Here is a 72,089-nt window from a genome sequence, read left to right on the forward strand (position 1 = left end):
AGCGTTCTAAAGTTATTACCATTTAAAGAGATACATGTCAAATAAAAAAAAAGAGCCTGTCATAGAGGTAAAAATGGGTCAGGCCTTAAGGGGTTAATTGAGTACTTGTAAAGTCTCTGATTTGTCGCCAGAACGGACTGAACTACAAGCAATGGGTATGTGTGAGGGGAACTACAGCGTTTCCCAACCAGGGTGCCTCCAGCTGTTGCAAAACTACAACTCCCAGCATGCCTATGAAGTCCTATGAAGAGTTCTGAGTGTCATTTCCATATATAGAGCGGAACGCAGAGTTTTAATGGAATATTTTACAATGACCCAAGTGGTACTAACATGAACCTCTGGGACATGGAGGCGCAAAAAGTCCAGAAAAATCCGCCACAGGTACAAGACTACGAAAAGTTCTGAGGTCAGTTCATCCTCTCTGCACAGTAACAAACCGCCAATTTTATTTATTTTTAAACTTATATGCTTTTTCATGAAAAAAGAAAAAAAATGGCCCATAAATCGTCATACTCGCCATACAAAAACGTTGTAGCCAGAAGTTGGCTTGGAGTCAATATGGTGATTTGCATTTTCCCGCCTGAATTTTTTATTTTCATTTTTTTGATGAATTGGCGCAGAATTTTTATATTTTGACACATTTTTCAAAGGTAACCAAGTATCTTTTGAATAGAGGAAGACCAATGGAAAACTGCATTGTGATCAGAATAGACGTTTGTCTGCGGAGCAGCCTAATCAGCAGCTGATTTTACGTCACCAATAGTGACGTTGATTTTCCTTACGTTATGATGTGACGCCACATCTGCACCGTATCAACACAACACAGCGCACGTCGTCATGCCGTAGGACAGGTAACAAGTGTATTACAGGTTCGTCATGTAAATATCAACGTTAAAATCCCGCCCCTTAAGTTTTCAGCCAATCAATGTCGTCTCTTGCCTCTGGTGTTAAACGGCTGACGAATGAGCGCCTCTCTCCCATTGGCTGGCTGGGCGTCACGTGGTCGGATTTGTTGGAGTTCTGCTGCGCAGTTGATATATTGGACTAGGGTACGGTTCGTTGTCGGGGTCGTGTAACTAATAGTGTTCTACAACCTATGGTTGGTGCACAACTACAACTCCCGTTATGGCACTGTGAGAGTTGTAGTTGTGCAACATCTGGAAAGCCACAGGTTGGAAAACTGGTCTTACTACATGCTGTATAGTAACATATATTGGCCTGACGTCGCCTCAGGTGTAACAGGATATGTTGTGCTGTTTATAACAGTGTTTCCAAACCAGGGAGCTTCCAGCTGGAGCAAAACTACAACTCCCAGCATGCCCGGACAGCCTTCGGCTGTCCGGGCATGCTGGGAGTTGTAGTCTTGCTACAGCTGGAGGCCCCCTGGTTTGGAAACCTGGTCTCTAACAATAGAGGTAGTGTATGCAGTTTGTCCCTCAGAGACTACTACTCCCACCATGTTACAGTAATTGGAGAGTGCCTAATATTTACCAATAACAAAAACAACCATGAATAACCAATCATTGTGTATGAGTAAAATGCTTCTGGGGCTAAGGTTTACATAAGCCTCTGAGCTCTGTTAGCAGAATCAGCCAAAATAGCAATACTTGAGTAAAGAAAAAAAAAATACTGCAAGCTGATTTTTTTTTATGTTTTATTTTTATATTCCGCTCAAATTCTGCAAAATAAAAAACAATCAAACACCAAAAAGAAACCCAACAGACCCCATTATAAGTCAATGGGATCCAATGGTTTCTGTTGTGCAACGGACTGTCTGGGTCGGTTCTTTGATTTTTTTAAGTGGACTCTGCTGCAAACCCCAGACGCAGATGTGAATTTAGTTTAGGGCTCAGTTCACGTCTGCATTCATAGAAGAAGAAAATGACTTCACTTTAATGTGTTTTTATTTTATTTTTAACATAGCCTTAGAGCAGTGTTTCCCAACCAGTGTACCTCCAGCTGTTGCAAAACGACAACTCCCAGCATACCGTACAGCCCTTTGGCTGGGAGTTGTAGTTTTGTATTAGCTTGAAGCAGTGTTTCCCAATCAGGGTGCCTCCAGGTGTTGCAAAACTACAACTCCCAGCATGCCTGGACAGCCAAAGGCTGTATGTGCATTAGGGAACTTCCGGTATAAGTTATCGGCTATTTATCCCCCACCCCCTGCGACACCGCTGCAGATAATTGATTTAAAGCGGGCGCTTTAAATCAATGAACTGCAGTGGCTTTTGCGGTGCCAGAGACCGCGCCGCCTGCCGCTTCTTTCCCCCTGCCTGTCTGGGGGTCCTCCTGAGTCCTATCACCGCCACTGCACCCCCCCAGCCCCATTGCCTCCCCCATCCCCGGTTTTATAACTACCTGTGCCCAGGGTCCGCGCTACATCTGGCTCCGGTGGCGTCCTGAGCTGTCACTGTCGCGTTGAGGACGTCACTCGTCATTGCACAGCGCACAGCGTAACACAGGACGCAGGAGGAGCCAGAATTAGTGCGGCCCCCGGGAACAGGTATTTATAAAACCGGGGATGGGGGGGGGGATGGTTGCGGTGCGGGGCATTATCGGATTATCAGCAATAATGCCCAAAATCGGGAATATTGGCCAATAATTTTGGCCAAACCAGTGATCAGTCGATCCCTAATGTGCATGCTGGGAGTTGTAGTTTTGCAACATCTGGAGGCTCCCTGGTTGGGAAAGACTGAGCTGGAGACACACTGGTTGTGAAACACTGCGTAAGGCCACGTTCACTTGGCAGAATTTTTGCGGAATGTCCACCCAGAAAATTTCCGGCAGACATTCTACAAACAGCACGAGCTGGCAGAACATGCTAACGCTAGGACCACTCAGATATGCGCCGTCTCTATAGATTCCGGATTCCACAGAACAAATTTGACATGTTGGGATTTTCGTGGCAGATGTCTCCGCCTCGTGAATGGTGTAGCAGAATTTCATTGAAAACAATAGGACTCTACTGCAACAGAATTTTTGCCATGTGAACATGGCCTTAGAGAGCCACCTAGTAGACTGTCATTTTTCTGAAAATACATCATAGTATTATTATTAACCCCTTAAGGACGCAGGACGTACTCAAACGGCCTTAAGGACTCAGGACGTTTGAGTACGTCCTGTCAAATCCCGGCCCCCCGCCGCTAGCTGGAGGGGAGCCGGTGCCCGATGCCTGCTGAAATCGTTCAGCAGGCATCGGGGCATATCGCCCAGGGGGGTCATTATGCCCCCCCATGTCGGCGATGGCCGCAGATCGCTGGACAATTCAGTTCAGCGATCTGCGGCAGATTCCGGGTCAATCGGGTCTCCAGTGACCCGGTGACCCGGAATTACAGGCTGTTCGGGGCCGTCGGAGACGGCCCCGAACAGCCAGAGCCTGCAGGGGTGAGGTGGCACTGGTGGTACTGGTGGATTATCGGCCGACCAATCAGGGCGCCTGCTGCGGGTGTCACTCCCGCAACCCGCTCCGCCCCTCTTCCGGAGGACGTGAGCGGGTGCGGGACGTGCACCCCAGATGCTGGGGACCCCGATCCCCGGCGTCAATGTTGGGATCGGGGCCCCAGGAGCGACGGCCGCGGCGGCGACGACGAGGGACTGACCTCATGCGGCTGGATCGTTGGAGGTGAGTGACAGCCTCCTGCTGTTGCTTAGCAACAGCTCCCAGCATGCAAAAAGGGAGCTGTAGTTATGCTGGGAGCTGTAGTTATGCAACAGCAGGAGGCAGACCACCACAACTCCCAGCATGCCCTTATGGGCATGCTGGGACTTGTAGTTTTGCAACAGCTGGAGGCACATTTTTTCTATGGAAAAGTGTACCTTCAGCTGTTGTGTAACTACAACTCCCAGCTTGCACCAACAGCTAAAGTGCATGCTGGGAGTTGTAGTAGTGCATCTGCTGGTTGCATAACTACAACTCCCAGCATGCCCGTTGGCTGTCGGTGACTGCTGGGAGTTGTAGTTTTGCAACAGCTGAAGGCACACTGAGTTATGTAGCAAACCAGTGTGTCTCCAGCTGTTGCATAACTACAGTCCCCAGCATCCCCAGCCAAAGTAGTATGCCTCCAGCTGTTGCATAACTACAAGACCCAGCATGCCCTTCCGCTGTCCGTACATGCTGGGGGTTGTAGCTTTTGCAACAGCTGAAGGCACACTGGTTGCAAAACACTGAGTTTGTTACCAAACTCTGTGTTTCACAACCAGTGTGCCTCCAGCTGTTGCAAAACTACAACTCCCATCATGCACTGATAGACCGTACATGCTGGGAGTTGTAGTTTTGCAACAGCTGGATGTCCCCCCAATGTGAACGTACAGGGTACACTCACATGGGCGGAGGATTACAGCAAGTATCCGGCTGCAAGTTTGAGCTGCGGCAAATTTTCTGCCGCAGCTCAAACTGCCAGTGAGAAACTACTGTGAACCCCCCGCCCGTGCGACTGTACCCTAAAAACACTACACAACACACAATAAAAAGTAAAAAACACTACGTATACACATACCCCTATACAACCCCCCTCCCCTCCCCAATAAAAATGAAAAACGTCTGGTACGCCACTGTTTCCAAAACGGAGCCTCCAGCTGTTGCAAAACAACTACTCCCAGTATTGCCAGAGAGCCACTGACTGTCCAGGCATGCTGGGAGTTTTACAACAGCTGGAGGCACCCTGTTTGGGAATCTCTGGCGTAGAATACCCCTATGTCCACCCCTATGCAATCCCTAATTTAGGCCTCAAATGCGCATGGTGCTATCACTTTGGAGCCCTGTCGTATTTCAAGGCAACAGTTTAGGGTCACATATGGGGTATCGCCGTACTCGGGATAAATTGTGTTACAAATTTTGGGGGGTATTTTCTGCTTTTACCCTTTTTAAAAATGTAAAATTTTTGGGAAAAGAGGCATTTTAGGTAAACAAAAAATTATTTTTTTTACATATGCAAAAGTCGTGAAACACCTGTGGGGTATTAAGGTTCACTTAACCCCTTGTTACGTTCCCCGAGGGGTCTAGTTTCGAAAATGGTATGCCATGTGTTTTTTTTTTGCTGTCCTGGCACCATAGGGGCTTCCTAAATGCGGCATGCCCCCAGAGCAAAATTTGCTTTCAAAAAGCCAAATGTGACTCCTTCTCTTCTGAGACCTGTAGTGCGCCAGCAGAGCACTTTTCACCCCCATATGGGGCGTTTTCTGAATCGGGAGAAATTGGGCTTCAAATTTTGGGGGGTATTTTCTGCTTTAACCCTTTGTAAAAATGAAAATTTTTGGGGAAACCAAGCATTTTAGGTAAATTTTTTTTTTTGTTTTTTTTTACATATGCAAAAGTTGTGAAACCCCTGTGGGGTATTAAGGTTCACTTTACCCCTTGTTACGTTCCCCAAGGGGTCTAGTTTCCAAAATGGTATGCCATGTGGGTTTTTTTTTTGCTGTCCTGGCACCATAGGGGCTTCCTAAATGCGGCATGCCCCCAGAGCAAAATTTCCTTCAAAAAAGCCAAATGTGACTCCTTCTCTCCTGAGACCTGTAGTGCGCCAGCAGAGCACTTTTCACCCCCATATGGGGTGTTTTCTGAATCGGGAGAAATTGGGCTTCAAATTTTGGTGGGTATTTTCTGCTTTAACCCTTTGTAAAAATGTAAATTTTTGGGAAACCAAGCATTTTAGGTAAATATTTTTTTTTTTTTTTTTTACATATGCAAAAGTTGTGAAACCCCTTTGGGGTATTAAGGTTCACTTTACCCCTTTTTACGTTCCCTAAGGGGTCTAGTTTCCAAAATGGTATGCCATGTGTTTTTTTTTGCTGTCCTGGCACCATAGGGGCTTCCTAAATGCGGCATGCCCCCAGAGCAAAATTTCCTTCAAAAAAGCCAAATGTGACTCCTTCTCTTCTGAGACTTGTAGTGCGCCAGCAGAGCACTTTTCACCACCATATGGGGTGTTTTCTGAATCAGGAGAAATTGGGCTGTTACGCCTAGCGCTCCGGGTCCCCGCTCCTCCCCGGAGCGCTCACGGCGTCTTTCTCCCTGCAGCTCTCCGGTCGGTCCCGCTGACCGGGAGCGCTGCACTGTCATGGCCGTTGGGGATGCGATTCGCACAGCGGGACGCGCCCGCTCGCGAATCGCATCCCAGGTCACTTACCCGTTCCCGTCCCCTGCTGTCATGTGCTGGCGCGCGCGGCTCCGCTCTCTAGGGCGCGCGCGCGCCAGCTCCCTGAGACTTAAAGGGCCAGTGCACCAATGATTGGTGCCTGGCCCAATTAGCTTAATTGGCTTCCACCTGCTCCCTGGCTATATCTGGTCTCCTCCCTTGCACTCCCTTGCCGGATCTTGTTGCCCTTGTGCCTAGTGAAAGCGTTTTGTGTGTCTAAAGCCTGTGTACCAGAACTTCTGCTATCCACCCTGACTACGAACCTTGCCGCCTGCCCCCGACCTTCTGCTACGTCCGACCTTGCTTCTGTCTACTCCCTTGTACCTCGCCTATCTTCAGCAGTCAGAGAGGTGAGCCGTTGCTAGTGGATACGACCTGGTCACTACCGCCGCAGCAAGACCATCCCGCCTTGCGGCGGGCTCTGGTGAAAACCAGTAGTGACTTAGAACCGGTCCACTAGCGCGGTCCTCGCCAATCCCTCTCTGGCACAGAGGATCCACTACCTGCCAGCCGGCATCGTGACAGTAGATCCGGCCATGGATCCCGCTGAGGTTCCCCTGCCAGTTGCCTCTGATATCACCACGGTGGTCGCCCAGCAAGCCCGACAGATCGCCCATCTAACCCACCAGATGTCGGAAGTGTCCACCATTGTGCACCAACTTCAGTCGCAACTTCATCAGCAATCATCTCCTCCGCCAGCTCCTGCACCTCCTCCGCAGCGAGTGGCCACTCCTAGCCTCCGCCTGTCCTTGCCGGACAAATTTAATGGGGACTCTAAGTTTTGCCGTGGCTTTCTTTCGCAATGTTCCCTGCACTTGGAGATGATGTCGGACCAGTTTCCTACTGAAAGGTCTAAGGTGGCTTTCGTAGTCAGCCTTCTGTCTGGAAAAGCCCTGTCATGGGCCACACCGCTCTGGGACCGCAATGACCCCGTCACTGCCTCTGTACACTCCTTCTTCTCGGAAATTCGAAGTGTCTTTGAGGAACCTGCCCGAGCCTCTTCTGCTGAGACTGCCCTGCTGAACCTGGTCCAGGGTAATTCTTCCGTTGGCGAGTACGCCATACAATTCCGTACTCTTGCTTCTGAACTTTCCTGGAATAATGAGGCCCTCTGCGCGACCTTTAAAAAAGGCCTATCCAGCAACATTAAAGATGTTCTGGCCGCACGAGAAACTCCTGCTAACCTGCATGAACTCATTCATCTAGCCACTCGCATTGACATGCGTTTTTCTGAGAGGCATCAAGAGCTCCGCCAGGAAAAAGACTTAGATCTCTGGACACCTCTCCCACAGTCTCCATTGCAATCTGCGCCTAGGCCTCCCGCCGAGGAGGCCATGCAAGTGGATCGGTCTCGCCTGACCCTGGAAGAGAGGAATCGCCGTAAGGAAGAGAATCTTTGTCTGTACTGTGCCAGTACCGAACATTTTTTGGTGGATTGCCCTATCCGTCCTCCACGTCTGGGAAACGCACGCTCGCACCCAGCTCTCGTGGGTGTGGCGTCTCTTGATGCTAAGTCGGCTTCTCCACGTCTCACGGTGCCTGTACGGATTTCTACTTCAGCCAGCTCTTCCCTCTCAGCCGTGGCCTGCCTGGACTCTGGTGCCTCTGGGAATTTTATTCGGGAGTCCTTGGTGAATAAAATCCGCATTCCGGTGACCCGTCTTGTCAAGCCACTCCACATTTCCGCGGTCAACGGAGCCAGGTTGGATTGCACCGTGCGTTACCGCACGGAGCCCCTCCTAATGTGCATCGGACCTCATCACGAGAAAATTGAATTTTTGGTCCTTCCCAATTGCACTTCCGAAATTCTCCTTGGACTACCCTGGCTTCAACACCATTCCCCAACCCTGGATTGGTCCACTGGGGAGATCAAGAGTTGGGGTCCCTCTTGTTCCAAGGACTGCCTTAAACCGGTTCCCTGTACTCCCTGCCGTGACCCTGTGGTTCCTCCTGTATCCGGTCCCCCTAAGGTCGTTAGGGACTCTGCCTGCCACAGGAAATGCCTCTCCCCCCCTCCCAGTCCCATCAGGCAAGCCTCTGTGTCCCCTCATGGCTCCCGTCCTTGTGTCTCCCTGCCCCGTGCCAAGCTTCACCCTCTGCCCTCCCTCCCCATCCCTACTCCTGCTGTACTGCCTGCCATTGAGGAAACCATCCATTCCTTCCCGGTGTCCTCATCCCAGGGGAGGCAGTCACCGGACAAAAAAAAGGGGAGACCTAAGGGGGGGGGTACTGTTACGCCTAGCGCTCCGGGTCCCCGCTCCTCCCCGGAGCGCTCACGGCGTCTTTCTCCCTGCAGCTCTCCGGTCGGTCCCGCTGACCGGGAGCGCTGCACTGTCATGGCCGTTGGGGATGCGATTCGCACAGCGGGACGCGCCCGCTCGCGAATCTCATCCCAGGTCACTTACCCGTTCCCGTCCCCTGCTGTCATGTGCTGGCGCGCGCGGCTCCGCTCTCTAGGGCGCGCGCGCGCCAGCTCCCTGAGACTTAAAGGGCCAGTGCACCAATGATTGGTGCCTGGCCCAATTAGCTTAATTGGCTTCCACCTGCTCCCTGGCTATATCTGGTCTCCTCCCTTGCACTCCCTTGCCGGATCTTGTTGCCCTTGTGCCTAGTGAAAGCGTTTTGTGTGTCTAAAGCCTGTGTACCAGAACTTCTGCTATCCACCCTGACTACGAACCTTGCCGCCTGCCCCCGACCTTCTGCTACGTCCGACCTTGCTTCTGTCTACTCCCTTGTACCTCGCCTATCTTCAGCAGTCAGAGAGGTGAGCCGTTGCTAGTGGATACGACCTGGTCACTACCGCCGCAGCAAGACCATCCCGCCTTGCGGCGGGCTCTGGTGAAAACCAGTAGTGACTTAGAACCGGTCCACTAGCGCGGTCCTCGCCAATCCCTCTCTGGCACAGAGGATCCACTACCTGCCAGCCGGCATCGTGACATGGGCTTCAAATTTTGGTGGGTATTTTCTGCTATTACCCTTTTTAAAAATGTAAAACTTTAGGGAAAGCAAGCATTTTAGGGATTTTTTTTTTTTTTTTTACGTATGCAAAAGTCGTGAATCACCTGTGGGATATTAAGGTTTACTTTACCCCTTGTTATGTTCCCCGAGGGATCTAGTTTCCAAAATGGTATGCCATGTGTTTTTTTTTTTGCTGTTCTGGCACCATAGGGGCTTCCTAAATGTGACATGCCCCCCAAAAACCATTTGTAGCTCCTTCCCTTCTGAGCCCTCTACTGTGCCTGCCGAACAATTAACATAGACATATGAGGTATGTGCTTACTCGAGAGAAATTGGGTTTCAAATACAAGTAAACATTTTCTCCTTTTTACCCCTTGCAAAAATTGGGTCTACAAAAACATGCGAGTGTAAAAAATGAAGATTGTGAATTTTCTCCTTCACTTTGCTGCTATTCCTGTGAAACACCTAAAGGGTTAAAACGCTGACTGAATGTCATTTTGAATACTTTGGGGGGTGCAGTTTTATAATGTGGTCATTTATGGGGTATTTCTAATATGAAGACCCTTCAAATCCACTTCAAACCTGAACTGGTCCCTGAAAAAAAGCGAGTTTCAAAATTTTGTGAAAAATTGGAAAATTGCTGCTGAACTTTGAAGCCCTCTGATGTCTTCCAAAAGTAAAAACACGTCAATTTTATGATGCAAACATAAAGTAGACATATTGTATATGTGAATAAAAAAAAAAATTATTTTGAATATCCATTTTCCTTACAAGCAGAGAGCTTCAAAGTTAGAAAAATGCAAAATTTTCAAATTTTTCATCAAATTTTGGGATTTTTCACCAAGAAAGGATGCAAGTTACCACAAAATTTTACCACTATGTTAAAGTAGAATATGTCACGAAAAAACAATCTCGGAATCAGATTGATAACTAAAAGCATTCCAGAGTTATTAATGTTTAAAGTGACAGTGGTCAGAATTGCAAAAAAGGTGAAAAAGGGCTCAGTCCTTAAGGGGTTAAACAAAAAAACCTTGTCTTGATGTTAGCTGGAGACCAACAGTGAAATGTTAGAACACCATACCTTCAATGCGTGTGGTGGGTTTATAGCATTTTTCTCTCTTCAGTGGCTTTTTTAATTTTTTTTTGTCAACGGCAGTTTTTCCAAATTGCACCAAGTTCTGGCTATGGTGGTTAATCACCTAGAAGGAGATTTATCAAGGGATTAATTTTTGCTCACAAAAGTAGCACAAAAAATCGCACGTGCACGTAAGCAACTTTTTGTGCAACTTTTGTGGGTAAGTAAGTAATACCAGTCAGCCCTACCTAAGCAATTTTCAGTTTTCACTTTGCAGTGGTCAGGAGTTTGTGCGAAAGTCGCACGTAAGAATAAAAAAAGTCGCAAACCCCCTTCAAAATGTCGCAAGTGTAAACCAGATTAAACCTGGCTTACAAACTTGCTTTTGACAGCATTTTCAAAAAGTCGCACAAAAAGTTGCAGATGCGACTCTTTGTGCAGCTCAGCTCTCCGACACCCGCTCACATCTACCACCCGCCCGCAACCTGTTGGGACTATAACTCCCAGCATGTCCTCACTGTAAGGGCATGCTGGGAGTTGTAGTCCTGCAGTAGCTAGCAGGTAGGTGGATGGTAGATGCGGGAGGCTGGCCATGAAGCGGAGCTTTAAAAACAGTGACTTCGTAAAGCTCAGCTCCCCGGCCACCCGCCCGCTAGCTACTGCAGGACTACAACTCCCAGCCCTTACAGTGAGGACATGCTGAGAGTTGTGACCTCCTTGCCAATCACAGCTGCCAGAGGGAAACATGAAGTTACAGTGCCGTAACTTCATTATCCCTGCTGGGAAGCCGGGGAGCGGAGTGCAAGCCGCCCACTTCCCTGGCTTCCTTGTCACCCTCCCGTGTCGCAGGACAACAAAGTAAGGGCATGCTGTGAGCTGTAGTCCTGCGGCGCGGGTGGGTGACAGGCTTGTCACCCGCCCGCACATCTTCAGCCCATCCGCACTGCACCACAACTCTAGGCATGTCCTTACTGTAATGGCATGCTGGAAGTTGTAGTAGTGCGGTGGGTGGGACGGAAGATGTATGGGCAGGTGACAAGCTTGTCACCTGCTTGTGCTGCAGGACTACAACTCCCAGCATGCTCTTACAATAAGGACATTCTGGCAGTTGTAGTGGTGCAGCGCGGACAGGGTGGAGATGTGCGGGTGGGTGACAAGCTGTTTACCTGCCCGCACATCTTCTGCCCGCCCACGCTGCACCACTAAAACTCCCATTTCCTTACTGTAAGGGCATGCTGGGAGTTGTAGTTATGCAGAGGGGCAGGTGACAAGCTTGTCACCCATCCGTACATCTCCCACATGACTAAAACTCCCAGCATGTCCTTATTGCAAAGGCATGCTGGGAGTTGTAGCGGGCAGCTGGAGATGTGCAAGCAGGTGACAAGCTTCCCTGACTTGCTTGTCACCCGCCTGCACATCTCCCTCCAGCCCGCTGTCGCATGACTACAACTCCCAGCTTGCCTTTACAGTGAGGACATGCTGGAAGTTGTAGTCGTGGGGCGCGGGTGGGTGACAATAAATGTACTAACCTATTTTCTGTGTTTTTTTCTTCTCATTTCAGATCCGTGTATCCTGTGGACTACTCTGATTCTGTGGACTACTACGGTGACAAGCGTTTTATTTTTTTATGTTAACGTTTGTGGGGGAGTGTTTTTTTTTAAAATAAATGTTGTTTTAAACGTGTTGTGTTTTTTTTTCTATTTACTTTACAGGCTTAGTAGTGGAAGCTGTCTTATAGACAGAATCCATTACTAAGCCGGGGCATAGCGTTAGCCCCAAAAACAGCTAGCGCTAACCCGCAAATATTACCCCGGTACCCACCACCACAGGGATGCCGGGAAGAGCCAGTACTAACAGGCCCGGAGCATCAAAAATGGCGCACTGGGCCTAGGCGGTAACAGGCTGGCATTATTTAGGCTGGGGAGGGCCAGAAACAATGGTCCTCGCCCACCCTGGTAACATCAGGCTGTTGCTGCTTGGTTGGTATCTGGCTAAGAATGAAAATAGGGGGAACCCTATGTGTTTATTTATTTTTTTAATTTTTAATTATTTATGAAAAAAAAAATACGCATAGGGTTCCCCATATTTTCATTCCCAGCCAGATGCCAACCAAGCAGCAACAGCCTGATGTTACCAGGGTGGGAGAGGATCATTGTTTCTGGCCCTCCCCAGCCTAAATAATTCCAGCCTATTACCACCGAGGCCCAGAAGCCCCATTATTTGACGCTCTGGGCCCGTTGGTGGGTACTGGGATAATAATTAGGGGTTAGCACTATTGTTTTTGGGGCTAACGCTATGCTCCGGCTTAGTGATGGATTCCGTCTATAAGAGAGCTTCCACTACTAAGCCTGTAAAGTAAACAAAAAACAACACGTTTAAGAAAAAATTATTTTAAAAAACACTCCCCCACAAGCCCTCAGTAAACATTTTATTAATATTAAACAAAAAAATAAAAAATAAACACTGGTCACCAAAGTCCACCGAATCTGAAGTAGTCCACAGGATACATGGATCTGAAATGAGAAGGAAAAAAAAATGGGTTAGTACATTTAGGGGGTTATAAAAAATGTAATAAACAAACACATACTATATATATATATATATATATGTATATATATATATATATATATATATATATATATACACCACATTTTTTTCACAGCTGTGACTTGAGGTGGTGTTATAAAGTGGTGTTCTGGAGTCATTTACTGGTTTTTGCTTATTTGTGTTAAAAAATGGTATTCAAAAGTAATTTATAGTTTTTTTGCTTACGTAAGCCAAATTTATCAACCCCCTGTAATAGAATGATAAATGTGTCACACATAAGCAAAACTAAAGCAAGAAAAAAATGACTACAGAACTCGCTTACCAAAGCAACTATGATAAATGTCCTTCCTAGTTACTCCCGTGGAAAACTTTGTTGTTTTTTTTTTAAATCAACTGGTGCCAGAAAGCTAAACAGATTTGTAAATCACTTCTATTAAAAAATATTAATCCTTCCAGTACTTTTTAGGGGCTGTATGCTAAAGAGAAATCAAAAAAGAAATGCATTTCCTCTGATGTCATGACGACAGTGCTCTCTGCTGACCTCTGCTGTCCATTTTAGGAACTGTCCAGAGAAGCATATGTTTACTATGGGGATTTTCTCCAGTTCCTAAAATGGACAGCAGAGGTCAGCAGAGAGCACTGTGGTCAGGACATCACAGGAAATGCATTTCTTTTTGGATTTCTCTTTAGTATACAGCCCCTAAAAAGTAGTTGGAAGGATTAAGATTTTTTTAATAGAAGTGATTTACAAATCTGTTTAACTTTCTGGCACCAGTTGATTTAAAAAAAAAAAAAGTTTTCCACGGGAGTACCCCTTTAAACCTCAATAGGTTAAAAAAAAAAAAAATACACAAAAACACATTTTTTTCAGGCATTTGTTCCTCACATTCAATAGAAATCCAAGCATCACATACTCAAAAAAAGCAGCAACAACCGTGACGTCCACAGTCAGCAAGAACAACCCCAACTTTAAGTTGCAGAAATTCATGCAGCAATCTCCTGCAAGCGAATATAACCCGACGGTATGTTCATATGGCATATTTTTTTTTTACTGAGGGAAAGAAAATAAGCCATGAATTATTCAATAATAATTTCAAGCCTAGCCTTGGATTTCTATCATGTATTTTAGTAGCTGTGATGGACACAGATCACAATACACTTAGGGGGACATTTATCAATGTTTGCTTATGTATTCCTTTTTTAGTTATTTTTTTCTTACAATTTTTTTGCTTACGTGCAAATTATTTATCAACTGCTTTCAGACTGTTGATAAACTTCTTTGGCGTAAGCAATTTTTTTTTGCTTGAGTAGTGGCTTTTTCATGCAATGCGACTTTTTTGCGACTTTTGCACTTTTGTAAATCTCTTACCACTACAAGTCAAAAATCACTTTTTGCTTTGGTAAGCAAGTTTCTTCTTTTTTTTTTTGCTTAGGGCAGTGCACAATCAAAAAGTTGCACAAAAAATTGAGTAGTTGCACATGCGACTTTTTTGCGACAACTTTATGCAAAAAAAATAACCTACTAAATGCTTGTGGAATAGCCCAATTCAGTGTGATTTTCACATCAAGAAGAGACAATACACTTAGAAAGAATTCACATAACAATTTATGCCTTAAAGGGGTACTCCGCCCCTAGACATCTTATCCCCTATCCAAAGGATAGGGGATAAGATGTTAGATCGCCGGGGTCCCGCTGCTGGGGACCCTGGGGATCACTGCTGCAGCACCCCGCTATCATTCCTGCGCAGAGCGAGATCGCTCTGCACGTAATTACGGGCAATACAGGGGCCGGAGCATCGTTACGTCACGGCTCTGCCCCTCGTGACGTCACGGCCCGCCCCGTCAATACAAGTCTATGGGAGGGGGTGTGGCGGTCGTCACGCCCCCTGCCATAGACTTGGATTAAGGGGACGGGCCGTGATGTCATGTGGGGCGGAGCCATGACGTCACGCTGCTCCGGCCCCTGTATCGCCCGTCATTACGCACAGAGCGAACTCGCTCTGTGCAGTAATGATGGCGGGGTGCCGCAGCGGCGATCCCCGGGGTCCCCAGCAGTGGGACCGCGGAGATCTAACATCTTATCCCCTATCCTTTGGATAGGGGATAAGATGTCTAGGGGCGGAGTACCCCTTTAAAGGTACAAATACATGGGCAGAAACTGTAAACCACTGCTGACGTGTCTGTTCTTGGATTGGCCCGGGCCAATCTAAGCACAGACATGTCAGAAGATTTGAAAAATACATAAAAACTTTATTTAACACAACACCTTCCCCCCCAAAAGCAACACTAGGCTATGTTCACATCTGCGTCAGAGGCTACGGACAGACTATAGCACAGCAGACACCATCGTATCCGGAGAGATCGGATTCATGTAATAGGATTTGACCGGACAGAAAAGTACGGCTTGCAACGTTTTCTATCCGGTCATGTCCGGTTTCAAATGGAGCCTCCAACACAGATGTAAACATGATTTGCCATAAAATGTTGATACAGATGTTTATTGTGTTGTCATACAATCTAAAGCACAGTATTCTTATATTGCAGGTGTTTCTGACTAGTAACCATGGCAGTATGTGATGATCTCTTACTGTGCAACTTTCCCAAATGCCGGGCAAAATTATCTAGTCGTGCTTGGATCACAGCTTGTTCGCACATTTTTTGTGACCAACATGGCAGTGGAGAATTTAGCCGATCCCCTACTGTTTGCCCGGCCTGTAACAGTACTCTTTCTAGCAAACTGGATATTGTGCGATCTGAGCTTTGCCCTTCAGAAGAACAAAAAGCCTTAATGCTGGCAGGATTACGTCCTGAGATTATTCTCGATATATGCTCCCGAGCACTGACATTTTGGACTTACCAGGTAAGAGAGAACAACTCACCATAAGAACTATAAGTTCTTATAAACCTAGCAGTGTGTAGAATACTATCAGTATTGTGAAGCCTTGGTTGTGCCCAAATCATTTGATTAGATATTAACTGAAAAATCAGAGCATCTGTGTGTCAATATATTTCCCAAAAGCAAAGCCTCTCTAAAAGATAATGCAAAATTCCTATAAATATGAAATGAGTATTGAAAACAGGGCCGGTTCTGCCTATAGACAAAATGGGCAGCCGCCTAGAATGCCCTCTTGATGGGGGCACTGCTTTGCCCACTGCAAGAAAGCTAGTAGCCAAAATTAGCTTTCGCCTAGGGTTGCAATAATCCTTGCACCAGCCCTGATTGAAAGTACACAGAGGTACAGTGCCTTACAAATTGAGGAACTTAGTCCTGTAAGTCCTAAAAAGGTATGTTTTCTGTCAAATTTCTATTCATTCAGACCAATATCTGTAGAATAAAGTGCAAAGTAGAGGCACATGTCCAGCTGAGGTGAAATATGCAGTTTACCACAAACTGACAGTTTTTAATGCACTTTTTTTTTTTTACAGATAGTTTTACCTGCAAAAATCACTGGGCCATTAACAATGTAATTAAAACCAACAGTCTTGAATGTGGCAGACAGGGGTTGTTACATGTGTCTCTACCTGGACTTGTTCCTTATAAGGGTACGTTCAAACTGAGGAATTGGAAAGGAATTCTCACGTAAACATTCTGCAGCAGAATTTCTGGGTTTTTTTTGCCTGAAATTTGCGTGAAATTGGCACGTAACATAGGAGGAAACAGTTTTTTTTTTATCTTGCTAGACTACAACCACCAATTAGAATTTCCTTTCTGCACGAATTCTGTCTGAAAACGTCAATGGACTTCTACTCGCGTATTCCGCAAGAAGAATTAACATTCTTTCTTTCTTCTAGCAGAACGGAATTCCGCGGCTGAATTCTGCGAGCGGAATGTACGCAGTGTGAACAGTGCAGAGTAAAATACATTGAAGTCAATGGCAAAAACAGATGTTAATTATTTCTCAGCAGAGAATTGAAGAAGAATTACTTGAGTAAATTCCTCTTGAATAACTCAGTGTGAATGCACTAGGCACAAGTCAGTTGCCATTTCTTTCCTGACAGGTTTCCACCCCGACCATTTAACATACCATAGTAATTAGTGACTGCAGCATCTATGTGGATGGGGGAATGGCCTTTATTACATGATTACAATCCCCACACTATCCCTGCTATGTTGATTTGGGTGCTGTTCTGTTTTCATGGCAGCTGGGGGCATAATGAAACACATTAGCATTGTGTAAGACTAAATATTTACAGTCGTAAATGTTGGTACCCCTGAAATTTTTCTAGAAGATGAAGTACAGTGACCCCCCGACCTACGATGGCCCCGACATATGATCAAATCGACATACGATGGCCTCTCAGAGGCCATCGCATGTCGATGTCAGCATCGACATACGATGCTTTTTTATGTCGGGGCCATCGCATTAAGTGCTATCCGGCAGCGCCAAATGCTTAAGCTGCTGCCGGATAGCAGCTTAATGTTCCCCGTGTGGTGCGGTAAGTATTACTTACCCCTCCACGATGCTCCGGGGTGCCCTCCGGGTCCAGCGCTGCTCTCCGATGATGTCAATACACTGCTGCGCACGTCATCCAATAGGAATGGCGTACGCAGCGGCGTAATGATGTAGAGGACCGGAGAAGACAGCGGAGGACCGGAGAAGACAGCGGAGAGCCCAGCAGAGGCCCGGGGACACCATCTCGAGCGGCGGGGACAGGTGAGTACAGCTTCCTATACTTTACATTGCACGAATCCCTCAACATACGATGGATTTGACAAACGATGGCTCGTTTGGAACAAATTACCATCGTATGTTGAGGGACCACTGTATTTCTCACAGAAAAGGATTGCAGTATCACGTATTTTGCTATACACATGTTTATTCCCTTTGTGTGTATTGGAACTAAACGAAAAAAGGGAGGAAGAAAAGCAAATTGGACACAATGTCACACCAAACTCCAAAAATGGGCTGGACAAAATAGTTGGCACCCTTAACTTAATATTTGGTTGCACACCCTGTGGAAAAAAATAACTGAAATCAGTGGCTTCCTATAACCATCAATAAGCTTCTTACACCTCTCAGCCGGAATGTTGGACCACTCTTCCTTTGTAAACGGCTCCAGGTCTCGCTTATTGGAAGGGCGCCTTTTCCCAACAGCAATTTTTTTAGATTTCTCCACAGGTGTTCAATGGGATTTAGATCTGGACTCCATGCTGGCCACTTCAGAACTCTCCAGCACTTTGTTACCATCAATTTCTGGTGCTTTATGACGTATGTTTGGGGTCATTGTCCTGCTGGAAGACCCAAGATCTCGGACGCAAACTCAGCTTTCTGATACTGGGCTGTACAGTGTGACCCAAAATCCATTGGTAATCCTCAGATTTCATGATGCCTTGAACACATTCAAGACACCCAGTGCCAGAGGCAGCAAAACAACCCCAGACATCATTGAACCTCCACCATATTTCACTGTAGGTACTGTATACTTTTCTTTATAGGCCACATTCCGTTTTTGGTAAACAGTAGAATGATGTGCTTTACCAAAAAGCTCTATCTTGGTCTCATCTGTCCACAAGATGTTTTCCCAGAAGGATTTTGGCTTACTCAAGTTCATTTTGACAAAATGTAGTCTTGCTTTTTTATGTCTCTGTGCCAGCAGTGGGGTCCTCTTGGGTCTCCTGCCATAACATTTCATTTCATTTAAATGTCGACGGATAGTTCGTGCTGACACTGATGCTGCCTGAGCCTGCAGGACAGCTTAAATACCTTTGGAACTTGTTTGGGGCTGCTTATCCACTATCCGGGAGATTAGCTACAGTGCCATGGGTTGCAAACTTCTTGATAATGTTGCGCACTGTGGACATAGGCAAATCTAGATATCTGGAGATGGACTTGTAACCGTGAGATTGTTGATATTTTTCCGCAATTTTGGTTCTGAAGTCCTCTTCTCCTCTTTCTGTTGTCCATGCTTAGTGTGGCACACACAGACTCAATGCAAAGACTAAGTGAACTTCTCTCCTTTTTATCTGCTTTCAGGTGTGATGTTTATATTGCCCACACCTGTTACTTGCTTCAGGTGAGTTTAAAGGAGCATCACATGCTTGAAACAATCTTATTTTTCCACAATTTTGAAGGAGTGCCAATAATTTTGTCCTGACCATTTTTCGAGTTTGGTGTGACATTATGTCCAATTTGCTTTTTTCCTCCTTTTTTTGGTTTAGTTTTATTACACATAAAAGGAATAAACATGTGTATAGCCAAAACATGTGTTACTGCTATTTTTTTCTGTGAGAAATATTTCGTTTTCTAGAAAAATTTCAGGGGTGCCAACATTTACGGCCATGACTGTAAATAAAAAACGGTTTTTAAAATAGAAAAACCTATGCAAAAGATAAACATAATTGGTATCACTGTGCGTGAAAATATGAAATGTATTAACCCCTTTAGGACCAAGCCCATTGTGACCTTAAAGGGGTACTCCGCCCCTAGACATCTTATCCCCTATCTGAAGGATAGGGGATGAGATGTCTGATCGCGGGGGTCCCGCCGCTGGGAACCCCCGCGATCTCTCCTGCAGCACCCGAGTCATCAGCTTTACGGAGCTAAGTTTGCTCCATGGCTGATGACACGCGATACAGGGGCCGGAGTATCGTGACGTCACGGCTCCTCCCCCTCTTGACGTCACGTTCCCTCCCATAGATTTGCATTGAGAGGGCAGGGCATGATATCATGAGGGGCGGAGCCGTGACATCACAATATTCTGTCCCCTGTATCGTGAGTCATCAGCCATAGGGACCCCCGCAATCAAACATCTTATCCCCTATGCTTTGAATAGGAGATAAGATGTCTAGGAGCAAATCTGACCACTGTCACTTTAAGCATCAATAACTCTGGGATGCTTTTATTTGTGAATTTGATTCTGAGATAGTTTTTTCGTGACATATTCTACTTTATGTTAGTGGTAAATTTATGTTAGTGTAAAAATTCAAAAATTTAAGAGTTAGAAAATGTTGCAATTTTCTAACTTTGAAGCTCTCTGCTTGTAAGTAAAATAGACATACAAAATAAATTATATATTGATTCACATATACAATATGTCTACTTTATGTTTGCATCATAAAGTTGATATGTTTTTACTTTTTGAAGACATCAGAGGGCTTCAAAGTTTAGCATCAATTTTCAAATTTTTCACGAAAATTTCTAAATCTGAATTTTTTTAGGGACCAGTTCAGTTTTTAAGTGAATTTGAGGGTCTCTATGTTAGAAACACCCCATAATGGACCCCATTTTGAAAACTGCACGTCTTCATTTTTTACACTAACATGTCCTTGTAGACCCATTTTTTTTCCTTTTCACAAGGGGTAATAGGAGAAAATGTCCCCTAAAATTAGTAACCCCATTTCTCTTGAGTAAGGAAATTCCCCATATGTGGATGTAAAGTGCTCTGTGGGTGCACTAGAGGGCTCAGAAGGGTAGGAGGGACATTGGAATTTTGGAGAGAGAATTTTGCTGAAATGGTTATTTGGGGGGGGGGGGGGGGGGGAATGTCGTATTTAGGAAGCCTCCATGGTGTCAAAACAGCAAAAAAAAAAAACTTTGGCAAACTAACTCCTCAAGGAACGTAACAAGGAGTACAGTGAGCCTTTACACCCCACAAGTGTTTGACGAATTTGACGTGAAAATGAAAAATTTGATTTTTTCACAAAAATGCTGGTGTTAGCCCAAATTTGTCATTTTCACAAAGGGGTAATAGGAGAAAAAGCCCCCAAAAATTGTAACCCCATTTCTTCTGAGTATGGAAATACCCCATATGTGGATGTTCAGTGCTCTGCGGACACACTACAGGGCTCAGAAGAGAAGGAGCGCCATTGGGCTTTTGGAGAGAGAATTTGGTTGGAATGAAAGTTGGAGGCCAGTTGCGTTTACAAAGCCCCATTTTGCCAGAACCCCATTTTGGAAACTACACAACTCCCGGAATGTAATAAGGGGTGCAGTGAGCATTTACACCCCACTGGCATTTGATAGATCTTTTTTTAACAGTGGGCTGTGCAAATGAAAAATTACATTTTTCATTTTCATGGACCACTGTTTTAAAAAATCTGTCAAACACCTGTGTGGTGTAAATGCTCACTGCACCCCTTATTACATTCTGTGAGGGGTGTAATTTCCAAAATGGGGTCACATGTGGGGGGGGGGGGGGGGGGGGGTCCACTGTTCTGGCACCATGGGGCTTTGTAAATGCACATGGCCTTCAATTCCAGCCAAATTCTCTCTTCAAAAGCCAAATGGCGCTCCACTTCTGAGCCCTGTAGTGCGCCTGCAGACTACCTTACATCCACATATGCGGTATTCCCATACTCAGAAGAAATGGTGTTTAAAAATTTGGGGGATTTTCTCCTATTACCCCTTGTGAAAATTAAAAATGTTGGGGTAACACCAGCATTTTAGTGAATAAAATCTAATTTTATATTTTCACGTACAACTTTTAACAAAAAATTGTCAAACACCTGTGGGGTGTTAAGGCTCACTATACCCCTATTTACATTCCATGGGGGTGTAGTTTCCAAAAAAGGGTCATATGTTGGTGTTGTTTTTCTTTTATTTTTTTTGAGTTTATGTCAGAACTGCTGTAACTATCAGCCAATCACCAATTTAGGCCTCAAATGTACATGGTGTGCTCTCACTCCTGAGCCTTGTTGTGCGCCCGCAGAGCACTTTATGTCCACATATGGGGTATTTCCATACTCAGGAGAAATTGTGTTACAAATTTTGGTGGTCTTTTTTTTCCCTTTTACCTCTTGTGAAAATGAAAAGTAGGGGGCAACACCAGCATGTTAGTGTAAAAAATTAAATTTTTTACACTAACATGCTGGTGTAGACCCCAACTTTACCTTTTCATAAGGGGTAAAAGGAGAAAAAGACCCCAAAAATTTGTAACTAGAGATCAGCGAATCGAAGCTGACAAAGTCGAATCAGTTCCGAACTTCATGAAAAGTTTTATACGGAACGACTCCGAATTTCATCGCGCTTCTTGGTAACGAATCGATTTATTTACTGCATTTTAAGCGGGCCGGGGGGCTAAAATGGCGGCTACACATGTGAGGACATGGGGCAAAGAACTCTGGGAAGGTGGGATCACCCTAAATCACATGGAGGCATGCAGCCTATCAGCAGCCAGCCAGCCCTGTGATGTCATAGCCCTTTATATACGGCAGCCATTGCAGAAGACGTGCATTTTTCTGAGAGAGCAGAGACTATTACTGACTGACAATAGAGATCTGTCTAGCGGAAAATCCATTCACCTCAAGCCTGCATTCATTCTGGCTAGAAAGAGGGCAGGCACTGTGTGGTCTCTAATCAACGTAACTGTTACAATATAGAGAGATCAGCACAGGGGAAATCCATTGACCTCAAGCCCGCATCACTGCAGGCAGGCAGGGGAAGTTCAGAAGTTGTTTCATAGTCTGCCAATTGAGATCATCAGTGATCACAGGAAGCACTGTGACTCCCCATTCAAAGACTGCAAGCAACTATAGTGCAGGCAGGCAGAGTTCAGAAAGAGAGTACGCTTATTTCTGTTGCAACCGTACTGGGGTGTATTACTGTAAAAAAGTGAAAAATATGCGCACTCCGCAGTTCTACGTTTTTTCTTGTTTAAATTAATAGGGGACAGTAAGTGTAAAAGCACTAGATCGTTACACTTATTTCTGTTGCAGCCGTATAGGAGCGATTTGCTCTATAAAAAGTAAAATATATACACACACCACTGTTCTACAAGTATGTAAGGTAGAGAAGTACCAGGCCATGCACAGAGGAGTGGCAGAGGCCTAAATTCATCAGGCGCAGGCCGAGGTCACAACAGAGTAGGGGTGCGTGGCTGCAGGAGTCGCAGTAAGAAGTCTGAGCTCCCGATGTCAGCTAGCGGTCATGTCTCGATCAGCAACCCAGCAGCCATGATTGATTGGTTCACTCGGTCATCCACTTCATCCCAAGTGACATCCGACACCCCCAGTCAACAGTCAGTGGGTTCCTCAGACTCAACCCTTAGTTGGCATGGCCCTCATGCTGCCATATGGTCTTCTCATGCTGATGCTGCCACCTCCAGGCATCCTTATTGCGCTGCCATATGGTTTCCTCATGCTGATGCTGCCATCTCCAGGCTCTCTCATTGTGCCACCATATGGTCTCCTCATGCTGATGCTGCCACCTCCGGGCTCTGTCATTATACCGCCATATGGTCTCCTCATGCTGATGCCACCTCCAGGCTCTGTCATTGTGCCGCTCTGCGGCCTACATAGGCTGCCGACGCCTCCAGGCTGTGTCATTCTGCCACCATACGATCTCCTCATGCTGATGCTGCCACTTCCAGGCTCTGTCATTGTACCGCCATATGGTCTCGTCATGCTGATGCCACCTCCAGCCTCTATCATTGTGCTGCCCTATGGTCTCGTCATGCTGATGCCACCTCCAGGCTCTGTCTTTGTGTTGCCCTGCGGCCTACATAGGCTGCCGCCACCTCCAGGCTGTGTCATTCTGCCACCATATGGTCTCCTCATGCTGCTGCCACATCCAGGCTCTGTAATTGTGCCGCCATGTGATCTCCTTGTTATATTGAATTTGTGGTAATACAGTATTTTTTCAAAGTAAACACTTTGGGCCCCCGGGACACTCAGTCATGAGCATCGGGGGAAGGGGGGGCAGGGGTGCTGAGAGGCCAGGGCTGGAACAGGTGGTAGCTCGCCTCACGGCAGACCGCCGGCTCAATTTTAAGATACAAGTACAGTGGTCCCTCAACATATGATATTAATTGGTTTCAGGAGAACCATCATATGTTGAAACCATCATATGTCGAGTACATATGTCTATGTAAAAATAGTAATTGGTTCTGGGGCCTCGGAACCATTGTATGTTGAATACATATCTCTATGGGAAACTGCTAATTGGTTCTGGGATGACCATTGTATGTGGAGTGTATGGGGAGTGTTTAACAAACCAGGGTGCCGCCAGCTGTTGCACAACTACAACTCCCAGCATGCATGTACAGCCATTGACTGTCTGGGCATGCTGGGAGTTATAGTTTTGCAACAGCTGGAGGCACACTGATAGGGAAACATTGATGTATGGGGTGTATAGTGTGTATATGTATTGTATGTGATGTGTGACATTGCATACAGTACTGTACAGTTCTTTAAATACCTTCAGGGGGGGACAGAATGTCCTCCATTACCATCCTGCCGACTACAGCTCTATAGGAAAGGAAGGGGAGCAGCTCATTGGATGCCTGCAGCAAGATGCTTCAGGCTATTGGCTATGGCTGCTCTGGGGGGGCGGGGCTTACACAGAGCTCACAGTGGAAGCCTCCGTGAGCTAGCAGGACAGCATGTGAGTAACAGGAGGCAGAACGGGGCACACGGGGCACATTATACAACTATCTGTCATTTGCTGAAGTTGTCAGATAGTTGTTTGTACGATGGCCCCGACACACAGCAGCATCATATGTCGAGGCTGCCTTCAACATACGATGGGCTCTGAGAGGCCATCATATGTTGAAATGATCATATGTCGGGGCCATCATAAGTCGAGGGATCACTGTATAGGCTTTTTCATAGTTTACACTTCAGCAATTATACACTGTTGGAGCTGGAATTATCACGGCTGCTGGCACCAGACTTGCCTGCCAATGGGTCCTCAAAAAAGGATTTAAAGTTTGCTCATTCCAATTACCATGCTCTGTCATTATGCCGCTCTGAGGCAGTGATTATAATAGCAACGCATGTGATCTGCATGTCATACTGAATAACAGTATTATATCACTAACACAGCACACTCCCTACGCGTGTTATGGCAAGGCAAAGTGTTCTACATCTCTATTGAGGCTCTGTGTAGCCCGGAAATAGACGTTTTTAATAGCGTTTTCGCCGAGAAATCGTCGAATCGGCCGAATCAAATTTTTCAAAAATTTGCTCATCTCTATTTGTATTGTAATTTCTCCCGAATACGGAAATACCCTTTATGTGGCCCTAAACTGTTGCCTTGAAATACGATAGAGATCTGAAGTCAGAGAGCGCCATACGCATTTGAGATGTAAATTAGGGATTTGTATAGGGACGGACCCAAATGCAAGCATAGTGTTTGCCTCTGCCACCAAAAACACTGTACAGAAGTGTTTTTCAAAAACAGGGTGCCTCCAGCTGTTGCAAAACTCCCAGCATGCCTGGACAGTCAATGGCTATCCAGCTATACTAAAAGTTGTTGTTTGGCAACAGCTGGAGGCTCCATTTTGGAAACAGTGCCATACCAGAAGTTTTTAATTTTTATTGGTGGGGGGCAGGGTAAGGGCGTGTGTATATGTAGTGTCTTACTTTTTATTTTGTGTAAGTGTAGTGTAGTGTACTGTTTTTAGGGTACATTCACATGGGCAGGTGTTCACAGCAAATTTTCCGCTGGGAGCTGCAGCTCAAACTTGAAGCGGAAAACTTGCTGTAAACCCTTGCCCGTGTGAATGAACCCTGTACATTCACATTGTGGGGGGGGCTCCAGCTGTTGCAAGACTCCAACTCCTGGCATGCCAGTGTTTTCAAACCAGTGCGCCTTCAGCTGTTGCAAAACTAAAACTCTCAGCATGAACTAACAGCTGAAGGATATGCTGGGAGTTGTAGTTATGCAACAGCTGGAGGCCCAACTACAACTCCCAGCATGACCTTTGTCTGTCTGTGCATGCTGGGAGTTGTAGTTATGCAACAGCTGGAGGCAGATTTTTTAATAGAAAAAATGTGCCTCCAGCTGTTGCATAACTACAACTCCCAGTATGCACGGTCTGTCAGTGCATGCTGGGAGTTGTAGTTTTGCAACAGCTGGAGGAACACTGGTTGCAAAACACTGAGTTAGGTACCAATCCCTAACCCAGTGTTTTGCAACCAGTGTGCCTTCAGCTGTTGCAAAACTTAAACTCTCAGCATGCACTGACAGCTGAAGGGCATGCTGGGAGTTGTACTTATGCAACAGCTGGAGGCACAACTACAACTCCCAGCATAACCTTTGTCTGTCTGTGCATGCTGGGAGTTGTAGTTATGCAACAGCTGGAGGCACGCTTTTTAATAGAAAAAAATGTGCCTCCAGCTGTTGCATAACTACAGCTCCCAGCATGCACAGACTGCCAAAGGACATGCTGGGAGTTGTAGTTGTGTCTCCAGCTGTTGCATACCTACAACTCCCAGCATGCCCATGCTGAAAGTTGTAATATACAACAGCTGGAGTTACACAGCACTCACCTCCTGCTGTTGTATAATACAACTCCAAGCATGTCACACCCCCTCACATAGGCTTGCATTCAGGGGCGGAGCATGTCGTCTCACGGGGGTTGGGCCTTGAGATCACAATGCTCCTGCCCCCGTGATCGCCAGTAATCAGACCCCGAGCGAACGCGCTCCGGGGACTGATTGTAACGGTGTGCTTTGTGCAAGATCACGGCGGGACCCCCGCAATCAGGCATCTTATCCCCTATCCTTTGTGCCAGAGTACCCCTTTAAGGGGTTAAAGGCTTTTATTTTTGGTAGTAAAACATTTGGGATTATTATAATCTTACTGATGTGCAGAACAATATATCCCCCCTAGTACTAAAGTATTACTGAATAATTAAAGGGCTAGCCTTCTCTGAGCAGTTCTCATTTGTTATAAAGAACTAGCTGAGTACCCGGCGTTGCCGATTTTTCCTTCCTCATCCTTGTTGGGGAGGAAAATAAACAAAGGAGGAAGCTTTTGACTTCATATCCCGTCCTCATATATTGTTGTCATATCTCAACCCCATATCCTGACCTCCTATCCCGACCTCCTATCCCGTCATCATATCCCGCCCTCATATCCCGACCTCCTGTCCCGTCCTCCTATCCCGTCCTCCTATCTCGTCCTCCTATCCCGACCTCCTATCTCTACCTCCTATCCCGACCTCCTATCTCGACCTCCTATCTCGATCTCCTATCTCGACCTCCTATCTCGAATGTTGTTTCTCGGAGTGTGAAAGTCCATTAGGTGCTCTGTTTGCAAACTCCACATAGGCTTTCGTGTGTGTTTTACTGAGGAAAGACTTCTAGCCAGTCTGCCAGATTGATGGAATGCTGCAGTGATGGTTCACAGGATCTTTGGGACTCAGCCACAGTGACCATTGGGTTCTTAATCATCTCTCTTACCAAGGCCCTTCTCCCCCGATGACTTAGTTTAGTGGGCCGGCCAGCTCTAGGAAGAGTCCTGGTTGTTTCAAACTTTTTCCATTTAGGATTTATGTAGGTCACTGTGCCTTTGTACTTTCAATGGAGCAGAGTTTTTTTGACCCTTCTCAAAATCTGTGTCGCAACCCAATCCTGTCTCTGAGCTCCTGTTCATGTGACTCCAATCAAGGTGTAGAAATATCTCAGAGATGATCAAGAGAAATGGGAGGAGCCAGAGCAAAATTTTAAGTGTCATAGCAAAGGGTCTGAGTTAAAAAAAAAAATGTTAAATCTTTTTTCACATTCTTATTATGGGGTCTTGCAGAATGATGGGGGTAAAAATAATTATTTTAGGACAAGGCCTCAGCATCTGTATGTGTTTCTAAAAGGTAGAAAAATGCTTCCGCCTTCTCTTGTGTAATTATGGCAGAATTTTGGCAGAATTTCTGTGTTCTCAGAACATAGAATTCCCCTGAAATTCAAGCCCCATTGATTTTAATGGGATTCCGCTGCAGAATTCTGCAAAATATAAGAATTATCTTATATTTTTTCGAAATGCAAAAAGCAGAACTTTCACTGCAGAATGCCTGCCCCAAAAGTCTGCTGTCTGAATGGTACTGTGGAATCACATTTAAATCAATAGGCAGTAAATTATGGCGGAATTTCTGGCAGAATTCTTCCACAGAATTCAGCACGAAATTTAGCTGTGTGAACATACCCTTAAAGGGGTAATCCGCCCCTAGACATCTTATCCCCTATCCAAAGGATAGGGGATAAGATGTCAGATCGCCGCGGTCCCGCTTCTGGGGATCCGCTTCTGGGGAGCGAGTTTGCTCTGCACGTAATGACGGGCAATACAGGGGCCGGAGCATCGTTACGCCACGGCTCGGCCCCTCGCAATATAAGTCTATGGGAGGGGGCGTGGCGGTCGTCAGGCCCCCTGCCATAGACTTGCATTAAGGGGACGGGCAGTGATGTCACGAGGGGCGGAGCCATGACGTCACGCTGCTCCGTCCCCTGTATCGCCCGTCATTATGCACAGAGCGAACTCGCTTTGTGCTGTAATGATAGCGCGGTGCCGCAGCGGGGATCCACGGGCTCCCCAGCAGCAGGACCGCGGCGATCTGACATCTTATCCCCTATCCTTTGGATAGGGGATAAGATGTCTAGGGGCAGAGTACCCCTTTAAGGGGTTGTCTGGTGAGCAGAAAAGGTCCTAGAGAGCAGAACACGTAGAACCTTTTCTGCTTCCTAGACAACCCCTTTAAAGGGGTACTCCGGTGGAAACAAATGTTTTCATATGAATGGGCTCCAAAAAGTTAAACAGATTTTTAAAGGGGTACTCCGGTGAAAACCTTTTTTCTTTTAAATCAACTGGTGCCAGAAAGTTAAACAGATTTCTAAATTACTTCTATTAAAAAATCTTAATCCTTCCTGTACTTATTAGCTGCTGAATACTACAGAGGAAATTCTTTTCTTTTTGGAATGCTCTCTAATGACATCACGAGCACAGTTCTCTCTGCTGACGTCATTATAATAATAACTCTTTATTTATTGTTGTCCTTAATGGGATTTGAACCCAAGGCCCCAGCACTGCAAGGAAGCAGTGCTAACCACTGAGCCACCATGCTGCCCTTAGCGTACATCTGCTATGCACGGTTGCTAAAATGGACAGAGATGTCAGCAGAGAGCACTGTGCACGTGATGTCATCAGTGTTCCAAAAAGAAAGGAATTTTCTCTGTAGCATTCAGCAGCTAATAAGTACTGGAAGGATTAAGATGTTTTAATAGAAGTAATTTACAAATATGTTTAACTTTCTGCCACCAGTTGATTTAAAAGAAAAAAGGTTTTCACTGGAGTACCCCTTTAACCCTTCCAGTACTTATCAGTTGCTGTATGCTCCAAAGGAAGTTCTTTTCTTTTTGAGTTTCTTTTCTGTCTGACCCCAGTGCTTTCTGCTGACACCGCTGTCCATGTCAGGAACTGTCCAAAGTAGAAGCAAATCCCCATAGCAAACCTCTCCTGTTTTGGACAGTTCCTGACATGGACAGAGGTGTCAGCAGAGAGCTATGTGGTCAAACTGGAAAGAACTTCCTCTGGAGCATACAGCAGCTGATAAGTACTGGAAGGGTTAAGATTTTTTAATAGAAGTAATTTACAAATCTGTTTAACTTTTTGGAACCAGTTGATATGAAAAAAAAAAAATGTTTTCCACCGGAGTACCCCTTTAAGGATTAAATAGAGCTTTCATAAGTACATCAAATTCTTTTCTCTTTGCATTGTATGTGTAGAAAGTCAAAAGAGTACAGTGACATTGACGATCATTAGTATTTGTACTTTTTGAACAGGTTTACCAGGAGCGATTGTACCAGGAGTATAACTACAGCCAGGCAGAAGGACATCTAAAGCAAGTGGAAAAACTTTATTCTCACCAAGTTCAAAGTAAGGAATCAGAGTTATTAGCCATGAAGGGGGAAGTGAATTCACTGAAGAAACTCCTGGAGGAATACAAGAGAAAATACAGCGAAATCTCAGAGAAACTGATGGAACGGAACCGCCAGTATACTAAGTTGCAGGGAACATATGATGCTCTACGACTCCGCAATATTGCTGTGGTTAACCGAGAGGCTTCTACAAGTAGAGAAAGATCTCAGCAGGACCATTATGGGCCTTTTGGATCTACTATGGGTAACCACATGGACAAGGATTAAATAAATAGTAAACATTTATACATCTTAATTTTGTATATATATTGCCACTTGAAAACATGAAAACTTTATAAATGTTGTGTAAAATCAGTGTTAGGCTACATTCACACTACGACTTGGGCATACGATCAAAAATGAACTGACTCCAGTCGGCTCATTCAAATGAATGGGATGTGGCGTGGGTCTGGCAGAGATATGGCAGCTGCTGTATTTAAATTTCCCTGTCGGACTTGACAGCCGAATGGTATAATCGTGGTGTGAATGCACCCTTATCTGCTTGAATTGTACAATACATGAAACAGCAGTGGTCTCCACCACTTATTACCGTGTAAGGCACATGGATTCAGAGTGGGGGACATATTTACTGGAATATATTTCACCTGTAACCCAGAGGGACTGCTTCATAAGAGCTGTACAATCAGTCTCAGACTGGAGTACCTAGGGCCCACCAGTGGAAACAATTCTTGGGGTGCTTTTTTTTACGCTTTTATGTATTAATATGGGGAAAAAGGGTGATTTAAAACTTTATTGGGGAGGGGATTTTTCACTTTTTGTTTTTTAAAACTTTTTTTTTACATTTATTTTACACTTTTTAGTCCCCATAGAGGACTATTTATAGCAATCATTAGATTGCTAATACTGTTAACAGCCGCGCCGTAAATGTACGTCACTGTGCGCTAAGAGGTGCTATGCAGTGCCATACATTTACGGTGCATGTCCTCAAGGGGATAAAAGAGTATTGTATTTTAGAAGGCGAGGAGGAAAAAACAAAAAACGCAAAAATTACTTTTTAAATCAACTGGTGCCAGAACGTTAAACAGATTTGTAAATTACTTCTAATTAAAAATCTTAATCCTTCCAGTACTTATCAGCTGCTGTATGCTCCACAGGAAGTTCTTTTCTTTTTAAATTTATTTTCTGTCTGACCACAGTGCTCTCTGCTGACACCTCTGTCTGTGTCAGGAACTGTCAAGAGCAGGAGAAAATCCCCATAGCAAACTTATCCTGCTCTGGACAGTTCCTGAGACAGACAGAGGTGTCAGCAGAGAGCACTGTGGTAAGACAGAAAAGAAATTTAAAAAGAAAATAACTTCCTGTGGAGCATACAGCAGCTGATAAGTACTGAAAGGATTAAGATTTTTAAATAGAAGTAATTTACAAATCTGTTTAACTTTCTGGCACCAGTTGATAAAAAAAAATTGGTTTTCACCGGAGTACCCCTAATGCCAAAATGGGCTTGGTCCTTAAAGCGTACCCGTGAGATCCAACAAATTTTTTTTTTTTAAATATATCACTTAGTACCTAATCCTGACCATTTACATCTCATTTTTTTATGTGTCTAGCACCTTTCTTTTTTTATTACACTTTTAATTTAGCTCACTAGGGAGGGGGCATGGCCCCACTGTGCAGGTCTCCGCCCCCTCCCTCAGTATGCTGTCTGCGCACATCTCCCCTAGCATTAGCAAAACTACAACTCCCAGCTTGTCCTCACTGACAGTAGCGGGACACAAGCTGACAGTGGGAGGATATTTCCTCTAGCTGTGAGCCCTGCGCTCACAGCTGTCAATCAAGGAAGTGTGTCCATGTTGTAGGTGATGACGCATGGACACAGCAGGACTACTATGTGTCCAAGCAGGCAGGGGGGGCAGTTGTTTGACTGGCTTTTTCAGTATGAAATACAGAAAATTTTCTAATGAAAGCAATTGCAAAATCTATTTGTTTTGCATGCTTTACAACATGTCAAAGGTTTTTGTATTTGACAGTGCCCATTTGAGGGGTTAAAAGAGTTGTCTGGTTATTAAAAACATATCTTCTATCCACATGATGGGGATCATGTGGGGTACAGTGTCTGATTGCAGGGGTAAGACCACTGGAAACTCTGTAATTTGGTCTTGGCAGTAACGGCCCGCTCAGCTAATCACCAGCTAAGGCGGAACATCGGTGTGGCCAGAGATTGGCTGAGCTGGCCGTCAATGCCAAAAATAGTTTGTCTAAGAAGGTGAGGGCCAGAGCGCTTACAGGTAAGAGATGGACACTGTTCTGGCACTTGGACTAGAGATGTAAAATTCCATACATTTTGAAGCTATGGGGAAAAAAATTTAAGGAAATTTTAGTTAAAAAAAAATGTAAAATAAAAAAGCAGAGTGGAGTAGTTTTATAAATTTAAAATCATTTCAATGCTGGATGTAGGTCTCACCATTTTACTTAGAAAAGGAAAATAAAACCAATGTAATAGTCAGCCAGGCAAAATAGGCAAACATTTTCTGTGATGGGGGAAAAAATTATATTAATAGGAATCTGTCTGATTCCTATTAATATCATTTTTCCCCATCACAGAAAATGTTTACCTATTTTGCCTGGCTGACTATTACATTGGTTTTATTTTCCTTTTCTTAGTAAAATTGTGAGACCATTATCTGTCTGATTCCTATTAATATAATTATGTGGGTAGGAGAAACATTTTTAATAACCAGACAACCCCTTTAACTCCTTAAGGACCAAGCCCATTTTGGCATTAAAGCGGTACTCTGGTGTCCATTAAAGGGGTACTCCGCCCCTAGACATCTTATCCCCCTATCCAAAGTACAGCCGTCACACCCCTTTCCATAGAAACGAATTGAGGGGAAGTGACGCGGGAAGAGTCTTGGGGGCTTCCGTGTTTGGCCCCAGAGATTGTGGGGGTCTCATCGGCTGCACCCCCCCCCCCCATCTTATAAGATGTCTAGGGGTGGTGTACCCCTTTAAGGCCAATCTGAGAAGATGGAAACAAAAAAATACAAGATGGAGCCGAGCCACAGCCAAACTAAACTGAAACTTTTACCCTGCAGCACCCCAAGAGACAGAAATGCATATTGCTCTCCTTAAAAATTGCCTTCTGAGTATATGAATTGTATTCCAGGATTTTTTTTTTAGGTGAGACCCGAGAAAGATTCTCCTATATCTTTCCTAAAGGTCTAAATGTTATATAGTTTGAATACCATGTTAAACACATATTATTTATCATTAAAAATGAACATATTGCTGACTTCTTTTGTCAGGCTTTCCCATCTCTAGCTCAAACTCCCTGCCGTCAGACACTTATCCCCTATCCTGTAGATATGGCTTATGTTTTTAATATTTTAGAAATCATAGTTACATAACTGTCCAGAAATGGGGCTCCAAAACACCAGGGCAGTCCCTTTCTCCCCACCTCATTGGTCTTGGATATATCTCTGCCTATACGTACATAGGGGGACATTTATGAAGGTATTCAGAGCCTTTTTTTTTATTTTTTATTTTTTTTGCTTACAAAAGTAGCCTAAGCACATTTTTGGGCGACTTTTTTGGGTAAGCAAAAAGTTACAAACAGCCTTACCTAAGCAAACTTCAGTTTTCACTTTGCAGTGGTCAGGTATTTATGATGTGCAAAAGTCGCACATAGGCAAAAAAAGGTTGCAAACCCCTTCAAAAAGTCGGAAGTCTGCTCCAGGTCTGACCTGGAGTACAAAACTTTCGTACGGGAGCAAATTAAAAAGTCGCCACCACCGCTCATCTCTCCTCCGCATGCTGGGAGTTGTAATCCTGTAACAGGTCAGGTAGCCGGCGGGTGGGAGATGTGGAAAGCGGAGGGGACATGAGCAGAGGAGGAGAGCGGCGGGGGACATGAGCGGAGGAGGAGGGGGGGAGAAAGTGGTAGGGGACATGAGCGGAGGGGGAGGGGGGGAGAGCTGCAGAGGACATGAGCGGAGGGGGGGGGCGGCGGGACATGAGCAGAGGGGGGGGGGGGGGGGTGTGGAGATGAGGGGCTGTGGCAGCAGAGCTGGCCGGCTCCCAGAAATACTAAACTACACTGTAATTTCATAATTCCCGGGCGGTGCCTTGATTGGCCGAGACCAACCGGGAAATATGAAATTACAGTGTAGTTTCGTATTCCTGGGAGCCGACCGCCTCCGCTGCCCCGGCCACCCGCCCGCTAGCCATTGAGACTACAATTCCCAGCATGTCCTCACTTTTAGGGCATGCTGGGAGTTGAAGTCTTGCAACAGCTAGCGGGCGGGTTGTAGGTGCGGGTGGGTGGCCGGTGAGTGGCTGGTGCCATGACGGGAGTTGTAGTTTAGGAACAGAGTGCCTCCAGCTGTTGCTAAACTACAACTCCCATGACGGGAGTTGTAGTTTAGGAACGGGGTGCCTCCAGCTGTTGCTAAACTACAACTCTCATGATGGGAGTTGTAGTTTTGAAATAGTGAGACTCCAGCTGTTGCTGAATTACAAGTTATATATTTTCCAGACAATAAAAGGCTGTCTGGAAATTATGGGATTTGTGGTTTAGCAACAGCTGGAGGCTCCCTTTTGGGAAATGCTGGTTTCTGGGTGTTTTCCCATAAAGGGAGGGCACTACAAATGTACTAACCAATTTTCCGTGTTTTTTTTCTTCTCATTTCAGATCCATGTATGCAGAGGACTTCTTCAGAATCAGTGGGCTACGTTGATGACCAGCGTTTTTTTGTTTGTTTAAAATCTATAAAATGGTTAACGAAGGCTTGTGGGGGATTGTTTTTTTGAATAAAAGTTTTTAAAAAGTGTTGTTTTTTTTTCTTATTTCCTTTAACTGGCTTAGTAGTGGACAAAAACAGCTAGCGCTAACGCCCAATCATTACCCGTTACCCACCACCACAGGGGTGCTGGGAAGAGCTGGTACCAATAGGCCGGGAGCATCAAAAATGGCGCTCCTGGGCCTAGGCGGTAACAGGCTGGTGGTCCTCGCCCACCCTGGTATTGTCAGGCTGCTGCTGCTTGGTTGGTATTTGGCTGAGAATAAAAATAGGGGGAACACTATGCATTTTTAATTTATTTTTATTTATCCAAAATATGAGTGGGGATACCAACCAAGAAGCAACAGCCTGACGTTACTAGAGTTGGCGAGGACCATTGTTGCTGGCCCTCCCCAGCCTAAATAATGCCAGCCTGTTACCGCCTAGGCCCAGTAGCGCCATTTATGATGCTCCCGGCCTGTTGGTACCGGCTCTTCGCGGCACCCCTGTGGCGGTGGGTCCCGGGGTAGTAATTGGGGGTTAGTTCTAGCTGTTTTTGGGGCTAACGCTAAGCCCAGGCTTAGTAATGGATTACGTCAGCTTCCACTATTAAGCCTGTAAAGTAAATTAAAAAAACAACACTTTTTAAACACTTTTATTCCAAAAAACACTCCCTCAAAAGCCCTCGTTAACCATTTTATTAATTTTTTTTTTTTTTAAACACTGTTCGGCGACGTAGTCTACCGAATCCGAAGAAGTCCTCTGAATACACGGATCTGAAATTATAAGGAAAAAAAACACAGAAAATTGGTTAGTACATTTATGGTGCCCTCCCTTAACCATAAACCAGCATTTCCAAACAGGGAGCCTCCAGCTATTGCTAAATTACAACCCCCACCATTTCCAGACAGCCTTTGGCTGTCTGGGAAAGATAGAAGTTATAATTTAGCGTACCCGTCAGATCCAACAAAAAAACATTTTTCAGTATCAGTACCAAATCCTGACCATGTACATCTAATTTTTATGTGTCTAGCACCTTTATTTATTTCTTTATTACACTTTTAATTTAGCTCACTTGTCTGAATTCCTCTCAAAGGGAGGGGGCGTGGCCTCACTGTGCAGGTCTCCGTCCCCTCCCTCAGTATGCTGTCTGCTCACATCTCCCCTAGCATTAGCAAAACAACAACTCCCTGCTTGTCCTCACTGACAGTAGCGGGACACAAGATGACAGTGGGAGGATTTTTCCTCCAGCTGTGAGCCCTGCACTCAATCAAGGAAGTGTGTCCATGACATAGGTGATGACGCATGGACACAGCAGGACTAGTATGTGTCCAAGCAGGCAGGGGGGGGGGCAGTTGTTTGATTGTCTTTTTCAGTATAAAATACAGAAAATTTTCTAATGAAAGCAATTGCAAAACCTAACATATCAAAAGTTTTTGTATCTGACAGTGCCCATTTAAGTAAAACAAAATCAAACCTATATAAGGCCCATTTCACACTGCTGCAAACGTCGATCAGCCTTAACAGACGTTATTTTTGACGGGAAACAATGGGTCCTGACAAACGCCATTCACTGTTATGGGGTCTGTAGGGTGCCATTGTTTTTTGACAGGAGTAACGGGAGGCAAAAACGTTGCATGATGTATTTTTCCTACTGCTATTCTTCCCGGGTTCCCGTGTCACAACCGCAGTGTGAAAGAAGCCTAAGTTTGTTATCATTTCAACTGTATGGACCTACAGAATACATAGAATGTGTAATTGTTCCCGAAAAGTACACTGGATAGAAATGGAAGGTCCTAAAATGTACAAAATGGCTTTTTTTTCACCATTTTTGTCCCACAAATAATTTTTTTTTTGTTCGCCATAGATCTTGTGGTGAAATTATTGATGTCATCACAAAGTAAAATTTGTTTGTGCAAGACACCGGTTCCGCTCACCACCTATTAGGAAACATGCATCAGCTGAGCACGGACCCGCCCTCGGCCAAACATGAAAATGTGAACAAAGAAGTCGTCCAGCTCCCAAGATGCAATTAAAAGTAGTATTCTTTATTGGTCCATCAGATAGGATTCACACACAGAGGTAGAAGTGTCTGACTGTCTACGATTAAGCACGTTCCGTGCAAAACGCATCAGACGCTTCTACCTCTGTGTGTGAATCCTATCTGATGGACCAATAAAGAATACTACTTTTAATTGCATCTTGGGAGCTGTACGACTTCTTTGTTAACAAAGTAAAATTGGTGGTGCAAAAAACAAGGCCTTATATGTAAGGTGGAAAATTTAAAGCGTTATGATTTTAAGAAGTACATATCACATAAAGAAGCACGCAAAGCAGAAAATAGATGGCACACCAAAAAAATATCAAGAAATTATACTTTATTGTACAAACTACCGCATACATTTAAAAACACTTAAAAGGGAGGTCCATACCACTGACCACCTTGAGCCATGGGGAGGGACCCCAGAACTAGTCCGGGACTCCCCCCCAGAACAGGGACACCCGTATAAATATAAAGTGCAATTTAATCACTAAGATAACCAGCCCCACACAAATAAAGTGCAATGTATAATGAGCAGAAAAGGCATCTCCTCTATGCTATCACAAGGTCATGTATAATAATGGAAGATCAATACAAAATTGTATTGTTGTGCATAAAAATAGATCCTGAATCACAAGCAATGTATACAGAGCTGCACAATTGTAACTAGACAAGTGTATCAAGGAACATTAGGTTGTCAAAGGAAAAAATGAATATACATCACAGAGTCATGGAAAGAGCGGGTGTCCCCCCAAAAAAAAACATGGTTCCCACGCGTTCCATCACTCTGGGTGACTTCCTCAGGGGCGCCCCTGAGGAAGTCACCCAGAGTGACGGAACGCGTGGGGACCAAGGTTTTTTTGGGTGGACAAAAAAAGTGTCCATACCTGTGTGTGATGGTTTTCTCACATTTCTTCTGTGATTTTCGCCCCACTAATTATTTTTATCAGCAAAATGACTGTTGTCTCAGATTTTTCCCAGTTTGCAATGCGGCCGAGACCTGACTCACTAGTCAGCTGATGACAGGGAGCCTGTCTACTTCAATGGGTGGAGGGATCGCTTGGTGGGAGAGAGATCAATCTGCAACTAATGCAACAGATGTAGGCACCCTGATTGAAAACCACAGGTCTTTTGTTTCAATGGGTGGGGTGGATGATGTGTGGGAGGGAGGAAAATGGAACTGTGGGATTTGTAGTCAAAAAAAGAAAAGCCAAACAGGAAATACAAGTTCACAAAAAGCTAGCAGCAGTGTTATGGTAATCTCACAACATAGCCATTTAGCCCCAAGATAAGCGCAGATCCTTCCTAAGCATGTCCATTACTGTCTGCCAGGTATGTACTAAAATCACCTTATGGTGGATAACGCCTTTAAAGAAAAAATTACAGGTCTGTGAGTGCCAGAAATCCTGCTTGTTTGTAGGTGACCAAATACTTATTTCCACCATAATTTGCAAATAAATTCTTTAAAAATCAGACAATGTGATTTTATGGATTTTTTTTTCTCATTATGTGTCTCATAGTTGGGGTATACCTATGATGAAAACTACAGGCCTCTCATCTTTTTAAGTGGGAGAACTTGCACAATTGCCAGCTGACTAAATACTTTTTACCCCCACTGTATATATATATATATATCACACAATTTTTTTTACAGAGGAGATGCGGTGGGGTTACAAAGTGGTGTTCTGGAGTCATTTATTGGTTTTTGCTTATGTGTGCTAAAAAAAAATTGTATTCAAAAGTGATTTATTGGTTTTTGCTTATGTAAGCCAAATGTATCAACCTCCTGTGATAGTATAATAAATATATTACACATAAGCAAAAGCAAGAAAAAAATGCCTACAGAACATTGCTTACCAAAGCAACAATGCGATAGAGAGCAGATCTATCAATTTAGAGGTGAGGTGGGGAGAAGCCGTCTAGGACTGCCCCAATCACTCAGAGAGACCCATTCCTGGATGGTTTTCAAACAGAAATTTATCTGAAATGCTGCAGTAATTAAAGGGGTACTCCATCGCTAAGAAATCTTATCCCCTATTCAAAGGATAGGGGATAAGATGCCTGATCGCAGGGGTGCCGCCGCTGGGGACCCCCGTGATCTTTCACGCGGCACCCTGTTACCATCAGCCCCCGTAGCATGTTCACTCCGAGTCTGATGACTGGTGACCACGGGGCCGGAGTATTGTTACGTCACGGCTCCGCCCCCGTGTGACGTCACACTCCACCCCCTCAATGCAAGTCTATGGGAGGGGGCGTGACAGCTCAAGTTTAACTGGTGCCAGAAAGTTAAACAGATTTGTAAATTACTTCCATTTAAAAATCTTTTATTCCTTCCAGTACTTATCAGCTGCTATATGCTCCACAGGGTGTTCTTTTCTTTTATAATTTCTTTTGAATCTGACCACAGTGCTCTGTCCATGTGAGGAACTGTCCAGAGCAGAATAGGTTTGCTATGGGGATTTGTTTCTACTCTGGACAGTTCCTAAAATGGACAGAGGTGTCAGCAGAGAGCACTGTTATCAGACAGAAAGGAAATTCCAAGAACTTCCTCTGTAGTATACAGCTGCTGATAAGTACTGGAAGGATGAAGATTTTTAAATAAAAGTAATTTACAAATCTGTTTAACTTTCTGGCACCAGTTGATAAAAAAATATGTTTTCCAGTGGAGTACCCCTTTAAATAGCATGATCTCACACAGGTTCGATAGATCACAACCATAGTAAGACAAAAGCGTACACATTCATCTCAAATAGAATTGTATTGGGTTATGTCTTCTGAAAGCCCTCTATCTGCTAGCGGCTTAAAAACTGGTGCAGTGTTTTTATTGAGTGTTTTATCATGACATGCTGGATACATGATTTGCTTATGCTAAAGAGAAGGGAGTTTAAAATAGAAAAGACATTTTTTTTTTTAAACTATACAAAATGCAACATATGGACAAATGTGTAGTACTAACTAAGCACTGTTATGTTGTTTTTTTTTAGGAAACACATCTCAAGATGCGAAAACACCACCTTTAAGATCATCTAATTTCCATAGTCAGTCATTCTTCTGTACATCTCCTTTTAATGACGCCAGAAACACTGCACAGGGCTCACCTGGAATGAACGCAGACCGGCTGGACTTGGCTTCATCCAGAGCTTTTAGAATAATGAGGATGTAAACTAATGTACCTTTTGGTAACGTGTCCACAGTTTTAGTGACATCTATAGGCAGAAATTATTTTTTGTAAGCTAGGCATAATGCTAGAGTTTAAGTTTTTTTTGTAAGCTAAGAAAAGGGCTTGAATATAAGTTTTTTGTAAGCTAAAAAGAAAGTTTTGTCTACTTAAAGCTCAACTGTCACAGATTTTTAACCCTCAGACCAATACAATGATAGCAAAGTTGATTGCAATTGCAACGCAGCCTTACCTTTAGCTGCTGTTTAGAAGTCTTTATGAGCCAAAAAAACGCTTTCTAGTGGTGTAAGTGACAGTTTGATATGTATAGTTTGGGGTTTGCAATGCCCCACGGCTGCCACGCTTACCCCCTGTACATCAACACTGGGACTGCGGTGTCATTGACACACAGGTCCTCAGCGTATTTGCCCCTTATCTTTATTCAAAGCACGAAGTGAATTCTCCCTCCCCTAGCGCTCGTCCACTATGCCTGCCACCTCTGTGCGCCTGTGCAGTTGGAAGCAGAGAGTGAGCGAGCTCTCTGCCTCTAGCATTACACAGGTGCGCGGAGGTGGCAGACATGGGGAGCGAGCGATCGTGGAGGGAGCTAGCGCTTGCTCAGAGAATTAATTGCACGCATACAATGAAAATAAGGGGGTCACTCAGCGGTCCCAGTGCTGATGTAGAGGGGATAGGCATGGTGGCTGAAAAAAGCATTTTTCTGGCTGCATGGAATTAGTCTCTGGGGTTAAAAATCCGTGACAGTTCCGCTTTAAGTGGAAGTTCAGTTTTTTGTAAGCTACAAAGAAAGTAAAGGGATTGCATTCCATATTGGTCTAGCAGCCTACACATATTGTATGTCACTAATAAAGAGCTGTGTTTACTGAATTTACTGATTTGCTCAACTTTGCAATGGAACCTTCGATGCTGAAAATCAGACCAGTATTATGTGTCATTTATTCATGTAAATCTCTGCTAATTCTGGGTGGTTTTTACCAGTGACTGACAGCCATCTGTGCATATAGAGAGTGCTGTTGATGTCTAGGACAGCCCATTTGACTAATTAGTCTGGAATGAGCAGAGGTTTACATTAATAAATGACAAGTTATTCTGAAACCCCATATTGATCTGCTTAGCTCTATGGCATGATGACTGCAGACTGAACTGCATTTTCTATGTGACAAGTTTTCAGTTAAATAATTACTATTTGTAGAGTTACAGTCCAATAATTCATCTGCAGTAAACTGCCTGTATATGTCAGCTTGCCAGCAATTCTTACTGTTGTGCCAGGTGATTAAGAAATGCAAGACAGACATTATGATGTGATATATATCTAAAAGGCTTGTCTAGTTTAGGAAACCCATTTTAACTGTTCAGGATTCTCATTTCCTGGCCAGAGTAGAGCGTTGCTGCAATGAGCACCTTATTCAAACTCTTACTCACTGTGGTCATGTGATTAGGAGGTATGGGGAACATGGGGGCCCATTTTTAGTAATGTCTTGAGGTCCACTGGTGTGGTCCTCAAAACATTCATCACACCTCCGTTGTATATGATATATATATATATATATGTATATATATGGGTATAAGCTTTACAAGAAGAAAGTGGGTGTTGAACAAAGTATATGTGATACACTGCAGAATTACAAGATTTTTTTTGTAGGGGAGGGGTCTTCATAAACCAGTTAAAGGGAACCTGTCACTAGTTTCATGTTGCTGAACCAAAGGCTCCCTTATCTCAACCATCTGTGATTCACTCTGTACGCTTGTACAATTTAAAGGGAACCAATCAGCATATTTTTAGCATATATAACACTTGGCAATGCGTTATATATGCTAAAATCGTTATCCTCACCATCCCCGGGGGATGTTAGTGGCCCCTGGGATGGTAAAGATATTAAGTTATAATGTCCCCCTCAGCCACTCAGCAAGTAGTCCCCTGGGCGGGGACTTACACTTACCAGCTCCGTTCAATGCAGCCCTGGCCCAGCCCCGATGGCTTGAATGACGGCTCGCGTCATCGCTCTGCTCCCTAAGCAAACGAAGCAGAGTGGTGACGTGAGCCGTCATGCAAGCCGTCGGGGCGGGGCCGCAGCAAACGGAGCTGGTAAGTGTAAGTTCCCGCCCAGGGGACTACTTGCCGGGCGGCTGGGGGGGACTTTATAACTTAATATCTTCACCATTCCTGAGGGGACAAACATCCCATGGGGATGGTGAGGATAACGATTTTTAGCATATATAACGCATTGCCAAGTGTTATATATGCTAAAATCTGCTGACTGGTTCCCTTTAAGATAATTTAGGATTTTCCTAGGGGAGTGACGGAAAATATAGATATTATAAAGACAGGAGGCGAGTATCAAGGTGCATATTCTTCCTTTTTAATGGTCAATAGCAGAAAGAAAAAATTAACATAACAGCATGTAAGAAAAAAGAATATGGTGTCCTAGCAACCATGTGCGACACCCCTAATGCATCAACCAATCATCTTTCAGCATAGGTAATATTAGTCCTCTCCGACTCCTCCTCTCCCTCTTTCTTTTGTGAACTGCAATAAAACTAGAACTGGATAAGCCATCAACGTCATAACCCTCTAAGTGACTCCATCAATAACTCGAACAGCAGACGACCCCAACCGCCAGACGTCCATCCAACGGTGAACAGATCGCAGAATCAACAACTTGAAAGAACTGGTCCAACACGGCCAACACCAGCCCACTATCCGACGGCCTGTCTTCATGGAAAAGTAACGAAAGCACCCTTTGTGCACAGTGCTCAATAACCTAGAAAACAAATAATAGAGATTACAGGGAGGGGCAGAATGGGAGGGATGATACTCGCCTCCTGTCTTTATAAAATCTATATTTTCCATCACTCCCCTAGGAAAATCCTAAATTTTATTGCAGACAGGAGGCTCGTATCAAAGTGCATGATAAAGTACAGAACACATAATAATGCAAGATATCATAACACAGACATAGAAACATGACTTTCTGGCCTAAAATAGAATGTCCTGAAAGTATTTTCAGATGACCAATCCGCAGCCTTCAATATATCAGAAATGGACCCTCCTGACTGCACTACCTTGGTAGACATGGCACCCCTAGTGGAATGCGGTTTGACTTGTGATAAATCAATACCTGCCAAGGACATAGTTTGCCTAACCCAGCGTGCTAACATTTGAGAGGACACTGGTAGGTAAGGGGAACAAAAAGAAATAAGCAATTGAGACAAACGTGGAGCCCTGAGCAGAGCTGTCCTAGTCTCATAAGTTTTCAAACAGAGAACCACGCAAAGCTTGACATGATCTGGAAAATTAGGGTAAAAAAATTACCGTAAATTAGTTTTAGTGCGACGACAGATGGAAAACTGAACACCATGCGGAGTGTATTAGCTGACATCAGAGATGTGCTTGATAGAAACTAGACATAACAACATAGTCAACTTAAAAGATAACAGGTGAAGGGACAGGGCCTCATTATCCTCCCATGAGGAGAACATATGTTGAACGACCGACACATCCCACTTAACTGTAACGGGGTTGCTGGATGCCTCCTGAAACGGATACCCTTCATAAGTGGGCACGCCATCCACAAAAGCATGGTGTGTAGAAATGGCTGACCTAAACACGTTCAAGGTCCTGTTAGCTTTCCCAGAATTGAAAGCTTCCGAGAGGTAGTTCAAGAAGAGTGAAACGGGCAAGTACAGGATCCATTTGTCATTGGAGGCACCAACGAACCCAAAATCCCCAGGCTGATCGGTACGCCAATCCGGTACCTAGTGCCCAAGCATCCCATATGAGGCTTCTAGCTGAGCTTGAAAGACCGCCACCTGCTGAGGTTGACCCAAAATCAACCAAGCCATCAGAGGCAACAGACCCGACATCACCAAGGGGTGCAATTCCGACCTCGGTCTCCAAAGAATAGAAGGAAACCGAGGGCAAGCTCTCGGATAGTCTATGGCCATCCCCAGAATTTGGGGAAACCACGACTGGGTCGGCCACCATGGCGTTATCAGAACTAAGGTCGCCTCCTTTTTCCTCGTATGCAACAACACTCTGGGAATCGTGGTGAATGCAGGGAAGGCATACAGAGTCCCCTGTGGCCAACACTGAAGAAAAGCATCCGTCACTAACGCGTTGGTCTGGACGCCAACTGAAATACCGTGGCAATTGACGGTTGAGCCGTGAGGCGAACAAATCCATCTGAAGGGGACCCCACAATAACTGCAACTCGTTGAAGATGGACAGATGAAGCATCCAGTCGCTGGAATCCGTCAAATACTAGGAATTCCAATCCTCAATTGAATTGGAGATCCCTGGAAGATATTCTGCCTTCAGTATCACATTCTTTTGAAGGTGAAAGTGCCATAAATCTCTGGCAATGTTTGTCAATAACTCTGACCTCATTCCCCCCAAGTGGTTGATATACTGCACCGCTGAAATGTCCATGCGGAGCATGATACAACAGTTCGTCCTGTGGTAGGCGAAGCTCTTGAGGGCAAACAAAACCCGCCAGAAGTTCCAGACAATTGATATGTAATCGAGTCTCCTTTGCAGACCATTTCCCTCCTGTGGAGGCAGAACCGCATCGGGCTCCCCACCAGATCAGGATGGCATCCGATTTTATGATCAGATTCAACTTGGAATTGAAGATGGTCTTCCCATTCCAATTGCGAGCGTGTCACAGCCACCAGTGAAGTTCCTCCGTGGCCTCCCGGTACAGCGGAACTTCGTCCGAATACGTTAGCCCCTGCGTCAGATGTCTGGCCTTCAGGCGTTGCAATGCAATGGGGCAGGAAATATTGCCTGAATGGACACGGCCAGCAATCCTACCATGCGAGCAATTGCTCTCAGAGAGACCAATCGTTTGGGAAGTAGAGCTCGGATCTCCTTGCGCAATAGCTACAATTTCTTCGCAGGGAGACTCAACGTAGCCATGCAGGTGTCCACAAGGAACCCCAAAAATCTATCTTTGACCAAGCGTGGATAAAATGCTGCAATCTGCCCCCAATGGAATGTCCCCCATTTGAGGAAAGACAGGGCTCACCTGCACCCTTCCCACGTGGAAATCCACGTGGGCCACCTCGAGCTCTCCAGGGTCTCCCTCGTGTCGGGAAGAAGGGGGTAGGTGTTGGAGGGGCCACCATCTGTTGGAATTGGGTCCTGTCCGGGGCGTAGTGCACAAGCCCTCTATTGTAGCTTCCATAGTAGGGACCCCTTCCTCTTCCCGCCTTCCCAAAAACCTTACTTAGTAAGGATTTCTTGAGTGAGGACTGAGCCTTGTCCAGACTCGAAAAGAGTCCTATGAATTTATTAATATTCTTCATAAAGGACTCCCCGAACAGAAGACCCTCCGCAGATGGGCCTGGTTCGTCCGTTGCCTGATGAGTCAACTGGGGGTCCAGTCTCATCAGTATGGATCTACGTCGTTTGAAGGAAATAGCCGTATTGGCATTGCCCAACAAAGACAGTCCTCAGTGCCCAACCACGCAGGACCTCTGAATCTACTGGTTTGCCAGTGGCGACTGCATGTTCCGCCATAATGAGTATCTTGGTGAGTGGCCCTAGCAGATCAAGCATCTTATCCTGTACTGAATGGAAGGACCGATCAATACCCTTTTTGGGGTTCTTCCCCGACTTCACAAGGTATTTAATTAAAATCTGATCCAACTCTGGGGTAACCTCCACCTTACCAGCAATAGAATGGCATGGGCATTCCGCCCTGAGTTTATTCCGGTTACTTTTATCCAAAGATTTATGCAACCAGGACTCTAGATATTTAGCCACCTGCGGTAGCAGAGTTCAGTCACCGAATGGATGTGAGATATCGTCCGGGCTGAAAAAGGGGACTCCCTGTGAGTCCGATACTGCATCCCCAGGAGTGTCCGCCGTAGGGGCGGTAATGGCCGTGAAAGCCACGTCACCATCATCAGCATCTTCTCCACTACTGGAGGCATCATCAACAGAAAAATCCAACTCTACCTCGGATTCCTGATCCGACTCATCTACATACGAGTCAGGTTTCGTGCACTTCGAGGACCTAGAAGCCCGTATTGTAGACTCTTCCTCCCGGGCAGAGGGTTCAGCACTCATACGAATTTGACTCTCTTAGATAGTTGATTACTGTCACCTCTCTGCGCATCTCGACTGGCATGGGGAACAGGTGAGTCATCAATGTCTGAACAGTCGTGCCGCTTCCGGCCAGACTTACCGGGTCTTAGAAAGCCTGAGGCTTTATTAGATTTAGGTTGGTCCAAAGATGACACAGTTGTCAGGGCCATAGACTCTGGACGAGACTGACCCATAGCCAGAGAGACTGACTTTGTTATGGTGTCATTCATAGACACCATGGCCGAGGCCAAAGCCGAATGTGCTCCGTAGTCGTAAAGTGGGAGTCATGGGGACCACAAGAGGAGTCTTCCATAATGACACTAAGCCTGTCATCAGACATGTGGTCCACTGTAATATAAGGCGCTAGATAACAGCAAAACGTCGCCACAGATCTGTAAAGTATTAAAGGAAATCTGTCATCAGAATCATCCGCACTAAACCTGTTACACAGGCTTGTAGTGCGGGTGATCCTGATTAAAACGCTTCTCACCTGGTTAAAAATGGTTCAGCGCTTCTTCAGATATCTAATGTTTTAGTTTTCTGTTATTCCCTGGCTTGGGACTCAGTGGGAGGTCTTATCATCTCGGACTCTGTTACACGTCATTCTAGCTGGGCGGAGCGGCCGCCCGGCTCATGAATATTCATGAACTTATCCTCGTAGTCTAACTCCTTTTTCTAGGTCTGGTGGGGAGGGCCACGCAAGCGCCGCGTTCCGTACACCTGGAAGCGGCGTTCTCCCCCCGGCTTCACTGGAGCTGCGGCCCAATACAAGTAAGAAGACGGGCTGCATGAGTGAAAAGCCGGGGGGAGAACGCCGCTTCCGGGTGTACGGAACGCAGCGCTTGCGCGGCCCTCCCCACCAGACCTAGAAAAAGGAGTTAGACTACGAGGATAAGTTCATGAATATTCATGAGCCGGGCGGCAGCTCCGCCCAGCTAGAATGACGTGTGGCCGAGTCCCAGATGATAACACCTCCCACTGAGTCCCAAGCCAGGGAATAACAGAAAACTAAAAATATAGATATCTGAAGAAGCGCTGAACCATTTTTAATCAGGTGAGAAGCGTTTTAATCAGAATCACCCGCACTACAAGCCTGTTTAACAGGTTTAGTGCGGGTGATTCTGATGACAGATTTCCTTTAAAACAAATGAGCAAATGAGGCAAATGAGGTTTAATGTGGATAAATGTAAAGTTATGCATCTGGGTACAAATAACATGCATGCGTCGTATGTCTTAGGGGGGATTAAACTGGCAAAGTCACCGGTAGAGAAGGATCTGGGTGTACTTGTAGATCACAGGCTTCAGAATAGCATGCAATGTCAGGCTGCTGCTTCCAAAGCCAGCAGAATATTGTCATGTATCATAAGAGGCATGGACTCAAGGGACAGGGACATAATACTCCCCCTTTATAAAGCATTGTTCAGTTTTGGTCGCCTGTCCATAAAAGGGACACTGCGGAGCTGGAAAGGGTGCAGAGACGCGCGACTAAACTAATATGGGGCATGGAACATTTTAGCTACGAGGAACGATTAAAGGAGTTACAATTGTTTAGTCTTGAGAAGAGACATTTAAGGGGGGATATGATAAACGTATATAAGTATATAAATGGCCCATACAAAAAATATGGAGAAAAAATGTTCCAGGTTAAACCCCCCCAAAGGACGAGGGGGCACTCCCTCCGTCTGGAGAAGAAACGGTTTAGTCTAAAGGGGGCGACACGCCTTCTTTACCATAAGAACTGTGAATTTATGGAACAGTCTACCCCAGGAACTGGTCACAGCAGGAACAATTAATAACTTGAAAACAGGGTTACATACATTCCTGGAACAAAATAACATTAATGCTTATGCAGAATTATAAAACAACATCCCTTCCCCTTATCCCCTTACACCTTTCCCTTCAATTCCCTGGTTGAACTTGATGGACGTATGTCTTTTTTCAACCATACTAACTATGTAAAGGTACCGTTAAAAAACCATCATGTACATAAAATCTAAAGAAAAGAAACATTCAACAAAAGAATGAAATATATTTTAGCAATGCGCTGCGAATGTGCCAGCAATGCGAAAAATATGTGCCGCGAATTTCTATGCGCAGCAAAATTTGCCCATGCGCAGCGAATCTGTATGCGCATATGCGAATGCGCAGCACGAAAAACATGCGCAGCGAATCCCCGCTGTAATCACGAAGCTAGAATCGCGAGCTTACGAGCGGGTAAGAAGGACAGGTTAATGGCGGACCCGCTATGGAACCCTCTCCCCTACCCCTCAGGCAACACTACAGGCAAGTCAACACCGGGGTACACAATACATACCCCGGTATCCCAGAAACCCAACTAACAGGTAGATCCACTAAGGGAGAGGGATAGGGATAACAGGTGGGAAAATGGATAAGAAAACCAGATATAAGAAAAATGGTTAAAGAAACAACTGCCACAAGGGCGGGGTAAGAGCACAGTTAAAATAGGGTAGAATAAACTAGCAACCAACAGGGAAAAGATCCCCCAAGTCCCAGGAATTAATCACAACTTGGGAGAATAAAAGTACTTATCTGTCTCCTTGCTACTGACCAGAAAGAAAGAGGGAGAGGAGGAGTCGGACAGGACTAATATTACCTATGCTGAAAGATGATTGGTTGATGCATTAGAGGTGTCACACATAGTTGCTAGGACACCATATTCTTTTTTTCTTACATGCTGTTATGTTCATTTTTTCTTTCTGCTATTGAGCATTAAAAAGGAAGAATATGCACTTTGATACGAGCCTCCTGTCTGCAAGCAAATTCATAGTTGCATCTTTAGCTCAAAAACTGCAATGGCAGTATTAAAAAAAACAAAAACTGCCCAGTGTGATGCCAGCCTTAATCTGGTTCTCATCTGTTAATCTTCTCCAGGCATTCTCAGTTATAGTTATTGTGTCAGTAGCATTGGAAAATGGCAAGAATGAGGAGGTACTAGGCCAAGCCCATCATACGTGGTCACTACTACTTAACTGGCAATGGAAGCTTGGACAAAATTATAGAACCTTGAGTGCTCATTCACACTACGGAATTTCCATAGTGTGAAACCTAATAGTAACATTCTCTTTGTTGCTCATAGTAACCAATCACAGCTCTGCATTTATTTTACCAGAGCAATATGAGAAATGAAAGCTGAGCTGTGGTTGCTTACAAGACAGCTTGATCTCCCCCATATAGTTCTCTATATAGTAATGTGGCATGTTTAGCTTTTTGTAATGGTCGTGAAGTTATCAAGTGTATACATTTTTCACGCAATCTCACACCAGCCTAGACCACACTTAGAAGCGTGCCTACATTTAAGTTACTTTGCTACTTATGAAGAACATGCATCTCCTTGATAAATGTGGGGGAAACACACATAATATACACCCAGGCAAATGGGGCTAAGAAGAAATTGCATCCACGAGAAAAGTCGATTGACACTGGAACTGCTAAGCCATGGTATGGTGCTATATACACGGCTATATTAACAAAAGCAAACAGTTCCGATAAAAGGATATAGGTGGTGCTCTACATGTGATGCTTATGGATATTTCACATAGGATAGTTTAGGACGAGAAATCTTAATGGAGCTCTCACCCAAAAATTCCTTCTGGTTACTTTATTCCAGTATTCTGCGATACATGTAACAAACACGAGACAGATGCAAGGGAGCGGGTCACGGACGTGAGGCGGGGGAGAACAAAAGTGGAGGGCGACAATTGTTTCACGCTACATCAGCGCTTCATCCGGCCCAGACTGATGTCAACACGTCAGACTACATTTAAATACACTCCACGTCACCACTAATTAGTATAAATCAGAAGTAAAAAACAATAAACAAGAATCAAGTGCATTTAAAAACAATGTTACAGGTTAGTAAGCGTTACAAATAGGCGCTCAACTAATTTTTATCATTAACCTGTTGGGGACGGAGGGTGTACAGGTACGCCCTCGCGTCCTGGTACATAAGGACGGAGGCATACCTACACGCCCTCTGTATTTCAGATCACCGGGCGGTGATCGGACCGGGATGAGTGCTGATATCTATCAGCAGGCATCCCTTGGCAATACCCAGGGGGGTCCTGACCCCCCCCCCCCCCAATGTCAGCGATCACCGTAAATCACCGGACAAGTCCGACCAGCCATTTGCGGCGATTCCGGGCCAATCGGGTCACTGGTGACCTGATCACGCGGAAAATAATAATGATCGGAGCTGTCAGAGACATTCCCGATCATTGTAAAGGATAGGAGCGAGGTGGCAGGGATGCCACCTCTTCCTTTCCCCTGCCATTGGTCATCCAGGACTGACTGACCAATGGCAGTTGGGGGCCGGGGGGTTAAAGTTAATTTCCCCTGCTCTGACCACCGATTGAAGTCCGGGCAGAGCGGGGGGGGGAACAAGTGCGGCGGCGGCTGCAGGGACATCGGGCGGCGGCAGGAGGAGGCTGCAGGGAAGATTGTTGGTAAGTGATCTTCACTGTGGCCATCTAAAAGTTGAAAAACTACAACTCCCAGCATGCCCAGACAGCCAAAGGCTGTCTGGGCATGCTGGGAGTTGTAGTTTTGCAATGTCTGGAGGGCCACAGTTTGGAGACCACTGTGTAGTGGTCTCCAAACTGTGGTCCTCCAGATGTTGCAAAACTACAACTTTCAGCATGCACTGACTGTCTGGGCATTCTGGGAGTTGTAGTTTTGCAACATCTGAAGTGGTACAAACTGTAGCCCTCCAGATGTTGCAAAACTACAATTCCCAGTATGCCCAGACAATCAGGGATGCTGGACGGTGTAGTTCTGCAATATCTAGCCCTTCAAATGTTGCAGAACTACAATTCCCAGCATGCCTGGACAGTCTCCAAACTGTTCTTCCCCAGTTGTTGAATAACTACAACTCCTAGCATGCCTTTTGGCTGTCAGTGCATGCTGGGAGTTGTTTTGTAACAGCTGTAGGCACACTGGTTGGGAAACACTGAGCTAGAGTCTGTTTCATAACTTAGTGGTTTCCCACCAGTGTGCCTACAGCTGTTGCAAAACTACAACTCCCAGCATGTAGGGTCTGTCAGTGCATTGAGGGAGTTGCAGTTTTGCAACAGCTGAAGGTCTGGGGCCCCCCTCCCAGGGTATAGGGTACATTCACACGGGTGGGGGTTTACAGTTGGTTTCCTTCTACAAGGTGGAGCTGCGGCAAATTTTTTGCCGCAGTTCAAACTCCTAGCGGAAAACTCACTGTGAACCCCCGCCTGTGTGAATGTACCCTATAAACACTACACTACACTCAGGCCCGTCACTATAGGACAGGCAAACCAAGCAATTGCTTGGGGCCCCGAGCTGGCCAGGGGCCCTAAGGAGAGACGATGCTTGCCCGTCCTGTAGCGACGGGACAATTCCCCCCATCACTATTAAGGACATCCCTGTGTCCCGAAATATGTTTTCGGGACACAGGGATGCCCCTGTTAACTCTCTGCGGCTCCGCGTTAAGTTTAAAAACGCAGGGGCCGCCGGGTGATAGCGCACACCGGGATGTCACTGACGTGTGCCCATAGCAATGGAGGCGTAGAAGACCGGAGCATCGAGGAGGAGGAAGACGTGTGCTGGCCAGCTTGGTAAGTGACCGGCGGGACGTCATCTTCAGTGTTCCGACCACCACTTCTCCGGTCCCGGAACTAATGCTATGACCGGACCGGAGGAGTGGTGGTCGGAGCACTGAAGTGGGGCAGTACACAGGCATACAGCCTCCAGCCATACACTTTATATGGCTGAAGGCTGTATTTCTGTGGGGAACACTGCCAGCCCAATGTGGGGGAACACTGCCTGCCTAATGTGGGGGAACACTGCCAGCCTAATGTGGGGGAACACTGCCTACCTAATGTGGGGGAACACTGCCAGCCTAATGTGGGGGAACACTGCCAGCCTAATGTGGGGGAACACTGCCTACCTAATGTGGGGAAACACTGCCTACCTAATGTGGAGGAACACTCCCAGCCTAATGTTGGGGAACACTGCCTACCTAATGTGGGGGAACACTGCCAGCCTAATGTGGGGGGAACACTGCCTACCTAATGTGGGGGGAACACTGCCAACCTAATGTTGGGGGGAACACTTCCAGCCTTATGTGGGGGAACACTGCTTATCTAATGTGAGGGAACACTGCCAGCCTAATGTGGGGTAACACTGCCTACCTAATGTGGGGGAACACTGCCAGCCTAATGTGGGGGAACACTGTCAGCCTAATGTAGCGGGAACACTGCCTACCTAATGTGGAGGAACACTGCCAGCCTAATGTGGGGGAACTCTGCCAGCCTAATGTGGGGGAACACTTCCAGCCTAATGTGGGGGAACACTGCCAGCCTAATGTGGGGGAACACTGCCTACCTAATTTGGGGGAACACTGCCTACCTAATGTGGAGGAACACTGCCTACCTAATGTGGGGAAACACTGCCTACCTAATGTGGAGGAACACTGCCAGCCTAATGTGGGTGAACACTGCCAGCCTAATGTGGGGGAACACTGCTAGCCTAATGTGGGGGAACACTGCCAACCTAATGTGGGGGGAACACTGCCAACCTAATGTGGGAGGAACACTGCATGCCTAATGTGGGGGAATGCTGCCAGCCTAATGTGGGGAGAACTATGCTGCACCTAATGTGGGGGGAACACTGCCAACCTAATATGGGGAGAACTATGCTGCACCTAATGTGGGGGAACACTGCCAGCCTAATGTAGGGAGAACTATGCTGCACCTAATGTGGGGGGAACACCGCCACCCTAATGTGGGGAGAACTATGCTGCACCTAATGTGGGGGGAACACTGCCAACCTAATGTGGGGGCCTCGTATCGATGTTCGCTCACGTCGCACTCCCAGAATTAAAGGGCCGGCGTAACTACGTCCTGACGCCGGCCCTAGAGCGTAAACATCAAGGGGGGGGGCCTCCATGTCCATTTTGCTTGGGGCCCCCAAATTCTTTCAAACGGCCCTGACTACACTAACACAAAATAAAGAGTAAAACACTACATACACACCCTTACACATACCCCCCCCCAATAAAAATGAAAAACGTCTCATACGGCATTGTTTCCTAAACGGAGCCTCCAGCTGTTGCAAATCAACAACTCCCAGTATTGCCGGACAGCCATTGACTGTCTGGGAGTTTTGTAACAGCTCGAGTCACCCTGTTGGGGAAACACTGCCGTAGGGTTTTGGTGTAGACAAGCCCCATCCTTGTATCTGGGTCTGCCCCTATTGCAAATTCCTAATTTATGCCTCAAATGCGCATGGAGCTCTCTCACTTCAGAGCCCTGTCGTATTTCAAGGCAACAGTTTAGGGCCACATATGGGGAATTTCCGTACTCTTGCTTTACAAATTTTGGGGGGATTTTTCTCCTTTTACCCCTTATGAAAAGGAAAAGTTGGGGGCTACACCAGCATGTTAGTGTAAAAAAAAAAAAAAATGTTTACACTAACATGCAGGCGTTGGCCCATACTTTTCATTTTCACAAAAAAATAAAAGGAGAAAAAGAGCGCACTATGTACATTTGAGGCCTAAATTGGTGATTTGCACAGGGGTGGCGGATTTTACAGCGTTTCTGGCATAAACACAAAAAAAATACCTACATATGACCCCCATTTTGGAAACTACACCCCTCAAGGAATGTAACAAGGGGTATAGTGAGCCTTAACACCCCACAGGTCTTTGACGAATTTTCGATAAAGTTGGACTTGAAAATTAAAAAATTTTTTTTTTTCCCTTAAATGCTTGTGTTACCCCAAAGTTTTCATTTTCACAAGGGGTAATAGAAAAAAAGCCTACCAAAATTTGTAGCCCCATTTCTTCTGAGTAAGGAAATACTCCATATCTGGATGTAAAGTGCTCTGCTGGCGCACTACAGGGCTCAGCTGAGAAAGCACCATTGGGCTTTTGGAGAGAGAATTTGGCTGAAATTGAAGGCCAAGTGTGTTTACAAAGCTCCCATGATGCCAGAACAATGGACCCCCCACATGTGACCCCATTTTGGAAACTACACCTCTCACAGAATGTAACAAGGGGTACAGTGAGCATTTCCACCCCACAGGTGTCTGACATGTTTTTTTGAACAGTCGTCCGTAAAAATGAAAAATTAAATTTTTCATTTGCACAGCCCACTGTTCCAAAGATCTGACATGTCCTTTTCCTTACAAGCAGAGTGCTTCAAAGTTAGAAAAATGCTACATTTTCCTGAAATTTTGGAATTTTTCACCAAGAAATGATGCAAGTATAGACGAAAATTTACCACTAACATAAAGTAGAATATGTCACGAAAAAAAAATTTTGGAATCAAATTTATAAGTAAAAGAATCCCAGAGTTATTAATACATAAAGTGGTAGAGGTCAGATTTGAAAAAAATGCTTCCGTCCTTAGGGTCATAATGGGCTCCGTCCCCAAGGGGTTAAAGCCTAGTGGCCCGTAGCATTCAGCTGTATAATCCACCGTGCCTCTGATTCCATTAACGTCCGGTGTCTATCTCCTCCCCTATACAGCACTTCTATTCTATCAATGCCAGCAAATTTTAGCACAGAGGAGTCTCCAGCATGTTCCTGTCTTATATCATCAACCAGCCTGGTGGTTCCAGTACCGTTACGTATCAAGCGGAGATGCTCTTTGATCCTACATGTGCACTGTCACGATGCCGGCTGGCAGGTAGTGGATCCTCTGTGCCAGAGAGGGATTGGCGTGGACCGTGCTAGTGGATCGGTTCTAAGTCACTACTGGTTTTCACCAGAGCCCGCCGCAAAGCGGGATGGTCTTGCTGCGGCGGTAGTGACCAGGTCGTATCCACTAGCAACGGCTCAACCTCTCTGGCTGCTGAAGATAGGCGCGGTACAAGGGAGTAGACAGAAGCAAGGTCGGACGTAGCAGAAGGTCGGGGCAGGCAGCAAGGATCGTAGTCAGGGGCAACGGCAGGAGGTCTGGAACACAGGCTAGGAACACACAAGGAAACGCTTTCACTGGCACGATGGCAACAAGATCCGGCAAGGAAGTGCAGGGGAAGTGAGGTGATATAGGGAAGTGCACAGGTGATCAGACTAATTGGAACCACTGCGCCAATCAGCGGCGCAGTGGCCCTTTAAATCGCAAAGACCCGGCGCGCGCGCGCCCTAGGGAGCGGGGCCGCGCGCGCCGGGACAGGACCGACGGAGAGCGAGTCAGGTACGGGAGCCGGGGTGCGCATCGCGAGCGGGCGCTACCCGCATCGCGAATCGCATCCCGGCTGGAGGCGGTATCGCAGCGCCCCGGGTCAGTGGACCTGCCCGGAGCGCTGCAGTGAGGAGAGTGTAGCGAGCGCTCCGGGGAGGAGCGGGGACCCGGAGCGCTCGGCGTAACAGTACCCCCCCCCCCCTTGGGTCTCCCCCTCTTCTTAGAGCCTGAGAACCTGAGGAGCAGACTTTTGTCTAGGATATTGTCCTCAGGTTCCCAGGATCTCTCTTCTGGACCACAACCCTCCCAATCCACTAAAAAAAAGGTTTTCCCTCTGACCTTTTTGGATGCCAGAATCTCTTTGACGGAGAAGATGTCCGAGGAGCCGGAAACAGGAGTGGGAGGAACAGATTTGGGAGAGAAACGGTTGATGATAAGTGGTTTAAGAAGAGAAACGTGAAAGGCATTAGGAATACGAAGAGAAGGAGGAAGAAGAAGTTTGTAAGAGACAGGATTAATCTGGCACAAAATTTTGAAAGGACCAAGATAGCGTGGTCCCAACTTGTAGCTAGGGACACGGAAGCGGACATATTTAGCGGAGAGCCATACCTTGTCTCCAGGGGAAAAAATGGGAGGAGCTCTTCTTTTCTTATCCGCGAACTTCTTCATGCGTGATGAAGCCTGTAAGAGAGAATTTTGAGTCTCTCTCCATATGATGGAAAGATCACGAGAAATTTCATCCACAGCGGGCAGACCAGAGGGCAAGGGGGTAGGGAGGGGGGGAAGAGGGTGACGGCCGTACACCACGAAAAATGGGGATTTGGAGGAAGATTCAGAGACTCTGAAGTTATACGAGAATTCGGCCCATGGTAGAAGATCTGCCCAGTCATCCTGGCGGGAGGAAACAAAATGTCGTAAATAATCACCCAGGACCTGGTTAATTCTTTCTACTTGTCCATTGGATTGTGGATGATATGCAGAAGAAAAATTTAATTTAATCTTGAGTTGTTTACAGAGAGCCCTCCAGAATTTAGACACGAATTGGACGCCTCTATCCGAGACGATCTGCGTAGGCAACCCGTGAAGACGAAAAATGTGTACAAAAAATTGTTTAGCCAACTGAGGCGCTGAAGGAAGACCAGGAAGAGGAATGAAATGTGCCATTTTGGAGAATCGATCAACGACCACCCAAATAACAGTGTTGCCACGGGAAGGGGGTAAGTCAGTAATAAAATCCATACCAATCAGAGACCAAGGCTGTTCGGGGACAGGCAGAGGATGAAGAAAACCAGCGGGCTTCTGGCGAGGAGTCTTATCCCGGGCACAGATAGTGCAGGCTCGCACAAAGTCCACAACATCCGTCTCCAGAGTCGGCCACCAATAGAAGCGAGAGATGAGTTGCACAGATTTCTTGATGCCCGCATGACCTGCGAGATGGGAGGAGTGACCCCATTTGAGGATTCCGAGGCGTTGGCGTGGAGAAACAAAGGTCTTTCCTGGAGGAGTTTGCCTGATGGAGGCTGGAGAAGTGGAAATCAGGCAGTCAGGAGGAATGATGTGTTGCGGAGAGAGTTCAACTTCAGAAGCATCCGAGGAACGAGAGAGAGCATCGGCCCTAATGTTCTTATCGGCAGGCCGAAAGTGAATTTCAAAATTAAATCGGGCAAAGAACAGAGACCACCTGGCCTGGCGAGGATTCAGCCGTTGGGCAGACTGGAGGTAGGAGAGGTTCTTATGATCGGTGTAAATAATAACTGGAAATCTTGATCCCTCCAGCAGATGCCTCCATTCCTCAAGTGCTAATTTAATGGCTAGAAGCTCTCGATCCCCGATGGAGTAGTTCCTCTCCGCCGGAGAGAAGGTCCTAGAAAAAAAACCACAAGTAACAGCATGCCCGGAAGAATTTTTTTGTAGAAGGACAGCTCCAGCTCCCACTGAGGAGGCATCAACCTCCAATAGGAAGGGTTTAGATGGGTCAGGTCTGGAGAGCACGGGAGCCGAAGAAAAGGCAGACTTGAGCCGTTTAAAGCGTCTTCCGCTTGAGGAGGCCAAGACTTGGGATCGGCATTTTTTTTGGTTAAAGCCACGATAGGAGCCACAACGGTAGAAAAATGTGGAATAAATTGCCTGTAATAATTGGCGAACCCCAAAAAACGTTGGATAGCACGGAGTCCGGAGGGGCGTGGCCAATCTAAGACGGCAGAGAGTTTGTCTGGATCCATTTGTAGTCCCTGGCCAGAGACCAAGTATCCTAGGAAAGGAAGAGATTGGCATTCAAACAGACATTTCTCTATTTTGGCATAGAGTTGATTGTCACGAAGTCTCTGAAGAACCATACGGACATGCTGGCGGTGTTCTTCTAGATTGGCAGAAAAAATCAGGATATCGTCCAGATATACAACAACACAGGAGTATAAGAGATCACGAAAAATTTCATTAACAAAGTCTTGGAAGACGGCAGGGGCGTTGCACAGGCCAAAGGGCATGACCAGATACTCAAAGTGTCCATCTCTGGTGTTAAATGCCGTTTTCCATTCATCCCCCTCTCTGATGCGGATGAGATTATAAGCACCTCTTAAGTCCAGTTTGGTAAAGATGTGGGCACCTTGGAGGCGATCAAAGAGTTCAGAGATGAGGGGTAGGGGGTAGCGGTTCTTAACCGTGATTTTATTAAGACCGCGGTAGTCAATGCAAGGACGTAGGGAGCCATCTTTTTTGGACACAAAGAAAAATCCGGCTCCGGCAGGAGAGGAGGATTTACGGATAAAGCCCTTTTTTAAATTTTCCTGGACGTATTCAGACATGGCAAGAGTCTCTGGGGCGGACAGAGGATAAATTCTGCCCCGGGGTGGAGTAGTGCCCGGGAGGAGGTCGATAGGACAATCATAAGGCCTGTGAGGAGGTAGAGTCTCAGCTTGTTTTTTGCAAAAAACATCCGCAAAGTCCATATAGGCCTTAGGGAGACCGGTTACAGAAGGAACCACAGAGTCACGGCAAGGGTTACTGGGAACCGGTTTTAGGCAGTCCTTGGAACAAGAGGGCCCCCAACTCTTGATCTCCCCAGTGGACCAATCCAGGGTTGGGGAATGAAGTTGAAGCCAGGGAAGTCCAAGGAGAATTTCAGAAGTGCAATTGGGGAGGACCAAAAGTTCAATCCTCTCGTGATGAGATCCGATGCACATTAGAAGGGGCTCCGTGCGGAAACGTATGGTACAGTCCAATCTTTCATTGTTTACACAATTGATGTAGAGGAGTCTGGCGAGACTGGTCACCGGGATGTTGAACCTGTTGACGAGAGGGGCCAAAATAAAATTTCCTGCAGATCCGGAGTCCAAGAAGGCCATAGTAGAGAAGGAGAAGGCAGAGGCAGATATCCGCACAGGCACAGTAAGACGTGGAGAAGCAGAGTAGACATCAAGGACTGTCTCACCTTTGTGCGGAGTCAGCGTACGTCTTTCCAGGCGGGGAGGACGGATAGGACAATCCTTCAGGAAGTGTTCAGTACTAGCACAGTACAGGCAGAGATTCTCCATGCGGCGTCGTGTCCTCTCTTGAGGTGTCAGGCGAGACCGGTCGACCTGCATAGCCTCCACGGCGGGAGGCACAGGAACAGATTGCAGGGGACCAGAGGAGAGAGGAGCCGGGGAGAAGAAACGCCTCGTGCGAACAGAGTCCATATCCTGGCGGAGCTGCTGACGCCTTTCGGAAAAACGCATGTCAATGCGAGTGGCTAGGTGAATGAGTTCATGTAGATTAGCAGGGATTTCTCGTGCGGCCAGAACATCTTTAATGTTGCTGGATAGGCCTTTTTTAAAGGTCGCGCAGAGGGCCTCATTATTCCAGGATAATTCTGAAGCAAGAGTACGGAATTGTACGGCATACTCGCCAACGGAAGAATTACCCTGGACCAGGTTCAACAGGGCAGTCTCAGCAGAAGAGGCTCGGGCAGGTTCCTCAAAGACACTTCGGATTTCCGAGAAGAAGGAGTGTACAGAGGCAGTGACGGGGTCATTGCGGTCCCAGAGCGGTGTGGCCCAAGACAGGGCTTTTCCAGACAGAAGGCTGACTACGAAAGCCACCTTAGACCTTTCAGTGGGAAACTGGTCCGACATCATCTCCAAGTGCAGGGAACATTGGGAAAGAAAGCCACGGCAAAACTTAGAGTCCCCATCAAATTTATCCGGCAAGGATAGGCGTAGACCAGAAGCGGCCACTCGCTGCGGAGGAGGTGCAGGAGCTGGCGGAGGAGATGATTGCTGAAGCTGTGGTAGTAACTGCTGTAGCATAACGGTCAGTTGAGACAGCTGTTGGCCTTGTTGCGCTATCTGTTGTGACTGCTGGGCGACCACCGTGGTGAGGTCAGCGACAACTGGCAGAGGAACTTCAGCGGGATCCATGGCCGGATCTACTGTCACGATGCCGGCTGGCAGGTAGTGGATCCTCTGTGCCAGAGAGGGATTGGCGTGGACCGTGCTAGTGGATCGGTTCTAAGTCACTACTGGTTTTCACCAGAGCCCGCCGCAAAGCGGGATGGTCTTGCTGCGGCGGTAGTGACCAGGTCGTATCCACTAGCAACGGCTCAACCTCTCTGGCTGCTGAAGATAGGCGCGGTACAAGGGAGTAGACAGAAGCAAGGTCGGACGTAGCAGAAGGTCGGGGCAGGCAGCAAGGATCGTAGTCAGGGGCAACGGCAGGAGGTCTGGAACACAGGCTAGGAACACACAAGGAAACGCTTTCACTGGCACGATGGCAACAAGATCCGGCAAGGAAGTGCAGGGGAAGTGAGGTGATATAGGGAAGTGCACAGGTGATCAGACTAATTGGAACCACTGCGCCAATCAGCGGCGCAGTGGCCCTTTAAATCGCAAAGACCCGGCGCGCGCGCGCCCTAGGGAGCGGGGCTGCGCGCGCCGGGACAGGACCGACGGAGAGCGAGTCAGGTACGGGAGCCGGGGTGCGCATCGCGAGCGGGCGCTACCCGCATCGCGAATCGCATCCCGGCTGGAGGCGGTATCGCAGCGCCCCGGGTCAGTGGACCTGCCCGGAGCGCTGCAGTGAGGAGAGTGTAGCGAGCGCTCCGGGGAGGAGCGGGGACCCGGAGCGCTCGGCGTAACATGCACACTATAAAATATACTACAAATGAAATTTAGCATGTAATTAAATGTCTCACATTTATCTGTTGACAGGTTAAATAAGGTACTCCAGGACCTAATAGATCCAGACCAAGGGGGTTTTGTTTAGGGAAGGCAATCCCTTGACGGAACTAGGCATTTTTTAAACGTCACTGCAAAAGCAGTGGCCGATCGGATGCCTTCTCTGCTCCTATCCTTGTATACGGAGAAGGCATTCGATCGGGTACACTGGGGGTACATGGAAAGGGTTCTGGGGGAATTTAAGATACCAACCAAAGTTATCTCAGTTATCATGGCTCTATATTCTGGCCCCTATGCCAGGGTGAGTAACGGGGGGTTTAAATCTAGACCTTTTGACATGTCAAATGGTACCTGGCAAAGATGTCCCTTGTTGCCTCTCCTTTTTGTTTTGATAATAGAACCCCTGGCACAAAAAATCTGAGAATGTCAAGAGATTAAGGGTATAAAAGTGGGCGCTAATACCCATAAAATAGGACTTTTTGCCGATGATGTTATCCTGTCAATCTCAGAGCCCGGCCATTCATTGACCCCCCCTAATGTCTATACTAGACCAATTTTCCCAAATAAGTTACTACAAATTAAATATAGTAAAATCAACAGTTCTCCCGTTGTCTCTGGATATGATGACAAGAGCGGAATTAATAACCAAGTTCCCATTGGTTCCCATTGGTTCCCATGGTCAGAAGATTCATTTACATAATTAGGTATTAAACTAACAACTTCCCCAAAACAATCAGTGTCTACCAATATAGAGAGATATTATGTTCTAAACTACAAGCAGATATAAAAACCTTTTCTAAATTGCCTATCTCTTGGGTAGGACGGATAGGGGTGGCTAAGATGGTTTTATTGCCCAAAATATTATATCTGTTCTGAAATCTCCCCCTTAGGATCCCCCTGGTTTCCATTAAAAAACTCCAAACCATTCTTTTAAAATACATTTGGAAAAACAGTACGGCTAGAGTATCTTCGGAAATATTATACAGAAGTATTAAACAGGGTGGACTGGGATGCCCAGACCTCAGGAATTACTACCACGCAGCACATTTGACTCAATTACAAATATGGTGGCATAATGACACTTCAGCAAAATGGGTAGGAATAGAAGCATATCTAACTAGTTCAATATTCCTAAACACAGCTCTATATCAAATCATGATTAATAAAAAATTAATATCGACAATTAGCCCAACAGCTAAAACAAGTATGGAGATCTGACAGTATGCCCTATCCAGTAGTATAATAAATGATACTGGGTATGATAGTATCCCAATAGCATCCATAGATAATTTATTACCAGATACAGATCTTTCCCTATGGATTAAAAGGGGAATTACTACAATTGGACAAATAAGCAACAAGGGCCACCTATTACCATTTGAACATACTTCCCCGAAATATAACATACCCTCATGCGATTTTTATAAATATTTGCAGTTCTGTCATTTATTGGGGCAACATAGAATAGTATTACAAAAACCTAAAACACAGTTCGAGAAGTATTTTTTTCTATCTAAAGGAGGTAGGGGTGCTATCTCTATAGAATATTCAGTGAGTCAACCAACCCTACAGAACCATAGGTTTAAGTTCCAGGTAAAATGGGAAAATGATTTGGCTAAGCAGATCCCCTCTGAATGCTGGGCTAAGCTATACTCTCTGCCGTCAAGCTTGTCACACTGCGTGTCACATTTAGAAAGCTCCCGTAAACTTATGTACCGCTGGTATCTTACTCCAAATGGCCTGGCAAAAATGCATCATAACGAGGATAGGGGTATCTGCTGGAGGTGCACGCAGGAGCAGGGGACACTTATACATATTTGGTGGAATTGCCAACTGATACAACATTTTTGGAAAACAATAAGTATTCTATTAAATAGAATATTAGGAAGACAAATAGGATGGGGCCCAGAGATAGCCCTTTTAAGCATAGGTTTGGAAGAACTTCAATATAAAGAAAGGACTATAAGCTTTCATTTACTGTTGCATGTACGGCAATAGCTAAAAATTGGAAGTCTACCAATGTTCCTAATATAACAGAGATTCTACATTCTTTGAGTCATGTATCTACAATGGAAAGATTAAGGTTGGATAAAGTGGACAATTCAATTTCACTAGACGCCAAGCGAAGGTTATGGGACAACTGGATGGAGAAAATAAGAGAGATAAGAGGAGTCTAGAGTGTCTTAGAGCGCGGCTTTTCTTGTTAGTTGTAGGAACAAAATAGCTGGAGATGAGAGAGGATTGGATGGAGGAAGGGTGTAAGATGAGTTGTGTGAATGTAGGTAATTTAGATTTTTTGGGGTGAGTACGTTGAGTAAGGTTAAGTTAACTGAGAGAATGAGTTATTGTGTTCCCACCTTATTCCTCCCCCCCAATGCGTAGGTTGGAATGTTGGATTGTACTGTTTGTAATGTACTTAATAGAAAAATAAATTAATATTTTTTTAAGTTTTTATTTGATTTTCACACATTTACAAAGAAAAAGACAAAAACACACCAGGAGAGGAAAAAAATAAAAAAATAATTAAAAATAAAAAAAACAAAACCAATATTTAGACTTGGTTGTAATTTAAGTAACTTATATATCTATACTAAAATAATTTATTCGTAGCCTCTTTTTTGCCTGAATTTAAGCCACTTGGGCCAGTTATTGAAACATTTTGAAAGATATTTTTTTGAAGAAGCAATCATCTTTTCCATTGAACAGTTTGCATTGTGATATTAATTCATTGTTGTGTGTGTGTGGGGGGGGGGGGGGGGTTCTCAGTGGTTCTCCAGCTAGCAGCTATTTTTTAGTTTTGAGACTGTTAATAATTGCATAATTATAATCCTATCTTTAGGTAAGATCTCTTCCATCCCCACATGTAACAGAGCTATCCCCGGATCCCAAGGGAAACTGCGTCCTAAGATTTCCTCTAATAATTTATAAATTTGTGCCCATAGTGGTTTAATTAGATCGCATTCCCACCAGATATGTAGAAACGTCCCTACCTCTCTGCTACACCGCCAACACCTGTTGTCACTTCCGGGGAACATTTTGGAAAGTTGGTATGGGGTTTGGTACCACCTGTATAACATCTTCCTGTGTGTCTCCACATGTGATATGCAATGAGAACTGTTAACTGTTGACGTATATGCCTGTTGCCACAGTAACATCGAGAATTGCCTACCAAGATCTTTTTCCCACCTTACACAACATGGGAGAGGTTTCCGATCCGAGTTCAGTACTTCGTAGATTTTGGAGATGCCCTTCTTGAGCGGGTTATGTATATAGTATAGAGATCTAAAAGGCAAACAGTTTTTTGTTAATCCTACATTAATTGATGAGGTACAATGCCTTAGTTGTAAATACTTATAAAATTCTATCTTAGGTAATTTATATATCTCGGCAATACTTGAAAATGGTAGTAATCCACTAGAATCAGAAATCTCTGCCACTGTTGAGATACCTCTGTTTATCCATGTTTGAAAATTAGAATCTGGGATTAGTTGTTGAATCACGGTAACTGGTAAGTTTAAGATAGGTGGATGGGTTATTAGGCTAATTCCACTTGCGGTCCATACTTGCTTAGCCGCCTCAACAGTTGGAAGATAACTCTCAGTGTGTGCTGACGGGATATGTTTCATCCAAAGGATTGTTTCTAAGGATCCTACTTGTGTTTCATTATTCTCAATTTCCACCCATTGCTTCAAAGTATCCTTTCTCCACCCTGCGTGTAGTTGTTCTAGGATAACTGCCTGGTAATATCGATATAAATCTGGGCATTCCATCCCCCCCCTTCACAACACAGAGTGTGATAGGATACCCTAGGTTTCTTATCTTTCCATATATATCTTAATAAAAGATTCTGAAGGCTTTTTATTTGTTTTCTTGTTACATTCTACTAATTTAGAAATGGGTGTGGTTAAAGTAATACCTAAATATTGAAGTTGTCCCTCTGTCCATTTATATGGGTACTTACCGTATATACTCGAGTATAGGCCGAGTTTTTCAGCACGATTTTTCGTGCTGAAAACACCCCCCTCGGCTTATACTCGAGTGAACTCCCCCACCCGCAGTGGTCTTCAACCTGCGGACCTCCAGAGGTTTCAAAACTACAACTCCCAGCAAGCCCGGGCAGCCATCGGCTGTCCGGGCTTGCTGGGAGTTGTAGTTTTGAAACCTCCGGAGGTCCGCAGGTTGAAGACCACTGCGGCCTTCAACATCATCCAGCCCCCTCTCACCCCCTTTAGTTCTGAGTACTCACCTCCGCTCGGCGCTGGTCCGGTCCTGCAGGGCTGTCCGGTGGGGAGGTGGTCCGGTGGGATAGTGGTTCCGGGCTGCTATCTTCACCGGGGAGGCCTCTTCTAAGCGCTTCGGGCCCGGCCTCAGAATAGTCACGTTGCCGTGACAACGACGCAGAGGTGCGTTCATTGCCAACGTACTACTGCGTCATTGTCAAGGCAACGCCTCGATTCCGGGACGGAAGCGCGGAGAAGAGGCGCCCCCGGTGAAGATAGCAGCCCGGACCACCTCCTCACCGTACCACCTCCTCACCGGACAGCCCTGCAGGACCGGACCAGCGCCGAGCGGAGGTGAGTACTCAGAACTAAAGGGGATGAGAGGGGGGCTGGATGATGTTGAAGGCCGCAGTGGTCTTCAACCTGCGGACCTCCGGAGGTTTCAAAACTACAACTCCCAGCAAGCCCGGACAGCCGATGGCTGCCCGGGCTTGCTGGGAGTTGTAGTTTTGAAACCTCTGGAGGTCCGCAGGTTGAAGACCACTGAGGGCGAATGATGAGAAGAGGATGATGAAGGGGGGGTGTGGGGATGATGAAGGGGGGTGGGGATGATGAAGGGGGGGGTGTGGGATGATAAGGGGATGATGAAGGGGGGATGTGTGGGATGATAAGGGGATGATGAAGGGGGGATGTGCGGGATGATAAGGGGATGATGAAGGGGGGATGTGTGGGATGATGACAAGGGGATGATGAAGGGGGGATGTGTGGGATGATAAGGGGATGATGAAGGGGGGATGTGTGGGATGATGACAAGGGGATGATGAAGGGGGGATGTGTGGGATGATAAGGGGATGATGAAGGGGGGATGTGTGGGATGATGACAAGGGGATGATGATGAGGATGTTAATGACGGGTCTGGATGATGACAGGGGGGATGAGGTATTTCCCACCCTAGGCTTATACTCGAGTCAATAACTTTTCCTGGGATTTTGGGTTGAAATTAGGGGTCTCGGCTTATACTCGGGTCGGCTTATACTCGAGTATATACGGTACTCATTAATTTCAATAAAATATAAATTTAAAAAAAAACATTTATCTGTTGACCTCCTAAATTAATAACTCTCTGTGCTAAGTTCACCAGACATATGGAACAATTCCAATATCTATAGTTACCAACAGGAACCACATCAGTTAACCAATTAATTTTTTTCTTATTTTTCTCACTTTTCCTTTTGATATCCTTAATCATGTTATGCAGAGTTTTGTTCTTGCGATAAGTAATAATAGGCTTATTTACAGTTATATTCTTAAGATCTACATCTTGTTCTAATATAAACCAATTGTAGGTAACAGCAGCTTTAATCACATTATTCATAGCAGTATTTTTTCCCTGTTTTTTTGTTCCACTTTAAAAAAAAAAAAAACTTCAGTTACAATTTTCTGAGGATATCCACGCTCAATCAACCTAACAGTCAGCTCGTTCTCCTGTTGTAGGTAAATATTACTATAATTATTAATCCTCTTAATGCGATCAAACTGACTGTAGGGAATGCTTTTTTTTTACATGTTCAGGGAGCGAGCTGTTAAAGTGCAGCAGTGCATTTTTGGAACTAGGCTTTCTTTATGATGATGTAACCAGTCTATTCCTTTAGATTAATTTTTTACATCAAGAGACTCCAGCGATTTTCCTCCAAACTGATGTGTAAAAAACATATTTACATTATTTACGGAATTCTGATGGGCTACAAATGCAGCAAATTCGTCTTCTTTTCCGTCCCAAACAAGAAAATATCATCCACAAATCTCAAAAATTATTTAATCTTATTAATAAAGGGGTTACCAGAGGTGAAGACAAAGTTGCGTTCAAATACTGAAAGAAAAACATTTGCATATGAGCATGAAATGGGCGTGCCCATAGCCGTACCATACTTTTGGGCATACCATGTTCCTTCAGACTGGAATGTATTGTTATTTAAAACCAAAGAAAGTGGCTCACAAAAGAATTCTGTAAACTCAGGGGACTTGTGTGCATAATTGAGACATTCCCGGACTGCCTGTACACTCGCATCGTGAGGCATGCGGATGTACAGACTTTCGACATCTACCGATGCCAACTGATAATGATCCCACCACACAAAATCCTTCAGGGTGGCAAACAGATCACCCGTGTCTGTAAGAATAACATGATTGAGGATATCAAAAGAAGTGAGAAAAACCAGAAAAAAAGTAATTGGTTAAATGATGTGGTTCCTGTTCCATGTGGCAGATGAACTTAGCACAGAGAGTAATTAATTTAGGAAGACAACAGATAAATGTGAAACGTTTAATTACATACAAAACTTCATATGTAGTATATTGTATAGTGTGCCCATGTGGGTTTTTCTATATTGGAAAACCTAAAAGACAGCTATTGATTAGGCTAAAATTTGCTGTCATTGATAGAATAGAAGTGCTGTATAGGGGAGGAGATATAAACCGTATGTTAATGGATAACCACCAAGAGACTTCAGAGGGAGGACAAGATCTATTGACGCTGAATGGATCAGAGAAGCAGGACAGCAGGACCTTGGGGTAATTATCTTTTATTGTAGTTCCAGCATGCGACGCGTTTTGCTGTGCATGCACAGCTTCATCAGGCATGTCAAATGGGTCAACTACACCCGGTTATATACCGGATGGAGTTAACCCCTTCATAGAAAAACATTAAGCACAAAAAATTAACCAATGTATAACCAACATTGCAAAACGGACAATGCATAAAAATGGACAATACATGAAAGTGCATATATGCAAAACATTCCATAAAACTATCAAAGATTGCACATTACTTATATCACATATAAAAGGACATGTACTAAAAAATATGTATAAAAATAACATTGTTTTTCAACAGACGCTATACTTGGATAATATGTCTTATACATATATCACTTATATATTAAAAAGTTTTTTTTCTCTAGATCCAAGTAGGGGAATGTGCACAAACATGTACATTAAAATGAATTAAAGGACATCCCAGGGACAATATCCCACTCAGGCGCATATGTAAAAGCAACAAAACCAAGGGTACAAACTACTGTAAAGTTCCGTACATGTATCAGACTTAACGTGTTTTTTCAATTATCTCTTTTAGACCTTGAGGGGTCAAAGTTCCCAGTTTATGTATCCAGAATGACTCCTGATTTATAAGGCGCTGGTATCTATTATGGACTTCTGGAGGGATGGATTGAATGATAACTAGTCTCAGTGGTTCCAAACAACTTTGATGCATCAAGGAAAAATGTCTCGATACACTATGGAGCATGAAGTTATGTTTAATATTAAATCTATGTTTATTCATTCATGCCCGCATTGTTTGTACAGTGCAGCCCACATACTGTAAATTACAGCTACAGTTGAGTAAATAAATGGCGAACATCGTGTCACAAGACAATGAATCTCTAATTGGAAATGTCCTTTTGGTTTGTGAGGAGGTGAAGCTGGTAGTGGGAGTGGAGATAAGGTCACAACATGAAGGTATTTTAATGGAATCAGAGGTGCGGTGGATTATACAGCTGAGTGCTACGGGGCCACTAGGCTTATTTTGATCTCTTCCAATTTTATCGCTGGCTGGTGCCAGCAGCCGCGGTAATTCCAGTTTCAAGTAGTGGAAGTGTTAAGATTTTTAAGTAGAAGAAAATTACAAATCTGGAAAAAAAAATTGAAACCAACTGGTGGCAAAACATTATAATCTCAGAGTTCCCCTTGTTAAACAACCTCACTCAGGTTTATGGAAGGGACTATTGCAGAAATTTCTGCAACTTAACCCGTTAAAGCTTAACTGTCATCAAATCAGGGCCATGTAATCTACAAACAGCCTCTGTACTGTGTGCAGATTGTGTATCAGTATTGTGTCAATCTGAAGAAGGGGTATGCTAACCCCGAAACGCGTTGTTGTATACTAATAGAGCTTGAATTCCTATCCACCTCCATGAACTGGTTGTGAGATCTCTCTGGATCCCCGAGCGCCTGATGCCAGGTCAATTTTTCCAATATTAAGCTCACCCACAGGATCTCCTCATTGGATCCATCCTGAAGACCTGTAGGCTTGCACGGAATCCTTCATTACCTCAGACTGAGGTTATATGCGTATTATTATACGCACCAGGTGAGCGGCCATTCATTAGACCCCTTACGTATCTCCACTCTACGTGGGTCTCTGTATAAATTTTTAGGGTAATGCACTAGGCGCCTCCTTGGGCCTTCTCTCTTTTTTTCTATTTGTTTACAGGTTCCATATCCGGTACTTCCTTTGGACTCTACCGGCAGAGTCTGTCTTTCTGACAACTCAAAGACCCTCGGCGACTTCTGCAACATCCCACTTTCAACATGGACTTCAAAAATATCCGCCTGAACAAGCGGAATTTGCTCTTCCAGACATCCATAACAACTCAGAATAATTCTTCGGTATCTACAACTACTACATCTAATGAAGGTAATGCAATAACTAATGACTTTGAAAACATGCGCAAAACCTTCTTTGAACTAGAGAGACTACATATGGATGAAATCCAACATCATCTGGACAGTTCCTTTCTAAATATATACATCGCTGAAAACATTATACCCAGAGGTCTGAGACTTCGTCCAGAATCTTCTTTTAAAAATGACAATATTTTTTGTACTAAATGGGACAATGCACTCAATATCTGCTCCACCACCCTTCTCAATCTACTAATTGAGAAAAGGAATAATTTAGTAGAAAATATAGCAGACAAAATTGACATATGCCTTAATGATGTAGAAAAATATCGCCATCTTACTGAATTTACCAGCTGGAATAAAAATCTCACAACAAAAATTCATAAAATAGAAAAAGACATTTTAAACAAAAAATTAGGCAAACTAACTAGAGATCGCCTAGATTATGCCACCAACAATATACGTTATTGGCTCAAACCGGATAAACCCAATCACCATCAGAACAACAATAAACTCAGTAATCCCACTAATATTTCCAATACATCTAATATATCCCATATATCAGTCACTAATCATCCTGTTAAATCCAAAGGCCCTTATCGCAAACCTCATCATAGTCAGCGTTATACCTCCCAGTCGACACGCACATTTATACCTTCTGCTCGCTCTGGGTCCAAACCATCCACTGCTCAGAACACTAACCCTAGTTCTATCCAATCTGTGACTACCATCCCCATGCCCATTACAAACCACAATTCCCACCCTCCCTCCACACCTATAACCATGCCACATCCAAACCGTACTATTACTCACCACGTACAAATTCACCCCATTCCCCAAATCATTCCACAAGACCTACTGGCATTATTAGAAGATAAACCATCTCCACCTACTTTACCCTCTGGTCGATATGATTCTATCACAGAATTATCTTCAGAAGATTCCCTACTTACCATCCATGATGCCATCTCTCCAACTGCTAATCAACCTCTGGATCATCAATTTTACACACCTCTTACTTCAAATATTCCCCCCGATCATTCTTTTAATATGATAGATACCACAGTTTTTTTAGGCCTGCCCCCCACGATAACATCTCCCTTCCAGCCCAACCAAACTCTGACTACAACAGAACATATCCACATAGCTCCTGCTCTAAAAACGAAAATGAAAAGAAAAAATTCAGAAAGAGAGGATGTAGAAGCAGACAAGCCCGTAGAGAAAGAAGAAAAAAGAATAAGGAAATTTCTACCCAACCCACTGACCTAAATACAGTTAAAATATTCAATCTATCCTCCCACTCCCTATCACCTACAGAAAGAATGGTATTAGAAAGAGGTCTCTCCTTCTGCCCCACCAATAATTCGAATGAATTCCAACTATTCCTGGATTTACATTCATTCAATAGGAAACTTACTATCAAGCACCATTTCAATATGGAAGAACAAACCAATCCACCGAAACCTCCTCAATCGAGCCCCCGTTCTCCTGACACTTACCCTTCACTTCCCCCTCTTAACACCAATTTACGTCCGAAATCAAAATTTTATCCCCTCCATCATAGGGGTAATTATATTGATACCTTTTTTTCACTAGTAGCTAAAGACTTTGAACAATTAAAACCACAAAATACCAACCCCAACCTTTCTGGAAAAGAAAAATATGCCCTAAAACAACTGTCTACCAACAATGATATAGTTATCAAGCCCGCTGACAAAGGGGGTGGAATCGTCATTTTAAATAGAGACGATTACATTATTGAAGCTCTAAAACAACTAGCAGACACTAATTTTTACAAACAACTGTCTTTTAACCCTACTGTTAAATTTACGGCCGAATTAAAAGACCTAGTTACTTTTTATTTTGATAAGGATATTCTTACCAAGCAAGAGATGGAGTACATTTTAATTCCAGAACCCGCCCTCCCCATCTTTTATTACCTTCCAAAAGTACATAAAGACCCAGTTCACCCTCCTGGAAGGCCTATCATATCTGGCATTAATTCCATTACCTCAAACCTGTCGCATTATATTGACATCATACTACAAAGATATGTCATCACCTTAAAATCCCATCTAAAGGATACAACAGACTTCATTTCCTCCATTTTACCACTAAAATGGCAAAAACATTTTATTTTTGTGACAATGGACATCTCTTCATTATATACAATCATTGATCACCAACTAGGTTTGAATGCCATCTCTTTTTATCTGGAAAACGATATAACTATACCGGCCGAACAAAAAACTTTTATACTCAAAGGAATAGAGTTTATTTTAACTCATAACTATTTTACTTTTTTAAATCATATCTATTTACAACAGGGAGGCACCGCAATGGGCACGCGCTTCGCGCCAAGTTTCGCAAATTTATTTGTAGGACGCTTTGAAGAAACTGAAATGTACACACATCCACTTTTTAGCCACTGCATATATTATAAACGTTACATTGACGACATTTTTATCATATGGGATGGCTCTCGCTCTGACCTTTCAGAGTTTTTATATTTTCTCAACAATAACAATTGGGGACTCACTTTTACACATGAATCTTACTCCAATCATGCAGAATTTTTAGATGTGCGCGTTTTTTATACTGAAGATAACACTCTCAATACAAAGACTTTTTTTTAAAAAGGTGGACAGCAACAGTTACTTAGATTTTAGAAGCTGTCATTATAAGAAATGGCTCCAGAATGTACCGTTTGGACAATTTAAGCGCATCCGCCGTAATTGCACCTTAAATACAGACTATGTACAACAGAGCAAATTACTGGTTAGTAGATTTCAAGCAAAGAAATATCCGAAAAAAATCGTAATTTCTGCTAAAACCAGAGCAAACGAACTGACACAATCTGACTGTCTTACCAAAAAAATTTTGACAGTAGATACATCATTAGATAAACGATGTTGTAATTTTATTACCACCTTTTCTAATAATAATAAAGATATTACATCTATACTTGCCAAACATTGGAATATTCTTTTAAATGATCCTTTTTTACAAAAAATTCTTCCTCCAAAACCACAAGTCACTTTTCGGCGAGCACGCTCCCTAAAAAACATACTCGCCCCAAGTAATTTAAAAACTCTACAAAATAAACCTTCCAACTTTTTACAAAAGAATGGTTGTTTTAAGTGTAACCATGCGTGCTGTAAATGCTGTGTAAATTTAACGCATATGGCAAAAGAGTTTCACTCTGCGGTCACCAAAGAGATCTTTCCTATTAAATCACATATATCCTGTGACTCCCAATATGTTGTATACCTCTTACAGTGCCCGTGTGGCCTGCAATACGTAGGCCGCACCACACAGTGTTTGAGAAACCGGATCAACAAACACCGTAGCAATGTAACCCTCAAGTACCAGCTTCACAGTGTGTCACGCCATGCTTCGCTATATCATGAGGGCGATTTTTCGGCCTTCAAGATATCTGCCATAGAACAGATCAATAAAGATGTTCCCCAGCGTTTTAATACACTTAGGCAACGTGAAAATTTTTGGATATTCAAATTACGCACACTTCAGCCCCTTGGTTTAAATGAATTTATTGAGAGTAACCTGTGAGTATAGCTGTGCGGAAGTAGAGAGATATATATAAAAAACCCCTCTGTTTTTCCATACCCTATGTGATATATATATATATATATATATATATATATATATATTTTTTTTTTTTTTTGGACTAATGT

The 72,089-nt window shown here is 44.9% G+C and overlaps 1 protein-coding gene across 5 annotated transcripts; it reads left to right on the forward strand.

Annotated features, from left to right (window-relative positions):
• Window positions 1-725: 725 nt before the first annotated feature.
• CCNB1IP1 (cyclin B1 interacting protein 1) lies at window positions 726-40,502 on the forward strand. Of its 5 annotated transcripts, none has more exons than XM_056528352.1 (4): window positions 726-869; window positions 15,259-15,574; window positions 29,207-29,546; window positions 39,103-40,502. In XM_056528352.1, exons 2-4 carry the CDS (start codon window positions 15,278-15,280, stop codon window positions 39,279-39,281), a joined length of 816 nt encoding a protein of 271 aa, XP_056384327.1. In that variant the 5' UTR covers window positions 726-869; window positions 15,259-15,277; the 3' UTR covers window positions 39,282-40,502. The 5 variants fall into 5 exon arrangements, with proteins under 5 accessions (XP_056384327.1, XP_056384334.1, XP_056384319.1 ...); XM_056528359.1 differs by having other exon boundaries at window positions 755-851; XM_056528344.1 differs by lacking the exon at window positions 726-869 and adding an exon at window positions 899-1,049 and having other exon boundaries at window positions 39,103-40,501.
• The last annotated feature ends 31,587 nt before the right edge of the window (window positions 40,503-72,089 follow it).

The sequence above is a fragment of the Hyla sarda genome, chromosome 1, assembly GCF_029499605.1.
Source record: "Hyla sarda isolate aHylSar1 chromosome 1, aHylSar1.hap1, whole genome shotgun sequence".
In the NCBI taxonomy this organism is placed as follows: Eukaryota; Metazoa; Chordata; class Amphibia; order Anura; family Hylidae; genus Hyla; species Hyla sarda.

What these genes read in the sequence shown, in the direction of transcription:
- CCNB1IP1 (XM_056528352.1), top strand. Translation starts at nt 15,278, where the DNA reads ATGGCAGTATGTGATGATCTCTTACTGTGCAACTTTCCCAAATGCCGG. An exon ending in TGACATTTTGGACTTACCAG is followed by an intron (nt 15,575 to 29,206) that starts GTAAGAGAGAAC and finishes CTTTTTGAACAG; the next exon opens with GTTTACCAGGAGCGATTGTA. An exon ending in GCCTTTTGGATCTACTATGG is followed by an intron (nt 29,547 to 39,102) that starts GTAACCACATGG and finishes GTTTTTTTTTAG; the next exon opens with GAAACACATCTCAAGATGCG.